Raw genomic sequence first — 63,168 nt, forward strand, 5'->3', positions numbered from 1 at the left:
TCATACCTGATGTTGAAATATTAACAGATTATAGGAAATCTCTTATTACTTACACACACATTTCATGCACTGCTTTGATGTTGTTATATTCTATTGTTTTTGTACACGTGGTAACAGACATCTGATCTTCCTGTTGTCCTCTGCGCTGTCACCAAGGCGGCTCGTCTTTGTTCCCCCAGCGCTGAAGATGACCTGTGTCACCACTGGGTGGCAGGAGAAAGCAACTTAACGGTTTCTTGCTGCCAGAGGACTGAAAATGATGACATCACACTCTGGTGATACCGAAACCTTCTCCTGCACTAAATTATCCAAGAGATAACTCACATGCAGCTGGAATAATCAGAGGGAGTGTAAGAAGCAGGGAGGGTGTTATTACAGTTTTATTTTGAAAGTGCACAGTAATAGAAACCACAGACAACAAAGGTGTGGGAAAGGACAGATTGTGTTTTATATCCAGCAGTGTGATTCAGCTGTTGCTTTTCTTTTTGACAATATAATTAAAACAAATATTAGTCAGATATTATGATGTGTTTCCGAAGGAGAGGCGCTATGATGAAGTTCTTTGGAAGAAAAAAAAAAAAAAGCATGGGAATTCATAATGGGAAACATTTCTTCCTCTGGATGCAAAATGAAATGAACAGTGAGCAGGGGATTTCTGTCACTGATGGAAACGCAACAGAACAGAGTGACCCAGGAGTCACCACAGCACCTGATAACAATGAGCAAATATCCTTGACTTTTATTTCATGTCAGCAAAACAAGGAAAATGACCAGAATGTGCAAACACTTCAGATGTACTTGTATTTGGCCTTGTTGTTGTCACATTGATAATTCATGACAACAAACTGTAAGTGTACAGGCTGTAACTATATAAGATCCTTAACATTCATCATAACTATTGTTATTTTTAATCTCAGGTTCGGCTGCGATTTCACCACGTTTCATCATATTTTCTGCAAAAATGTCTTTGAAATAGGACAACACCAAATAATATAACTAAATGATAAGTCATTTTCATTTTCTCCAACATGTTCCATTTGCAATGATTGCAATGAGTCAGCTGAAGTTCAAGGGCGCATTAACATTAGCTCTTACTAAACAGCTGTTTATCCATCAGTCTTGGAAAGAGCCTCAGCCGTTGCATTAACAGTACAAGAGGTTATAATATGTCCTTTGATATGTATGTATGTATGTATGTAAATAATGTCTCTGCACCAGTGACTCGGTATCGGAAAGTGAGGAGATGGACAGACCCGGCCGGAGCTAGCTGGTTAGCATGCTAACCTCAGCAGATGAAAAGTAGTGATATAAATAAAAGCAAAACAAGAGGGTTGCTTTACACCTCTGGAGACAGCTCTTGAGTAAAAGAATGAAGTTTGATGCGGAAGTTTCTCCTAGCCTAAATAGCTGTTAATGCTAACGTTAGCTGTGTAGAAATAGCAAAACTTACACCAAAACTTAAACCTCTGCACCTCCAGAACTTTTGACCGTACCACATGGCCTTCCTCAGTGAGCTCTCATCATGTGACCTACAATAAGTACAGACCTTCAGTCATAACTAGTTATAACTGGTGGTCACATACGGGGGGAGATTGTAACTCCTCACACCTGAGTGAGTCACATTTGCTGAAGAAGCCTGTTGGATATGGTCAAAAGCCTCAGAAAAAGCTAGTATGTGAACCCTTGAGTTTATGTTTGTCCTCGGGGTCAAGACTGAAAAAGAAGAATTAAGGTCTATATCCATGTAGCAGCATGTCACACGCTTTAATTTCAGTTTCTTATAATATTTTTGTTGTATTAATATAGAACAATATAACATATTTCTTATTCATTGTATCTATAAGGAAACACGTCACATGACTTAGAGCTTCCATCATCTACTGTATGTTCTCATGTACAGTATGTACCTGCAGGTGACTGGTGGTTGCAGACAGGTGAGGCAGACACCCACATCACACACACCCTCACCACCTCACACTCAAACTGTGTCAGTGTCGCTGGTTGTGTAGTTTCCATCTGTGTACAGTGTCTGACATGCTGGCAGTGATGCTGCTATCAAAACCTCCATCTACTCTCACAGGCGTTTGGCCCACATCGTTCGGGAAACTCACATCAGGACTCGTCTCTCGCTCTCTCTCTCTTGCACAACTGTGAGTCACTGTTCAATGCTCTTCTCTTACCTCAGACTCCACTGACCGTTGCCAAGGCTAGCTTCCTGTCTCCGATGAATATTTTGTCCCCAAAAGGAAACAGAAGGAAAAAAGGATGGTTTCTGTCTGATGTGTCTGTGTCTGATGACTCATGTTGGTCTCACGTAGAAAGTGTGTTGAAACTGACTGACAGTTAGTCAGGAAGACACCAAACCATGTCCTCCTCACGCTGCATTCACACAATGTCGACGCGGAACGGAAAGAAGAAGAAAACCTAGCTACCTTCTAGAAACAACGTCTAAACAGCTGAAATTAGCTGCGTTATGTATTTTGAGGGATTTATTAAGAAGAAAAAGCAGCTACAGCTCATCGGAAATTCACTGAATTGACTGTAACAAGTCACCTGTCGCTACACTAACCAATCAGAGGCTAGAAGGACTTAGCTTGAGGTAAACAGGAGGAAAACAACACAGATGCATTTAGCGGCTTATTACAACTGTTTTTGAAGGTGCAAGGTGTAAATAGTTAAACTTGTAAATAATAATTGTGTAAACATAAACATAAATATATAAATAATTAACTTTGGAAATATAAATGTGTAAATATGTATAAACATTACACATATATTTTTAGTAAACTAACTAAAATATGTAGTATGAATTAACATCTAAACTTCTTAGAGCGAACCTGTTTTTAAACCTAGTTCGCCACTATTTGCATATGTAAATGTAATAAGCTCATAACAGAAGAACTGCAAGGCCAAAATGCATTTATGAGACCTCGTTTGAAAGGTAACATATTCTAGTTTCTGAAAATGTGCTTTCTGAAGTTGTTTTGCATGTGACTACAACCCAACCTAATCTACATCAGCTCATACATGGTTTTTTTTTTTTGTATTTTTCAGTCCTCGCCTGTAAAAAATTACATAACTACCAGTAGGAAATACTTTAAGGTATCTTTCACTATAAAACTTACTTGCATAATTCTCAGATAATACTATATAATACTGTGCCTTTTTTACACCACAAGATGTACTTAGCTAATGATATGCTAACTCTTAGCCCTGAAAGTAATGCTGGATGCAGTTGCTACTGAAGATAGTACGCTAGTTAGCTGGACATGCTATGCAGCTAACATCAGAGCAGATACACTTATTTATGTTCTCCAGTCTGCCCTGAGTGCGGGGACCAGTTTCTGTGTTATTGTGTCACATATGTTCGACCTCATTTGAGAGGAATTTCAGATGATTCTACAATCATGGCTCCGCTATTTGTTTGTCATCTCACATTCCTCTGTCGCCCTCTGCAGCAGCCGGAAGTGGGATATAGATAAGGGCACATTTTTTAACACTGCAACTGCCTTGTCTGGAGAAAACAGCAGGGGAAAGGGACAGGGGGGTATATGGTATTATATGACAGGGGGCGGGGCGGGGGGTGGGGGGTGTGGGGTGGGGGGGGGGTACCTTAGATTGAGCCCCATTCCTCCAGTCTGCCCCATGAACAAATATTTGCTCTAGATGAGTTTTTTTTTTCCTTCACTGTAACAAATTGTTGGTGGGATGCCAGTCTTTCCTCATTGTCACATCGTTTTGGCATTTCCCCTGCCCCTTAACCCCTGTAAACTGTGACTACACACAAACACACACAAACATGCGTGTTTCAGCAGTGTTTTTTCCTGTTTCTGTTGATGTCTCCTTTTATCTTCTATTTGGCCGCTGCAGCTCTGATGTAAGATTCCTCGACATTTGTAAGATTTTCCGCACCTAAACCATTGTATTCCTTCCTGTTTTCAGCTGTGGCTTCTTGGTGTGGCCTCCACTTGAGTTGGACTTGAAACCATTTATGGTAAAGAGAATGCTGAACTAATACATTGTGAATACATGAAAAATGACCCATTGAAATTTCACTGAAACTTTGTCTTTGACTCCCACAGGCAATGCATTAGTTACCTGAATTTTCCTGCATGAAATTAATTTTTATTTTTTAATTTTTTAAAGTACCCTGTAAACAATTACTTTCACAATTTTAAAATATTGAAATTCTAGTAATGTTTAATAAATAAATAAATTAATAAAAATTCAAATTTCAGGCTTGCTATCACTGGGAATATGACTTGAATTGTGCATGTATTATTATTTTATTTATTCATTTTGCAACAGTTGCATAAAAAGATTACGTAAGAAAGTGATGTTGCAGATGAGTAATATCAAAGGTTTAAATATAAAGGTTACTAAAATTCAGTGTTAGGTACCTATAACAATAACTAATACTAACACTGAGAATGATAACAGTAAAAATATATTAATGTATTAAGTTGAAAATGTTGAAATGAGAAAGAGAAAGAAATCCATACATTGTGTGTCATTTGGCATATGAAATGCAAATAGAAAATTTTTGTAAACAGGTCTCTTTTCGTCTCCTGACTGGCTCCCCTGATAAGAAGCCTTTAACGTCAGTGTAGTAGGAGCTTGTCAGCTCATGCTGAATTGTGTGAATATTTAAATAACATGTGGATGTGAGATTTGCGCTTTACTTTGACCACGTCTTTGTCCGGGTTTCATAAGTCTCATTCCGACTGCATCCTAATCCATACATTCTTCACTGTGGTATCCTGTTATCAGGTGCACACTCTGTATTGGGTTCTTATGCTGCCTGTGTATTTGCATTATATAATGCATTCTATAATTATAGAGGAGGGTGTTTGCATGACATACTGTAACTGTTAGGACCCTGTGGGCTGTGGTCAAATCCATGTTGTCTGTTTTCGTCACTGGAAAGAGATAGAGTGTGTGTGTGTGTGTGTGTGTGTGTGTGTGTGTGCAGCTGTATATCTCTTGCGGAAGGTCAAAGCATGTTACACACTGAGATTGCCGTGACCTCACCTTTTTGAAGGGGGTGGGGGTGGGGGGGGGTTGCTGACAGCCCTCCTTGACTTCATCATCCACATATCAAATGGGTGGCACATGCAAACACTCTGTCCGTCTCTATGACGTCTTCTTCTGCCGCCTCCGACCTCATGTCCAACGCCTCTGGAAAAAGGAAAGAAAAAGGAAAGATGCCGTGGCCTCACAAAACCTGCGGTCGCTTCTGAGCGGTTGATATCTTGTTGTTTTAAGTCATATTGCACTTAAACTCCTCAACGTGTCTCCATGAGTTCTGAACATTTGTTAACAGTTTTAAACCTGCCTGATATTTTGACTCGTCATAGCAGGAGCAGTTCAAGCGAATCAAAACATTTAGTTAGCGATGGCCGGGTTCCATCGTTTGTCCCGGTGAGGCGGCACAGTGAGACAGCATGTCGGATACCTGGATACTGGAACCGTAGCTCACCTGAATGGAATGCAGGTGTTTTTAATGCCGTGAATCACACCTGCGATTTTTCTGTTGTGACAAAACAGAAATGTCTGCAGCGAAAAAACGTGAATATCACAGGTACATGCACGTGAACCGATAAATTCACACACCGTAAAGATTTGGTCATGTGTGTTTCTTCATATCTCAGTATATTTGATTGCATTTGATTGCAGCTTCATTATACATCAGTTAGTTCAAAGGAAAAGTTATAATTGTTCATGAAAGTAAAACCACATCACAGTCTGTTATTAACCTTTATTAAATGTTGCCTATAAATGCGAAATAGAGGGATTAAAGTAAAGTGTTACCACCTTCTGTTGCCAGGCAGACTGTCTAATAAATTCAGACTTTGTTATTATTAGATCTTCTTCTTCTTCTTCTTTTTTTAATCGGAGAAATCATTAGCGTGAGGTGAAACTTCACCAAGCAGTTTTTTCCAATTACCTCATTTGTTTTGTCTTTTTTTTTTTTTATTTTTTTACCTTGCCATAATTTGCTTCGCATTCCTTTGCTTTTCTCACCTCACCCTCAGACATGTCCACACAGACTGGCAGACTACACACACGCCCAGTGTGATACACCAACGGTTGCAAGCCAACTAAATTCCCTTTTTTGGTAACCGTCTAGATTTTTTTTTGTTTTGTTTACTTCTTCTTGTCTCTTTACGTCCAAAAAAATCACAAATTTTCCGACCATGAACGTGCACTACACTTGACCTCAAGTCTGACACGCCAGCGTGTTGAGCTTGTGTTTTAATGCCCCACATATGCTGCTTAGATACTTTTGTATTCTGTCAATAAAAGAATATGGAGTGGGAAAACTGTTTAATGGCATAAAAATAAAAATCCACTTTAAAGACACTGACAAACCAGCATGCAACACAATGCTCCGGCTCTTCAGTTACATTACACCCCCCTCACATGTTCCTCCCTGTCCCTCTTGACCAGTTGGAGGCGCTGGCGGCACCGTGACTTCAGGTCAGTGCTGGAATGCGAGGAGGGCAGGTGGAGTAGTTGTGTAACAGCGTCTGTTCTGCATAGACAGATGAGTACACAGAGGTGGGAGGGGCCATGGCGGTATCACCCACAGGAGGGGGGGGTATAAGTAGAAGTCCTGGCAGGGACATGAACACAAAGCACCTGCTGCTGCTGCTCTCCAGCCCCCGACACGCACGAGACCTTTTAACACCCGTCTGCACCTCTTGGAGAGTGTTAACTGACTGCTGCTGCCTCTTCACACATCTGAACTTCAGACAGCGAGGATGATGATGGATTCCTTCATGTGCAAGGCTCTGACTTTAGTCGTCATCTGCATGTATCTGCAAGAGGGTGAGCAACTTTTCTTTTATGTCTTTCTTTATTTCTAGGATTTTAGACTGTTTGTAACTACAATTGTGTATTTTTTCTTTTTTTTTTGAGTGAAATCCAATTAAAAATGATTAACTTACCTTTATAATATGTTCCTTGTGGATATTTACCTACTACCTACCACCTACTACCTTAATTACAGGTTTTTAGGGTATTAAAATAAGCAATCTTACAAAATTAAGATCCTTGTGTCCTGCAAACTACATGATTTATAGCTGCAGCCTTTGGTCATTAGCCGGTCACCACAGATACAATACAATAGGTGGGTTCAGCCATGCAGTTAGATAAGGAACTCACCTTTTATTAAAGAGTAACCGCATTATTTCCACAGAATTATTGATATAACCACCTCTGGCAAGCTGCTTGCAGGACTGTTTGACTTGGATTAAATTCCTTGACTTTATAATATGATGAATAGGTTCCACTATAATCACTACTACATTTGTTTAACCGCACTGATGGGTGTGAGCCTGTGGAGTGGATTTGTTTGCATTTACACCTGATAACCACAAAGTGAACCAACTTACGAAGTGACACTGCAAAGGATTAGTAGGCGCTTTTTAATCTCGGGTTGCTTTTGTGTTTTGTTTTTTTTCCAGGTTGTGGACACCCCTTATCAGACCGGGCAGAGCTGCCAGCTCATGCTCCACATTCACAACATGTCAGGACCAAACGCTGCTCCTGTAACAGCTGGGATGATAAAGAATGCATCTACTTCTGCCACTTGGATATTATCTGGGTCAACACGCCGAGGTGAGGCTGCTGAGCACTTCAGACCTCAACACCGAGCCCCACAACCCAAACATTTCTACACTCTTTGACCGGTGTTTTCCTAATAAAGTTTCATTTTCTTTTCTAGTAAACTCCTTCCATACGGTCTGGGAAGTCCCCTGTCTCGCCGCCGCCGTTCAACCGACCGTTGCAGATGCCTCAACCCAGCCGATATAACTTGTTCCAGCTTCTGTCATAAAAGGTGAGCGCCCTGCCCTCCCCAATTTCTTCATTCCTCCATCAGCCAAGACTCACAGAAAAGAAACTCCTTCCCATCACGTACCATCCTCCTCGGGATTCCAGATCGTATCAAAGTAGCTTTTTTTGTCTCGTTCCAGTGTCGGTCGAGTGTGACAGGCCCCGAGCAGTAAAAATGATTCAGTCTGTGATAGTGGTATAACAGTATGAGGGCAGAACGATAGGGTGGCCCCGCATTTTTTTCTCCGTAGGCCTTGAAAGAAATCACAAAGTGTTATTAGCAGTGCGGCTATTTTTGGAAATCGTAGATTTCTGCTTTTGCTCAAGGGAATGTTTTGTTTCGCCTTAGAGTTATTGCAGTCTTGAGACTGCCAGAATGGATTAGTCACCATCTCTAGATCTTATCCAAGGTGGTGTTTTATAAGGCACACCCTTGCGTTTCTGCCCATAAGGCATCTAAAAACATATTGGCTTGGAATTCCAAGATAATTGCGTGGACGACCCTGAACTAATTTTGCTTCAAGTAATGAGATAATGCAAGACTTCAGTTTGTAGAGGTTCAAGCCCCTTTATTATGTCATTGTTTTAATGTTTTTGTTGTGTCTGTCCACAGCTCTCAGAACCCAGGGACGGATGTCGTGGGCCCATTGGGAAAATCTGAAAACATCAACAGCGACAAATTGCTTGCATCTTACAGGTAAATGAAGACGAATTTACGGCTCAACCTTTAAATCCATACTGTGCTGTGGTTTGATGGTCAGTTCTAACACATGTTAAACACTTCTGACCTGTATTATCTTGTTTCCCCCTGCAGATCTGTGGTTAAGTCCAACGCGGCCATCGCAAAAGAGGTTCTCTCAACAAACAAGAAAGCGGTTCGAGTCAACAGGCTCAAGAGCCGAACGAGGAGGTAGAAGACTTAAAACAGAGGTGGTTCAATCACCGTGGGTTCAACCCATGGTCAGGAGACTCCTCCGGCGGCCTCTTACCAACTCTGGGAATGCAGAGATGGAAAGGTGGTTGGCACGGGAATCACGCAACTGATCAACAAAACAGCGCTTTGGAAGACTGGCAGGTTCCCAAGATAGAAGCCCTGAGGCAGGAGCGATGTAGGGTGGAGACGTTAAGAGTTATTTTTTGAACTCTCCTTGAACTTTTCTGAACTTAATAACAGTCTACATGCCAAGGACGGAAGTTTCTAAGAAAGGAAACGGGGAACCGACTTCGAGACTAGTGGATGACCACATCAAGAAATGTTACAATGATCAATCAGTGACCAGTTGTTTGGTTTCCATGGACAAAGCTCTGGTTTCGACTCGTCTTTAAGGACAGTTTCATACCTGAAACTCGCCCCCAATATGAGGATTATAGGATCATTACATATTCCAGAGTCATATAAACTCTGTAGTTAGTTGGGAATTGTTTGTCCATGTTTACTCAAAAACTACTCTGTCACTGCTGACCTTTGGTTTGGTTTAATACTCCTCTGTATCAGAGCTGGAATCTGCCGTCCCGCCTAATGTTTAAGGCAAATTCGCTAATAGCTGTTTAATAATGAAGCTTACTTGAAAACGGCAGCTTGAACACCGTTAGCAGCGTGTGCTAACGGTGAAATGAAGGTCATCACTTTGGGATTTATCAAACAAACAGTTAGCTTTATGCAAGGTCTATTGTCGGCTCCTCTACACACACACACACACACACACACACACACACACACACACACAAACACACACAGTATACTTTCTTCTAGCATAACAACTACAGTGGGTCTATTGTGTTGCCTAGAGTGTTTATTGCATAGCTCCTGTTTAATGTTTTGATTGAAGATAAGCCAGAAGGTTTCAATGATGTGCAGCTTGCCAAAAACATGCAACAATTGTTTTTCCTCCCCTGACAAATGTCCACTTAACTTCTCTGTATTAGCTACTGGGAAATGTTGACTCTCGACTTGTGTTATGCACTTCAAAACCTATACATCTGTGGCCCGCACCTTTTCTGTGCCATCTATCCATTTGCCCGTCCGCCCCCGGTTTGACTGCAGTCACCGGGAACTGATATATGGACACATGGAAACATAAAACATCCTCAATGCTGTATATGACGGATCGTTTACCAGCTTACAAGTTTACTATTGAATGCTGAATGATTGAATTTATTTATTCTCTAACTTATTCAGAGATGTATTTATATTTTTTTGAATGATGCACTGGATTGTGTTTGGGAAAATAAAAGTCTTATGGTATTTAATAGCTGTGTCACTTACTGGATCTTCAGTCACAAATCACGTTCCAGCAAACACCTGAAATTATTTCAGTTATTCTTTGAACTAAAACACTCACTTCTGCTTTCATGCACAACATGATATATCAACTTAGTGGCTGATGAACATGAGCCATGATTGGTAAAAACCTGATGCTTGCCGGATGTAAACAAGGAAATAAAATAGCAGTTTAGTCTTTGGGTAAAATGTAAGTCATTGAGGAAATGGATTAGACTTAGAAGGAGCAGGGAGAGGGATGGGGGGGTGGGGGGGTGGGTGGTTTGCTTTCATGACCTGAAGGAGAGGATTAAATGATATGATGAATGAATGATATCATTTATGAGATTAGATTAAAGAGCTATTCAAAGGCAGACGCCACAGAAACTGTAAAGTTAGTTAGTTGTAAATTTAGCTTGTAATTATGCAACAACTTCACCTTCCCTTTTTAAGCTAGATCTGAAAGTGTGGTATCAATTGACTCATAATTCTCAGCAAGAAAATGAATCAGTGTATTTCCAAAAATGTCAAACTATTGTAAATATATATATATAATATATGAAAACTGATGTTTTCTGCTTAGCTCAGCTGAGCACAAACACACAAAGACACAAAAGCGTCATTGCTAGCTAGCTTACAGCTAACACACAGTTGGTGCATTGTCTCTTTGGGCTGAATAAGGTCCTTCAGCTGAACGAAGATGAAAATTCACTTTGCCTTCTCAGCTAAAATGCAGCATGACTTCCCATAAGTCGCCACAGTTTTGATTTTGATTTCACCACACAAGTCCCGAGGATGCAGGATGACAGTTGTCAAAACTGTCCAATCAGTAAACTGACGTTTTCGTAACTTCATGTTTAACTGTCTTCATACTACTACTACTACTGTGTTCATCTCTAAAGAGCCAGTGTGAACGCGAACCGTCACCGCTCACCTACACAACTTACCCGCTGTGTAAACGGGACCGGAGTATTCAGCCATGTTTTCTATTCCTCCTTTAAATCATTCACATAGTGACAAGTGGCTCAAATATCCAAAAGATCTGCCACGCCAGTCTGATCTAGTTGACTCATCACTTCCTTTGTCAGCGGTTAAACAGCTGATGAAGTTTCAGCAATGACCTTTATTATTGGTCATTGCTGAATCCATGCTGCTGCTGAAAGAAAAATCTGTTTTTTCAGAGTGTAACTTCAGTATGTACCACACTGAGTTCCAGGTACAAGCCTGTGTGTTACTATGTGCAAGGATTTAAACGGCAGCATGTTGCTGCCCATAAAAGCCTTTTAAGCCGTCACTTTCAGCCTGACTGTGCAGAAAAGAAGCAGGTGTGTCTTGCTTTGAAGTTGTGCTTAACGTTTAACTACAGAACGGGCGCACAGTGAACCTACAGAGGCGCAAAATAAAAAAAGAAGCGCGTGGTTACTGTGCATAGGATTTCTTTGTCTGCAAGTGTAACGTGCGCTGCTTATCTCTTCATGGTGGGTAGTCTGTCCCTTCTGCCGCTCCATAAGCCGATGTTTACTTTAGATAGGCTGCTCTGTGAGGGGGACGTGAGCTCAGAAAATGTTTATTAAAGAGGATGTTGGCTATTGGCTTCTTTATTATCTACAGGATGTCCTCGCTTACAGGTCTAGTGTTTAAGGAATGAGATAATAACATTAAGTGAGATACCAGCACTATTCAGTCAATCACGTCTTAATATGATGGTTTGTTGCTTGTATTTTCATGACGTGTAGTAAAACCGTTTGTGTTGGACAGAGAATTGAGGGATTGTGGGATGAAAAACAAACTGGGCCAAGCAATGATAATATGCACCTGTGTCTCCATTAGTTCTTCCTAGTTATTTACCCTGACGTCAGTGTGAACTCTCAGACCCCCCAGCGTGCACCGCAGTGTGAGTGTGAATAGCTGACTAAGAGTGTGGAATGAAAACAGGATGCTTTTTCTGCATTCCTCCTGAATTCCTTGAGCACAGGAGAGAACCGGGAAAGGAAAAGAAACAAAGGAAAAACAGGAGCATGTCTGCTGTTTGCACAGGGAACTGATACAGGCTGGATGGAGGATTGAGATTGCAACCCTAATCACGCCGTTGTCATAACACTAGTTGCATTGTTTTACTTTGTTTAAGTCCTTATACGATGTTGTTGCCCTGATTGTTTTTCTCCGCAAGATGCTGGTTGATGGTAAATTGTGATCATGCTGTTGTAAATGTTTGTGAAAGTCTTCCTGGGCTCCTGCCTGTTGTTTCTGCAGACACACACTTATTGTTGTGCAATCAACAATGAAAATTATTTGTGTGGGGAAAGGGGGATTAAATCTTATATTACAGTTTATAAAATTGCAAAATGTTCCCTAATCATTAATATCTTATTTGATTAGCAACAGAGGTAAAAATTAAAGAGGTCCAGTTGGACAAAATTCCCTCAAGCAAAAGTCTGGTGTTGGTTAAATAATCTCTCTCTCTTTATATATATATATATATATATGTTTTATATTATATGACGGTGTCTCTTGTCCCGTCTCTCCCCTGTGTGTCTTGGCTGAGTAGCATCACATGTGCACTGCCACGTACGCTCCTTAAAAACTGAATCATTCATGAGAATTCAGAGGTTATAGATCTGGGTCCAGGTAAGACAGTGTCTGGCTCTGGATCCGGACCGCGGTCCAGCTGTTAGTGACATCTGGACTAGAATCTACAGCCACAGTTGCAGCTGCGTGCGGCTGTACTTTGAGCTAAATGCTAACATCAGCATGCTAACGTGATGATAATGCTAACATGCTGATGCTAAACAGGTATAGTGTTACCCAAGTACACAACCTTAGTACAGTGTGTTAGCATGCGAACATTTGCTAACTAGCACTAAAGACAAAGTACAGCTGAGGCTGATGGGAAGTCACTAGTTTTTACTGATATCGACGGGATCACTGGAGTCAGTCAGATTGATCCTCTGGATAATTTTATTATTATTGAAGGCAGCTCAAAATGTCAGTGGAGATATTTCAGTCTGGACTAAAGTGGTTGACGGATCGACACAAGCAATATTAGAAAGTCAAAGCATAAAGAATTTCAGATGTCCTAATCTAATGTAACCTTAATATTCACACATGCACAAATGAATTATTGCAACTTTATCTTATACTTTTTATTTATTTCATGTTTTGTAATGGTGCATCTCATACTCATACTGCATCTGCACATGTCAAAGTAAACGTTTAAGATTTAAAAAAAATTAAGGCAAAAGTTTCAAGCGTTTTATGACTAAAGATTCTTGCAACATAAACTGTTTTCTTGCTGTTGTACAGTTCCAGTCCGAACTGGCTGCAATTACAGTAAGAGCTGGTGTCGGTACATTCCTCCTCTTCCTGGTTTTGTTTGCGGGGACCGTAGCGGCTCAGGGACAGACTGGGGACAGACTGACCTATCAGCACCGCCGGTCCAAACACGCCTGCTGATACCAAAAACATGAAGTCTAGCCATAACCACGCGTCCAGCACCGGCAGGAAGGAAGCGGGCTCGGGCAGGGACAGAAGGTGAAGTTGTTTAGCTGCATGAATCGGTAACTTTCCAGTCATTGCAGACCAAGTGTCACGACTTCAAAGAACCCGCTCGGAGTGAATAAACACTTTGATAGATGTTTTGAATAGCAGACATTCCTGGACGCTTCCTCACCGAGTTCAAAGGTGAGCCTCATTAAGCAGCAGCAGTGTAATCATTCAAAGTGTTTAACAGCACACCGTATATATATTCAACAGTGTGTGTGGTCAGTGTTTCCTATGGGAAACCTGTAATTTTTCATCCAGTAATGGCCTCAGACCAACACACATTCCTTCCCCCGGCTGTAAACACACATCTTTACTTTCACATACAGCCTTGCTGGCGTGCCGGTACTGGATGGCATTCTTCACATTATGATCTAGATCAGCATCACATCTTCTGTGTGCGGGCACACGTACGCCAGATGCGGCGATAGACACTCGCGGGAGCATCTGTGTCTCACATTGCTACAGTATAAACAATCAGTGAAATTCTGTAAACAGCTGCTGTCCTCTGTCCCGCACGGCTGATGGGAATCTTAATTGGCCATTCAGTCACCTGACGATGTCCCTCTGCAATCTGAGCAGGTAGATACAGAGCAGGTGGATACGTGATGAACTGTGGCAGATCTGTGTCAACGGGGGTAATGGGACAGTGTTACAGTGCACGTCCACTATAGGATGAATGTACTCGGTAGATGACTGTAATGTATTGTGATTGTAGTATGTGCAAATGCTACATGCAATCACACTGTACTTTAACACGTGTACATGGCATGTCAGGCACAAAAACAAGTACACAATACAGAACCCTATTCATTCCGAGGTGCAGGGGAAACAGATAAATAACAGGTGTGCCAGCTCAGGTAGGCTGATGATGTCATAGATTTGCACTTGATTGACTTGATTTTGAGATTTAACAGCAAGAAAAACAAAAACAAAGATTAAGAAACAAGGCTCACACAATTATCAACTGTGAGTTTGTCTGCAGAGCTCTGCAGAAAGTTCCTGGGACTTCATGGTTTGGTTTTTTGTCCTGACATGAAGGAATTAACGTTAAATACACAAATGAGTCCAATCAATCAACTTTGCCACAGTTTCTAAAACATATAATAAAGAAGCAATAAAGCAGGAAGTGAAGGGGTCTGAAAACTTTCTAGAGACACTGTATGCAGTAGTACACGTTTGCTACGAAATCTCTCTCTTTAATACCGTTAACCATTATAGCCTCATACATTCATAGTGGATAAATGAAAAAAAAAAGAAAAGAATGATCTGCTAGCGTGTAAACTACAATTGCACCACTTTCTGAGTGTGGCGTTAATGGGACACCGTTGGAGGTAAAGCATAGTCACAGCTGAAAAGAAGGTTTTAAAGACGACTTTTATTGGATAGTAGAACGTGATGGAAACCCGCAGAGCGTGTAAAAAGTTACAGATGAACTTTGCTTTGGATGCATCCGACACTTCTCTCTATTTCAATGCAGGTTTTCAATTCAGTCCTGATTTCGTTTTCTCTGTGTCAGCGCACTGACTTGACTGAGTGTATTTTACTATCAATAGCCTGGGCCAGATTCTTCCTCTTTGGAAAGCTGTGACAGCTCAATCTGATTTGCAGCTTCCCAAACCTTTGTGATTGAGTCATTGAGCAAAAAAAAAAAAAACTTCTGCTTTCTTTGGAAAGCCTCAGAGATCACCAACATTCATTCCAACAACAATCTGCATAGTCACACAAGGTCAGCAACCTCTGATTACTAGCTTTTTTTACACTTGCATTTAGCCGCCGCAAAAGTGAGTTAAGTTTGACATCGGACACTGAGACCTGCAGTGACTCCTCTCTGAGACAGAAAGTCTACCGGCCTGAATTCGTGTGCAGAAAGTTGGTTAATGTTTAACACTCCTCACCAGTGATATCATGTGTTTGTGTGTCCTGGGTTCAAAACAATTTTACAAAGCTTGATTCCCGCCATTGTTCATGTCATCTACATAGAAAGTCTCCACAAAAGGAAATGAGTGTTTTGCATTTCCACCTGCACATGCAGGTCATGCGATAAGAATTCCTACCTCCATTCCACTCCACGTGGGGGAATCCACTGGGTTGTTTATTAAGTGCTTCCTCACCTACTCTAACCATTATGTGGACCATAAATCTTCACACTCCCACCACCTCCAGCTACAAGGGGACAGAGAGAGAGAGAGAGAGAGAGAGAGAGAGAGAGAGAGAGAAGGGATGCAGTGTATCTGTTCATTAATCAGACTGAAACAGGCACCTGTTTGATTTTCTGAGGAAACTCATACTCATACTCTGCAGACCTCTGCTTCCTCACCTCAATCCTCATCTCACAAAACAGTGCTTTGTTTGTCCAGTGGAGGGGATTAACTGTGGTGCCCTTTGTCATGAGGAAATAAGATCATCTGCTGCTCAAGTACAGCATCAAACGTCACTTTCTCAGGAGGTTGAATAGAAGCGAATGCCTGAAATAGACGTGACGTTTACGGATGGTTTAACAGGAATTCAGTTTTTAAGTTCAGATTAAGTGTTTGGAATATTGATCCATATCATCACTGCAGAGTCACTGAAGGTGTGACCCAGCGATGGGGTTTTCCATCTTATCGCTACCATCTTCGAGGAATGCTGTTTGAAAGGTGACGACAGGGTTGTGTTATTTTTGGCAGACACACGACCTTTGGCAGAGAAATTTATTAATATGGTAATAATAACACAGCGGATTGCCGATTAACTACTGGCTTAGACTGTGGAGGCAGAAGCTGTGTATCAATGCAGGGGTTGCATTCTTTCAAAGCTGCATTCAAAGAGCGACTGCATCACAGCAGTGCGACCATGCCGTCCCATTTCGAAGGCTCTGAATGGGGCCGAGAAATGGGACAGCCTGGTCGTGTTTCCTGGGAAACGAGAAATCCAACCGGTGGATCCTTTGTGGCCCAGCTGAGCCCAAGATTAATTTCAAAGAGAACGTGCTTTCGAGGATGAATAGGAAATCCTCCATATACCAGGCCGTGCCTTCGTAGACTGCGTCCTCTGAAGGATTCAGCACCTTAATTGGGACACAGCCCAAAGTGTGACGATGTAGTTTCTGTGAATGTAGTGAGATGAAAGTCCACTGTTTTACAGTAATAATTAATGTTACACTATATTCTTCTTATTGCTAAAGAAGAAAAACAATAATCCATTACTCCATCTCTCAGTACATTCTGACTCTGTGGCACTCAGCTCCAAGAACACCTGACTGATGTGTTTTTAATAGTCCACGTACAACAATGGAGCTGTGCAGCACAGAGGGTATCAGGCTTTGATACACACAATAGGAACAATTCATTCAATTCATCATTGTGTTTGGCATTTTTAAAAATGAAAAAAAAAATCGAATTAGTGAATCATTTTAATGCATTTAATGTTTAATTTCACTAATTTAATTAATAATGACCGATATAAATGTATATTTGAATAGTCATGAGGAAAACATGGACGTTTTTTGACTTGTCATAGCAGAGAGGGAGACGATTAAAGGAGGCTCTGTTCCATTAAGTGTCTCAGCAAACCCACACGGTGATCCAGCTTCCACCACAGGAATGGAATGTAGTCATCGTCGATGTTGTAACTTGCACCTGTGCTTTTCCTGCTATGACAAGTCAAATTTCTGCAGAGAAATAAGCCGATTACAATCACTTACAGAAAATTATACAGCCTGATATTTATTGATATTGATTTTCTTAAAGAATTTAAACATCAAATTCTGTTATAATAATTTTTCACTGTTGAGGAAGAAAGACAACTCATCTCATTTTTTTAATTTAATCTTAATTTAATCAGACAGTCTCATGGAGATTAAAATCTCTTTTTCAAGAGAGAGACATGAGAACAAGAGGCAATCACAAGAGACAACACAACTGCACAATGCAAGACACAGAGAATTAACAAAAACATTTTAACAATAGTCCTAAAATAGCCTACATCAAATAATAATGTTTAAAATCTCCAAAGGAAATGTAAGTTTTCAAGGAAATTTTCAAGGAACTTCCAGTAATTTTCATAAACTTTATCTGGGAAGGTGACAAGCTGAAACAAAACAGGAAAACATAATTTGAGTTTTCAGTTTTACTTTTATTTCAGTTTTTTGTAGCTGGTTTTTTTTAAAAACCTAAAAACAGAAAGAAAAAGAACAATAAAGTGAAAGTAAAGATAAAAATATAGAAATATATATATTTAAAAAGTTTTAAGTATGTCTTTAATTCATCCAGTTTATCTTTACTGGATTCTTCTCTTCTAGACAAATCTTTTCCTCTTGGACCTCTTTCTCCTTAAAGCAGTGGTCAACAGGAGGCACCGTGTTACTCTGCCTGACCCACACCTCAACTCATCTAATCAGAACCATTAGCCCTACCTGTGCCTCAGGCCCTCTCCTCACCTTGAAGCTAACATGCCACGGCCCATGAAAGATCAGAGGATGGGATGATTAGCATGGCAACGACCCCCTTCATTCGTGCCGCCTACTCAAACTGCAGTAAACACAATTAAGCAGCTAATCTTCAGACATTAACACTGCCTTCAGGTATATAACTGTGATTCTCAGCATTAGCGCAACTAATGTCTCACACATTACTATCTAATCTTGTTTTAATGTGACCATGTTTTGTTTTGTTTTTTTTGCTTGTTTTTTTCTCAGCCTCTCTTCTAGTTGGATTTTTCTTGTTTTAACATGTGGGAGATAAAACCATTACAATGACCTTGTTCACAAAGGAATGTAAATTCCAATGGGTAAATTCCATCTGAGCCCAAGACACTAACATCATGTCATTATTGTACATGTGGGAGAAAACTAAGCTAATGCCCTGCTGAGAATGTTTATCCCCTTATAAACATTACAGACACTAGCCTGCACCTCGATCTTATCAATCTTCACTCGCACAAATTCCATAACTTCAGACACCTTTGTTTTATTTTCTAGCCTAAATATATCTGACACTCTGCAGATCTCTGGGTAACTAATTATAGTCTCTGGAATCTCCCCTTAAAACAAAAACCCTTGCCTCTAACAACCTTCTTTTTTTTTTTTAATCAAGTTTCCATGATGCTAGATTCCTCCAGACCTGCTCCTATCCTCAGCTTTATCAAGCAGGAACGCCCAGGAAGATTATTCCTGATGACAGGAGAGGGGTTGACAGGAGGACGGGTGGATCCTGATGTGTTTGACAGGCCTGGTCATGGCAGAAAGTGGTACAGCTAAATTAATCTGCACATTTTTGCAAAGTATTGAGTCAAAGGGCTAGATGCTGAACTACTGTAGCTGGTGAGCTAACAGCTAACTTGTTAGCTGAACAGGCTAGCACTAGTTTGTCAAAATAGATTCTCTCTACTGACTCTGGCATTTCTTTTCACTACTGTACACAGTTTAGTTCAATAACAAGTTACTGAACAGGGAAAATAAAGCTCTCCAGGCTAACTAGCTTGCTAACAGTCAGTTAGTATACTTGTTAGCTTGTTTGCTAAATTCGGTTGCTAACAAGACATTAAGTTCATATTTCAAAAGATGTGTTTGTACCACTGGCTCCTTCATCTGTCTGTGTGCACAACATTAATCCTTTGTGGAACAGTTTGTACTCGGACACTCTTCATTAACAAGTTACTGAACAGGGAAAATAAAGCTCTCCAGGCTAACTAGCTTGCTAACGGTCAGTTAGTAAACTTGCTAGCTTGTTTGTTAAGCCTAGTCACAACTTTGCTCTTTTGTGGAACAGTTTCTCTAATAAAGGAGGAAAGAAATTGTGAATGTGCAGCACAGCTAATATATCCTCCCTCATTTTGGACTCTCCAAAGGTCATTAATGTCAAGACTGCTTGCGGTTCATTAATGATGCAAATTTGAGGATTAAAATTCACCAAAGTTGAACCTGATGCAAAAACTTCTTGGCCCTCGCCAGTTTATCCACTTATCACCTTATGACTGATACTGTGGGGAGTCAAATTTTGTCTTTAAATCAAGTATCAGCCAATGTCATCAGGTCTTTAGTCTAAAAGATTTAACCACAGTTGGCGTCAGATTCCAGCTCAGGAGTAGAAGTGAAGTAAAGTCTGTTTCCCCTTCAATCCAGTTACCTTAACCTGAACCTAACCCAATCATGTCTTATGATGCTTAACCTGACCCCGACCTCGCCCCTAACCAGTTGCCTACACCCTTGGAATTTAATGTTTACCTTTCTCCAACCAATAAGCCGAATTCTGATAATCTCGGGCGAATTTTTTGACCTCAAAATCTCAAGCCTATTAGCTGAGTGGATTTTATTTGCAGACGATGTCTTAAAAGGTTCATTATCACAATGAGGTAATCCATCTTGCCTCGCCAGGGTTGTCGGCAAAAGGAAGCCACTGTATTACAGAGGATGATATAGGCTGCAGAGTCAACAAGCCTTAATAATATGACCTATGTAGCTAATGACAAAATAATGTTTTTCTTGGACTAGTTGATCAGTCAGCTATCTACAGAGCTAAAGGCTGATGCTTACTCTTTACGTATGGCACAGAACCAACATCTTATCTCGAACAGCGGCTCCACAGAGTCACATTTTACATTTCCAATCTGGCACCATGAGATTATGTGACACACGCAACTGGCGCTTGAAAGCGTAAACCATCTTTTTTCAAGCACCATAATCAATATTCTTATATTAACAATTGCGAACATGACTATTTTTATGTGACAGGAGCTGCTTGTAGTGATAAACCCCAACTCTCCAGTTCCCCTCAGATTCACTGGGCTTTCTAACATCTTTTAAATCAGAGTTTTCCTGCCCATGACTTCACTGTTTTGATTCAGGTGCTGCTCTCATCATTGTCATTTTTCTACCTACCCAGCACCAAATAATAGATAGACTAAGTTTGCAACTAATTCTGAAAATAGTGCAACATTTAGCAGCTAAAGAGAGAGATAATTTTCTCCTGAGTTGGTGGAGACCAAAACAAGTGTAAAAGCCGTCTGAATATTGTGGACACACGTCTTCGATAAGTGGGAGACGACGAGACGAGACGAGACGACTTCAAATGAATGCTAATGTTGCTCTGCTGGATGTGTAAGTATGCAACCGTTCACAGCTTGTTTCAGCTTCCTCCAAAGCGAAAAATGTTATTGTAGGTATATTTTATTTTTTATTGTTGTCACTTAATAACTGTATTTTGATGGTGCACTGTATGTTTGAACTTTGGACAAAGCCAGGCTACCCCCCTGCTTCATATCTACATATATCTGAGATAAGCTAACTGCCTCCTGGCTCCAGCTTCATACTTTAATGAGTGGCATTGATTGGAAAGAGCAACAATTGCGAACATGATGACAAAATGTCTTCTTGAAAAGTATTATTTGAATAGACACACAATATAATAACAGAGACCAAATCTTACAAAATAAAATAATGATATCATAGTTTGGTCATCTTGGCTGGAATCACTGTCGGCCATACCACCATACCGCACCAGCACCATGGAGAATGGTAAGCAAATTTGACCGTTTGTGTTACTACACTGCACTTTTTCTTTTTTTTCATTTTTCATGCTGGTATAAGGAAAATGTTTTCTTGATTAGCTGAGAGCTGAATGGGTCACTGTCTACAGCTTAAAGATGTTATCTTACGAGAAGGGAGAAGCAGACATGACAGTAAATGAAACTTCCCCACCTTTTTAAGACTGCATAAATCTGTTTTGACACTAATAGTATTCACAGTGACGTCTCCCTGACCTCCACAGACAGGGACAAGGATAGGAAAGGTAATCAGTCGGTGAATCAATAAATATTCTGGTCACTGGGTATGGTATCACATGAAAGTCCCTTTGTCCTCTCAGATAGGCAAATAAAATAAAAAAATATGCAAACACGACTGCTTCAGTGTTATGACTAGACATTGTGACACTGAAATGCTGCCAGTCACTGATGCTGTAATGCATAAATCTTCTATCCACCTGTCTGGCCATCATAAAACTGCTTGTCCTCTGCAGTCACATTGCTGCGTCTAATGTCTGTGAGACCATGACCAGACGATGTGTCACCCCCGGCAGACGGATTTAGTTGAGTCTTGGCAGAAAACCTAATCTGCTAATTTGTGACCTTTGTGTTAAATTCAGTCAGATAAGGCTTTTGTACTTTTCCTAAATCCTTTTACAACTTATGGAAATCTTTCTAAAACGTACTATTCACCTCGAACTGATTCACTCACTGTTTGAGCTGTTCTGAAATAAAATAGGCTGAAAGTTTCAAGCTTTTATAATGGCTGTAATCGGACTGCTTTTAACATACATGGTGCATATTCAACTAATCGCAAGTGACTTTTCCAGGAATTAACTTGATGTTGATGCTCTGTGGTCCTATCTGAGAGCGCCATCAGACATCGATTCTGCCTCCACGTTATCCTGTCGCTCATCAGATTATCAGTCGATGTAAAACAACAATAAAACACATCTGCGCCCTATTTTTTTTTTTTTACAGCAAAAATCAAGATGAAAGATAAAACTGAGAAGAAAACTGTGCAGGGAGTCACAGTTTGGGTGAGATTGCATCATGTGTGACTTGTATCATCCCTTTGATCCCTTTGAAAGATTTGTAATATCAGCTTTCAACTCATACACTTTTTAATCTTCCTGTCATTTCAAATTTCAGTTTCACCCTATCTCTGAGCCACATCTTTATTGAGCTCATTTCCCACTTTCTTCGGGTGGTTTGGCCTTGTCAGTTGACTCAGCTGACTGAGACAGAATAGTGACTAGCGTGTCTGATGCTTATTTATTTTTGAGTGACTTGGGAGAGATGGTTTCAGTATCCCTATCCAACAATAGTATCGATATAATTTCCAGTGGTGTGACAGAGCGTTTTTATCCTTCAGACATCAGGCGCTCAAACTCAAGACACCACACCCCTGTACTTTATTCTCTGATAAAGTCATATTAATGTGCTTATACCACCAACAACGGAACGCAAACTGTGACGTGGTGAAACCAGACATAATACCTTGTTTGTGTTCTGTCAACTGAGAGGCTCAGATCCTCTCTTCTGATTGGCTCACCAACCTGTTGTTACTAGAGCTCCAGAGAGAAGCCTGAGAGAGGAGATGTAAAACTACACTGAGATGGTTTTTGGTTCTTAAAACTACAAATATATCTTCTTATGGATCAACACTTCAAATAAAACAAACAAGTGTAAAATATGGGACCTTGAAAGTCAGACAGGTTCTGATGACGCACACTGAATTGTAGCTGAGTAGAAATATAAAGTGGTTTTAAGAAAAGTACGAGTGCATCCATTTTGTACTTAAAGGTCTCATATTTTGCACTTTTCTGGTGTTTTATTTCAAGTTTTAGTAGTTTCACATCTCCTCTCTCTTGCCTCTCTATGGAGCACTACTAACAACAGGTCAGTGAGCCTCTCTTCTGATTGGCTGACTGTTTTCTGAGTCATCACATAAATTTTTTTTTAGCAGATTTCAGGTCAGAGAAACCAAATCCTGCAAGGTTGGGTGGTGGGGCATGGCTGAGAGCGATGACTGCTTTGTTGTGACATCACAAAGTTGCAGAAGTCCTGACGGCCCATTTTAAGGCTCAGTTTCTGAATACAGGCTGTGTGCATCTTGTTCATAGATTGTACACTTTGATACTTTCACAGTTTTAATATAGAACATATACCTTTATTATCAAAAAAGACATTCCACAGTATGGGACCTTTAAGTACTTGATCAAATGTATTTTCCACCAGTGTGTCCATGTGTACATAATGTTTTGATGCATAATTTTCCTGTTTTTCTTCTTTAACAACCCAATTATCCTGCAGGGAGAGTTAAAATCTTTCTAATCTTATTAGTTTCCACTTGACTTGTCACAACACTTGCTGATGTTTATAATAAGTTAATTTCAGATGGTAATTAAGTGTTGCACGGTCCAGCTCGTAATGAGCCTGATTGATGGGGAAACGGTGTTTAGTGTCATAGCAGTCTGTCATGATGTTGTCATGCAGGTTTATAAAAGTCGGTAATGAGCATTGACATCATGAGTCACCCATAATCTGTTTTTCAGGATAGCCTGCCTGGCATTGGCTTATCTACTGTTTGAGTGAAGCTGTGATAGGGCAATTTATAATCAGCCTCTGTGTCCACAGCGATGACCTTATTGTTTTCCTGTCTGTTTCCTGCAGGGTGAGACAAGGGAAACGTAGGCGGCTCTATTATCAGGTCAGTGGTTTCACCCTTGCAACCAAATATAACCTACATTCGTGTTTTTGCTGTTTCACTTTTTCCATCTTTATATTATGGTTACAAGTGGAAAGTAATTCCCCTGGAAAGCATGTCCAATCTAGATCTGCTATATATGCAAGAATGTAAACTGCACATCAGACATATTATTATTTTTGTTTTCTGTAATGTGCCAGCAACAAAAACAACTTTGGCAGTAATTAAGGCTGTGGTGATATCATTTTCACCACGCAATTATCGTGACCAAAAGAATTCATGGTAATAATATTATCGCATGTTGTTTATTATGTATTTTGTCTCTGTTTTGACAAATGAATTAGACTCAAATACAAGTGCAGGGAGGTGGAGAGAGAGTCTGTAACCATAACTGTGGAATATTGTACAAAAAGAACAATTGATGCGTAGTGAAAAGGCAACCAGATGAAGTGATAAACAAAGTTTTCTACAGGTAGCCAGTGCTTCAGTAGCTTGTTTCAGTCAATAGGTTCTGTGAATGCACTGTGGAATACAACAATGCATTCACATAAAAAAATGAACTTTTGAATACTTTAGTATTTTTTAAAAGTAAGTACTCCAGCACTTTGACTCATGTAATGGGATTGTGTATTTGGTCCACGTCTGGAGACATCTGATATCTATTAATCTGTAATGCTATGAAATCTGACAGGAGGTTGAGTGAGTTGAGCAGATATGAATCACAGCCGTCTCCATCTTATTCATCCACAGAATTTATGGCCAGATCGTCCAAATTAGTAACAGGAAATGAACATCCAACAAAGAGATACAACAAAAGCTGAAACATGATCCTGCTGAGTAATTATAATTTTGAAGACGTGGGCGAGGCTAATCAAACAGCACATGTATTGTCCGGATTCTATTCACCATGAAATGGTTGGACTATCTGGCATATTTATAGTTAGCCTTTCCAGGGTTCAGAGACGCAGGTTTCCTCTGTTTGTTCACTGTTTCTAAGTTTAATATGAGGGTGTTCTATGAAAGATCACAATGCTGATTGTCAAAATATTCTTTTAAGTGGAAATGTACCCATAATGCGACGTTATATGTGAGGAAACTGAATCCGCCTTGTGGAAAATCACCAGAAGGAGGAAAACTTGTACAGTATGTTCAAAAACATGTTTCTGTTAATACCATAACTACTAGGCATTTACTGTAAGGTCGTGTATTGTTTTACTTAAACTGTTAACATGAGGGTATACAACAGGGGTCTCCAACAGGTGGCTACCAGTAACTCTCCCCCTGTTTCAGAGCAGCTCGCCCAAAGGTTCAGAGATTATAGTCTGTGCAGACAGTGGGTGTGTAGTTCAAACACAACTTCACTCAGTAAATCTGCAACTAAATCAAATGCACAGTCAGTTCTCAGTTGTCAGTTGTCAGTCACACGAGTTACTGCAGGTTTGTTTACACCAGATCTGCCGTAGGCCACATTTAGTGATAGCAACTCCTCTGATAACGCAGATATAAACTCCACATTTCCAACAAACAGGAAACCTGTTGGCATGGATGAAATGTGTTCAGCTGTGGGCTTCAACTTGAGCCTGTGTTTGTTTACATTTTGGAAAATGAAGTGTAGTGAATGAGCTATTTTAAGTTCCTGTTCGTTATGTACCATTGAATTTACTGACAACTGTCACTGATCACTGACTGAGGAGCTTCTTCTTTTCTCTGGTTTCTAAGCAGATTTATGGACGTTTATTTGCATTAATTTTGATTTTGGACACAAAAATTGACTCTGATGTGACGTCTCGTGAGTTTCACATGGTACAAAATGTGATTTTGGATTTTGATATTTGATTAATTATCGTATTCATCTGATTTATTTTGGAGATCAGTTTGAGTGTTTTGATATGATATGTGAATAAATGTAACATAAATGTAATGTAAGGAGCTCACAACCCCTTTTATTTTATCAAAGTAGCTCTCAGAGTAAAAAAGCTTGGAGACCCCTGGTATACAGATCTAACAAAGGAGAAATACTGAATAATACATGTTGCATGTCTATCATTATGTCGCTGTCATCAGTTAGAACTGTATCGCCATTTCTTTCCTCCATAGGCCTTAAACAGTGACCCAGCAAATAACAATTAGGAGTCAAATCATAAAAGGACTATAATTAAATACAGTAAGAGGGTGGGGGCCCTGTCTGGGGCAGTATGACTAGACTAAAGGTCAGGAGCAGGCCTGCTTTTGTCCGACTTTTCCGTCATATAGCCAACAGCTCCTCACATGGAGAGCTGTGCTAGCAGAGTATTCAGCAGAAGAAAAAGAAAAACACCGCCCCAGACTGGGCATGGCTGCGTCTGCTATTCTCACAGCAGGCAGCGCTGTATGGTGTGTTTACTTAATAATACCAGGCAAACAAAGGGCACATACATTTTTATCAGAGTTACATGAGTTGAACTGCACCACTATCAGCTCTGGCATCGATGCCCTGTTCTTGGATTACTGCAAACATTATTGATGTGTTTAAAAAAAGGGTCTGAGAAGTTTGTTTTTGTCTGTCTCTCTTTCCTGAGTTTTAGTTGTCCAGCCACTTTACATATACGCTCAGTGACAGAGTCTTTAAAAGGCCAGTAGGTGGCAGACCAATTTATGTCACTCATTTATGGTGTACAAGTCCACAAAAAAACATGTACTGCACTCATGGCGTGTAGTTCAGCAAATGACCAGAAGAGATCACAGTCTTCAAACTTTTAAAGTATGTACCTGCAGCAGACAAACGATGCGTGACTTGCTCAGGTTTCAAAGAGAGCAGATGGGTGCAACTTAAAATGTGCATAAGCAGTGTACCTGCAATAACAATAATAATTAATAATAATAAGTCAGTCCATTTATTTTTTTTAAAATGTGAATTTGCATATAAAAAAAATCTGCAAAAAAGAGAAATCTTTGTCCATGTCAGCATTTATTTTTTATTTATCTGCAGTCTTTCGCCTTTCAAAAATATTAAACCTTAAACCTACCTAGTTCACGTTTCACTGCAATGTAAAATGTAAAAAAAGAACATCTCTTACTATGACTAATACAATATTTCTCCCTTTTCAATCAACATCCCCACAGAAGAAGGGTTAGTGTACATTCATGTTATACACCCAAGTATCTTCCTTAATAATGTCAACATCCTGTCAGGATTTGCTGCAGTCAAATGCAATTAAATTGGACCTCCAGAGCTGGGATAACTGACAGATCAAACGCACAGCAGTAGAGAAATATATGTTAATGTATGACCATCTATCTGTATTCAAAAGCTGTTCAACAAATATACCCTTTTCAAGACATAGTTTCTACAAGGGATGTTTCCGTATTGAATATTCATGTGCAAGGGTTTTATTTGTCACATATACAGTACAAGCATTATGTCTAATGAAAGTGTGTCATGCTCATTAAGGCTGTGCTCGTGTATAGATAGGAAATATGATGGTTGATATTATATTATTGATATTATAATCATAAATATATTTTATTTATGATTATTAATGATGCTGTTGCACTACAAAGACTCTTCTCTGCCTGAAGGAAGACACCCGGATTACATTATCCATCGCATCTGTTACATTTTAGATTCATCTGTTGATAATTTATCTAGGACTGTCTGTATATACTGTTGCATGTGTATTTACATTGTGCTTATTGTTACAATACATACAATGCACAGTTAATTCTGTGTAACATCCATGTGCAATCGTGCACCTTACTGTACAGCTTTTTGATGCACTAACGTACAGTGAATTAGAGTTTATGTATCATTGTGCAGTTTATATTCAGCATATAGTATATTGTAGTTATGGTTGTTTATTTAAATTAATTTAATTAATTAATTATCATCAATTTATTTTTTAAATCTATCTATCTATCTATCTATCTATCTATCTATCTATCTATCTATCTATCTATCTATCTATCTATCTATCTATCTATCTATCAACAAACTTAAAAAATCTATTTATCATAAATATATATATTTTTAAATGACATTTTGTATAATTTTGCATTGGAAAACGTCAACCAATCATTTCAAACAGTGATACCATGGCACTGCCCGACTGTAAATCATGTAACCACCCTTTCCTTACCTCTAACCACCGTCAACAAACTCTGCCCAACCGTAACCATGAAATGCTTCAGCTTCATGCATGTCATTATGAGAGCTCACGTGGTCACGTGGTACCTGCGGTTTGTGTGTGTTCAGATTTTTGCTGTTGGGGGAGCAACCTCGCTGGAAAGTGCGCATGCGTGAGAGTATTTAATCTTCCCAAGCGAGTTAATGTGCAAACACCTTTTTGAAACTAAAGTGTCAAGAAAGAAGTTTCAAATAGAAGATTTTAACTTCTCTCTTGGCGTTTGGTGTAAAATTGAGGCGATGCTCGTGCGCTTTGTTTCTTCCGCCTACGTCAGAAAGTTACTTTTATGACTCTATTTGGGTCAAAAGGTAGTTAGTGAAGCTAGTTCCGCCTTGCTTTCTCCCAGTGATGGACAGCAGCGACAAGTGTCAAAAGTAATCAGGGGTCAACGAGATACGGGGGAAACACGTCTCCTTCCTTTTGGATACACTATCTCACAAGTTGAGCGGTTACAAGTAAAGGTGAGTCGCATTTTTGCACTTTTAATACATTCGTCTGTTTGAGCTAGAGCGACAAGTGCGAGCTAATTTACGTTTGCTAACAAAGCTAATGCTACAGTACAGGGACAGTAGCCACCTGTTGCCGACTCTGCTTTTAGCTAGCATCAGCCAAGGATTAGCATTATGCCAGCACTGTTTGTAATGCGTTTCTATCTTTAGCTTACAAATTAGTTGGTCAAATTAGAAAGGCGGAATGAACAGGAAGACCGAAAAGAACAGAGTAACAGACGGTGCTCAGACTGTGTTACAGTATGTCTAACTTTATACAGTTAGCCTCGGTTGTCCTCTGTTATGTACCTGTCTGATGTTGGCTTGTTACAGCCCGTGTATTGCTAGCAAAAGGGCGATCCTGAAGAATAGAGCCTTATTTATGACTTATTATGACTGTTTTGGCTATCTCAGTGTTATTCTTAACCACTGTGAGAATGTTAAAACCTATGACTTTTATATTTATATATATATATATATATATATATGTGTGTTGTATATTTGAAATTCTTCAATTCAGTATATTTGCCTATGAGGTGTTACTGAGCCCTGGGACTTTTGCATGGCAGCTGTAGCATTATATTACAGTGACTGAAGGGAGGCTTCAGGTGTAAATTATTTGAAGCAACTTAACTCTCTGTGAAACGTTCCTCTGCATTCCATTCACAGGCCCGTCTACTTGTTCCAACAGGCACCCAGTGCTTTTAGTGCTGCCTCAAAGCAGTATTACGCCCTATAGGACAACACAGACTGTTAGAGGAGAGAAAACAAAAGGAGCTGCAGCTTATTGTATTTGTTCCAGATAGGCGGCATTGTAATCGGGTCATTCATTTTATTGTGCTTTGTGTACAGATAGTCGTGGATTGTTGCATCTCACAAGGATTTCGCCTCACGTATCAAGCAGAAGAGATGGTGGCAAATTTCAGCTCAATCTGAATACATAAAGGTGGGTTGCAATGTGGAATGAAGTTGAGGGGTTGATGGTGGTGGGGCATGTTGCAGGGGACTGGAATTGATTTTTCAGAGCATTCAAATGGTGGGAAATGAACACCGACCGTGGCATGTAACTGTAATCTTGTTTACAGAAGTGCCTTCTTTGGCAGATAACCAATTGTTTGTCTGGAGGTAATTTTGTACCCAGAGAGGGAATGTTTGCAGTTCAGTTTGACTGATGGTAATGAGTATGTTTCAAAACATTTAACATTTAGCATTTGGTTGGAAGTTAGGCACATATTATCTCAATCTAGATGCAGATTAAATATTTCTAAAACTACATTTTGCAGAGTCTGTAGACGCTTGAGTCAGTTTTGATTTTGGAAACAAACTGTACAAGTGGCAGAATCTGATAAAAACAAGCTGCTTTCGTTGTTAGAATAGAAATAAATAGAGAACAGAGATGTATTCAGCCGAAGTTGTTTGAGCATTTGAATCTTGGGGGTCTGTGTGTGTCTTACATAATCAGATGTGTGTGTGCCATTATCAGCAAGCTGTTGACAGTGGCTCATTGAGATCCATGCAGCTCGCTCCCAAACAAACTCCATCTTGGCTCTTTATTTAGTGATTGCTAAGTCTGCAGAATGAAACTTGGCACAATGGCTGATTGTACTCCTCTCAGCTTTGCAGAACTCTGGCCCTTTATCCGATGAACTGGGAGTTCTTAATGAGCTAATTGGGAGCTTACACTGAACAAACAGGATTGTGTAAAATTTATGCACTACCTCGCAGTGCATACAGGGCCCAGCTGATTTTTAAACATTGACTTTTCAATGGAGTGAGAGTATGTAGAGTAAGTAGCTCTGACAGTGTCATTCATCATGCAGCATTCTCAGGAGTTGTTTTTTTCTTTGCTAAGGCAACATAATAAGTTATCATAAAACTACACATTCATTCCATTAGAACTGAGTAAAATGTACATTAACAAGGTTTGTTCACAATATGGATCGCTAACATTGCTACAAAGGTCTTGGATATATTTGTTATTTGTGTGAAGAAACACTGAATTTGTAGTCTGTGGTTGCAGTTGGTTGCAGTCTTATATGAGATGCAGTTTCTTGTGTTTTATTTTAATGACAAGCAGCATGCCTGGCAGTAAGCTTATCCAATTAGCAGTTGACAGTGGTGAAATCTTTTCTGTGGCTTTCCAAAATGAGCTTCGATTTATGAGAGTGAATTATACTCTGGTTACCACGGCTCTGTTACTAGTTATCTGATTTTTAAGGCATTAGTTGGTTCAATATGCACTCATCTTTGAAAATCTAGATCAATCATTATTGTGGAAAGTAAGAAGAATGGTTTTTAATGGTTTTTCTTTCAATATCATTTCTAATGTTTTACGTTTTATACATAAAATAGGAGTTCAGTTTAATATTTTCAAGAGAAAACATGGAAATCAGACACATAAATAATAATGATATACATAATAATATAACGCCATCTTCTCTGATTGTGATTGGCTCAGTTGTTGCATGATTAATGAATATGTACATTTATGCAATGTAATTATTCAGTAGTCTCTTTGTATTTGTTCTGCCACGAACATGAACATCTAACATATCACAATGAATTGACATTTTTCAGAATGTATTCACACTGAAATGTCAGTCATAAGATGTCCTAAATAGTTCACACATTATTCAAGGTATTGCAACCTTATTGTGTAAACAGGTCTGAAGCCTCACCTCCATAAGAAATATAAAGGTGTACACTCACCACCGTGTGAAAGTGATGAAATACCGCTGCTGGATCCTGTTACTAAACCGGAAAATCGAGCTGCCATTTTGCTTACTGTTCTCTAAGTCATTCTCTTTCTAATGCTAAGAATGAGTGAAAACCGGACATAAGTTAACTCAGAGACCAGGCTGTTAACCTCTCTGACCTCTGGCTACTCTGTAAGATAATGACAGGACTGGGCGGGAACCTGTGTGTTTGTACATGTTCCTGTGGTCTCCCGAAGGTGTCAAGCATTTCAATATGGGGATTTTGTATGCTCACAAAGCGGTGCACATTAACTCAACTCTGTGTTTGCTTTGCTGCCAGCCTGCACCTGCTAATTGTTGCCCTTCTGAGCTGAAGCTCACGTTGGGCCCGGTGCACCCGGGAGGATATTTGATAACAGAATAGAGTTGCAGTGGTGCTGAACTTGATCTAGTGAATTATTTGTGAGTTCAAGTGTGTATCGACTTCTCTCTCTTATGGGCAGGTTGGAAACGGTGAATAATAAATGGATTAAGCCTTCTCTTAAATGACAAGACCATAAACCAAATCAAATGGGGCTATGATTGTTAATAGCTCAGATTTAATAGTTGTTTTGTGTGTTTAGTTATGAGTCTTTTATGACATTGATATCAAGGGAGAAATACATTGTCAACAATGAGTGTGCTGGGCATGCAGTAACTGTGATACACTCTGTTACTGTTTACTATAAGTGGTGATATTTATTGGACATAAATGCAAAGTCAGTAATTTACACAGTCATCCTATTTACCTATTTATTTCCAGGTGAAACCAGTAATAATACGATTGCAGGCCGATTGGAGCGTTCATACTTTGTTTTTGTTTTTTTGCTTTTTGCTACATACAGTGTAAGCTAAATTTTTTATTGTTCCAGAAGCTCAGTCTCCTGATTTAACTGCGTTGTATCAATCTTTAATTTTTCTAAGCCTTGTGTGCACTTCTCTGAACCGTCTGCGCTGTACATGATGACTGTTTATAAATGTTACTTTGATAACCCGAGGCAGATATGCGGCAGTAGCTTGCACACTAGTGAGGTGGACATTAGTGTTTTCAGTGGATCATTTGAAGTGTGGTACAGTCCAGACATGTAATCCTCCATGCAGCTGTTTCACATGTGCTGTGTGTACATCATATGCCAACACTTGTCAAACCAGTTGGGACTGAACCAAAGCTGACCAGGCAGAGGGTTGGCCACTGTTCAAAAAAAACAAAAGGAAAAAAGCTATTACTGCCTGATTTTAAAAGATCAAGGCAGAGTTGGTTTTGTAGTTTGAGATTTAATGGACTAGTTTAAGTCTTATAACAACTTCTTGGTATTTTTGTCAGTGGTGATGACTGTGTCCTGGCAAACGCAGCGCCATAATCACTTTGCTGCTAAGTTGTCCTGCTGGAACAAGAAGTCACAGCTAAACCGCGAGGACAGCACTGGGGAGATCCTTCAGTAGAAGTAAGTTAAGCTAAAAATAAATGAGCCCATTTGAAAGCTGAATTCATAGAGAACCTGTTGTGCTTCAGCAAATCACCATAAGAATCTGGTCTAGTCCATCATGTTTTTGCCTGTCAGGCTACACTCTCCTATTTATTCTGCTGTGTACACATTGTGCAGACTGTTTATTCACAAAGGTCGGGCTTTACCAGATTGTTGTTGAGGGACTTTTGACATTCCAAAGTGCAGCCTGATACTGATGTGGGGAACCTCCCATGCCAAGCGTCAGGATGTAGCCGCACCTAGCGACTTCGACCAATTACAGGCAGGGTTATCATTTGAATAGTTGGTGTGAAGGTCTGTAGGAGAAATGACACAGATTGTCTCGTTGAAGTGAGCTCTGTCCTGAAACAACTTTCTCTGTCTTCTCGTTCTTTTGCTCTTCCAGGTGTCACGACGTGTCTTCACTTGCTGTATCCGCCCTTTACAGACAGGCAGCCGCTACAAAACGTATATAGTGGAAACCCTGCAGTTATGACTTATTGACTACTGCTGAACAGTGCTGTCACTATTGCAGAAGAAACCTGACTGGTTTACTTTTTTAAATTAAAAAACAAATAAATATATAGATAGATAGATAGATAGATACAGTGTGACTTTTAGCTGGGCTTCATCAACAGATTTTAGAGCAAGTGGTATCTCCATTGTTGGTGCTTTGTGGAGCTCCGTACCAGCGGCGTGTTTCATAAAGGTAGCTCAGACAGGCAGAGCTTACTGCGCAAAGCCTGTCTTGAATTAAACTAACAAAGTAAACCAGGATTGAACTGTTTCAAAGAGCTAATGAGGTCAAACAAAGTCAAGTCTGCTTTAAGAAGCGCTCGTTAATGACTTCGAAACACGGCCCTGAGACATCAAGCATGCGGTCTTGTTGCCACGGTAACTTAGATCAGACTTATGTAGGCCTCCGTTATGAAAACTGAAAATAAGTCGGGTTCATCTGGTAACGCCTCTGAGATGAGTGTTTTACATTAATTGTCAATTAGCACGGGTCCTTGTTAACTACTCATATCTAACTTAGTCACAAAATTTGCAGATAAGTCTCTGCTTACACTTGTATATTATATGTTATACACTAATGTGTGAGGGCTGACACACTTTTTACCATTTAGATAGCAAACACCTCTCGGTATAAGTGCAGTACAGTTCAGCTGCGAAGTTTACCCAATAAACTGCTAAATGAGAGTGATTCGAAAGAGCCAAACAAGATCTCAGAGGAAAAGTACTCCATTACTTGATGTCTCATTGTATCACACAGTTGCAGTTATTACTAACTACCATGTTTCCATACTGTTATTTGTTTGTATACATTTTCACTCTCTCAGGTATAGCTCAACCACAGTTAACCTTTTTTGTCCCATCTTTGAGCTTTACACGTCACGTCATGTAAGATGGTTTATAAAACCAAACTGCACACAGCACACTCATATTTACCAGCCCATCAAGTGTGTGTTTTGTTCAAACCAAAGGACTTTAATTGTTGAAGAGTCTATTATTTAAGAGTGTGTATTTCATTCTTTAGTCCCGTGGGAAATGATGTACTCCTGTTCTCCTGGACACTGCTACTGGCTGATAACTTAAAAAAGGAAAACTGAATGAGACTGTTTTGCCTTTTAAGTCGAGCAGGAGTGGATTTCTAGTGTGTGTGTGCGTGTGTGCGTGCGTGCGTGCGAGTGAAAGCTAATTAATGCACTGTTTAGTCTTAGTTAACACAACAGAGCTTTTGTTCAGCTTCAGTCTGTCCCCCATTAGCTGCAGAGAACATCCAATCTATTGAAGTGCCCTGAGAGTCATTCATTGATTTACTGAGAAATAATGGGAAACTGGAGCCTGAAGTGACTGGAATAACTTCGGCTAGTTCCTCTAAAGTTTAATTTTAATATCGGCTGCTTTGGGATTCTGCAGTTTCCCAACCCCTCCATGAGATTATGTTTTGTTTCACTCATTATTTTCAAAGTAAATTATTTGTTTATCCTTTCTCTTGTAATTAGACACATTTGCATCTTATAATGAATGAATGAATCTGTTGTGTTGTGCTGTACTATTGAAATTCTTCTAAATTCATACATTTCATAATGATTCAATGCATTCATCTGTTTTCAGGAGCTGCTGACTGCTGAGTTTTGGACATTGTGATGGAAAATCCTGGTAAGAGAAACTCTATTTTTATTATTCCTCCAATTGTAAAGGTTTTATTTTATTGTATATGCTGACTGTAGTGAGACTGACGTTATCTGAACTGTAGTATCGTGATGACAGAAAGCGGTGAGTCAACAAGCATAGTGCCATGTTATGAAGTTGTCCATTAAGGGGGTGGCCCTGTGATGCATTGTGCTGTTGACACTGCTGGTATCTGATTGGCCCTCGCCCAGAGGACACACCTGTACGTGAGCAGAGCTGCCGGTTTCTCTCACTGCCACGCATGGCCTTGTGTCTGTTTCACCACTGACCTTGTTCGTTTGACAACCTCGGCGTATCAAGTACACGCTCGGAGGATCTTTGTTCCTGGGCTGAGCCGTTGTTCGTGCATTTGTGACATCTGTGTGAAATACCTGGGATGGCTGTGCAGGCTGAATGTATTTGTGAGTAAACCTGCTTTCTGTCTGTTGGCGAATGTTCACATTTTTGAAGATTTACATTAGATTTGAATTTACATTTGACCTTTATTCTTTAAAGTGTAGTCCGCTCTCTTGGCTTGCAGTATGTCCCTTTTGTTGAAATGTGAGACGGTATTGAAAGTAAATCGATCAGTTATTGCTTTAGTCAATGTAAAGATAGAACAGGACGTGGCCTTATGAGAACTTCATAGACATCTGTGCCATGGCAGGAACAGATTAAGGAAGCTTGATGTACTCATCCCTGCCTGGCCCCGTGTCCAAGCAGTAAAAATAAACTGGACTTCCTCCTCGGCTCTATTCTGAAAATGATTTGCTTCTGTTGAGCAGCTGCAACGCTTCACATGTCCTTTATATTTTGAAAGCCATCCAGCATGTTGGCTAATGTCACATTATATTGTATGTTTTGGAGTTGTCATTATGAGATAGTATAGTAGTATTTTTCTGAGTCATCAACTTGTTTGTTGTTTTTGTTCAGCCGGGGCTTCGTGTTTCTCAGGTTTGGTTTAAAAGCCTGAAAACATTTCTTTGTCTCCATCTGCTGCTTCTCTACGGAAAGAGTGACAAAAGGTTTCAGTGGCACGATGACTCACAAGTCAGAGGATGTCATCGCTTGTCATCGCTTTTTTATTTACCAGTAATTTCAAGGATTGTTGTGATTCTAATTATGATCCTTGTACCAAGAGGTGTGCTTGTGGTCTTGCGTTCCGTACATTCCTGTGTCAGTTGTTCCTCTATGCTGTAGCTTTAATTAGACTGTAGAGGGAGCAACAGTTATGTGCATAGTTTGGTCTCTCTCTCTCTCTCTCTGCTTCCCAAACTTCTTCTTATTTTGACCTTTTTTTTTATTTTAAAACTTCCTCTATTTTTTAAACTAAAGTTGAAGTTGTAATTCAGCATAACTTAATATATTATATATTAGCAATAGCATGCTATTTTTGACTACATTTTATGGAAAGCTATTCATTTTTATCTCATCTGTGGAGAAAATCCATCATGAACATGTCATTACACTGTCTCGTCCTTTTTAACTTTCTATAAACCAAATTCTGTGTGACTAACTGTGGAAACATCCTTTCTCCTACTTTCCAATTTTATCTCTAACATGGATGTAGGAGCTTATCTAGCTCCCACACACTGATTACATATAATCAAATCACACGGTGCTCTGATAGAAATGTCCAGAGACAGACTGCCTGGCTGCCTTGTTTCTGTCCAGCATGGACATGGATGTTTCTGAGATTAAGGGTTTGACCCAGTGACTGCTCACGTGTGTGTTGTGCGTTTGACACTGTGTGTTACAACAGGATTTAGGAAGATGAAGTAAAACTAAACAAAACAGCAAATGAAGTTGTAATAAAAGCATTTACACAGGTTAATACTTTAAGGGTATTAGGGCTGAACAATGAATCGAAACATTATTGAAATCAAAATATGGCCAAGTGCAATATCACAATAGACCATAAATGAAGCAATGTGGTGCTGCAGAGACGACCTGGCCTGCAAATCAAATTCTCCAGATGTAAAGGAACATGCTTGTTTGGCACATCATCATCATTTTTTATATATATATATATATATATATATATATATTCATATTTTCCCCTACAATCATCATTTCATATTGCAATATCTGTCCAAACAATCGCAATATGATGGTACTATGACTGTTATCTATACTTCTTATCGATCTGATACTTAAATGGTACTCTTATCATTTACTTTTTTACTATTTTTCTTTCAAGATAAAGAAAGAAAGAAATTGAGAACAGCATTGACATTGCTTGATTTTCTTATATGTGCAGTTCATAAATTAATATTCTTGAGCTGCGAACTGTCAAATCACTAATTGTAACTTTTAATCTATTTCACTCGATGTTTTGACAGATTGCTCGTGTTTCCGCCCTCACATGCCAAAGGCATGACACATACATGTGGCAACTCGTGTAACCACACTTTTGAATGTTTACTTCTCTCCACCATTGTCGCTAATAGCATTGTCTGTGTGTGTGTGTGTGTGTGTGTGTGTGCGCTGCAGTGTGTGAGACGGAGCTGCCCCCACCCTTTACACACACAGCGAATTTCTAACAGTCAGAAATGCATCAGAGACAAATGTCTTAATCAGAAACTGAGCTGGTGCGATAAAATGTGAGATAACTTTTATGTAGCAATAATAATTAGGAAGTTTATTTTCTCAATTTCTCCAGTACTGAGAGCAGAACTGATAAAGTACGAGCTTATTTATCTTACACTTGGATTTAATAATTTAGTACCGGAGTCTGTTTAGTACCGTGTTTCGGCACTCGTCCCTAATTTTGCCCCCACACCTGAGGGAGGTGTGGTCCAGGAATTGTGTCAATCATAGCTGTAAAACAAAGTGGCTTACATCCACATCTTGCACGTGCATTTTGTAGTTTAAATGGACAGTCGTCGTCGTCGTCCCCCCCTGGTGAGTCACCAGACACCCCTTCTGTGTCACTTCCTCTTCTCTGGCACTGAGCTCCACCTTTGCCCAGCTCACCTTCCACTTCTCAAGTTACTTCACGCAGCAGAGCCCGCCCCTCGCGCTTCAGGGAGTAGTGTTTTGTCAGTCTGAGAAATGGTGCTAGCGGGGGGCCCCCACTGCATTGCAAATCCCTCAAGGCTTGATGGCTGGACCGGCCAAACCTCAAAGCTCGCCTACTGTGAACTTTGCCCCTGAAAAATCTGCTCTCAGGAATGAAAGGCATCTAAGACTGCAGGATTACCTTATTGGCGTACCTTATTTATGAAGTCAGAGCTCCAAGAAGGGAGGGACCTAAGGAGTGAGTGAGTGTGCTGGTGTTTTAAAACGAACGAAGGAGGGAGGAAGGGAGGGGGAGACCAAGTAACACAGGCTGAAGGGAGGGGGAGGGAAAAACTATAGACACGAGAGAGAGACTAAACGACGCAAGTGAGCAGTCAAGACAGTCTTGAGTTACAGGAGCTCCATGTCTGGGTGGAGAAGAGCGAGGTGGCTTTAGGTTTTCCTCTCCTGCCGCGGGCCTCGGGAGAGGCAGGGCCCGGCAGGCCAGTGGGGACAGGAGCCGTAGCATGGGACACAGTGCTAGCAGTGAGACAGTGGCCCAGCAACCAGCCCAACACAACACGGGTGAGTCCAGGGGGGCCAGAGGCTCGGCACTAAATGCTTCCCGTGAACATAACTTTGACTGATTTCTTTAGATGTGGAAAACGACATTGGCGAGCATGTTTGGCTTTGTGTAGGGGGCGGGGGGGCAGGTGTTTTTTTTTTTTTTTTTTTTTTTTTTTAAAGCAGAGAGAGAAAACTGTAAGGCGGCAGGCACAGGCAGGTGTAGAAGAATGCGTGCAGATGGAATGTGGTGATTGTGAAATACACAAACCACACAAACTCCTCTCTGTCTGCACGCTGCGCTCCATCTCCCCCGAGGAAGCCTTCCTGGAGGGGGGAAAAAAAACAAAAGATTTGAGGGTACAAGGCACCAACTGACACCACCAGCTCTCCACATGTGGATCTCAGTTTTAACTTAAATGACTTCACTTCTCATGTCGCGGGTGTGTACACTGACCCATGAGCTAATAACAGTTCAAACACTGAAAACCAGTTTTTGCTGGATCCTCTCTCAAGTTGTATTTGCGCACCTACAGCTCCTCTTAATAATACAGCTGTCAGCTATTGGAATCCAGCATCTGTGCAATGCAGGCCACCGACTCTAATTTGGTCACGACCTTCTGTTTGTTCAACAGAAACGACGGCCTGCTCACTCACAATTGGTTGAATCAATATTTGTTTTGTTTTTTAACTGCAGGGTTTCTGTTCAGACACGTCACAACACTCCTACTCGAAACAAGCAACATAGGAACATCTTCTTTGTTGTGTGTTTTTCTCTCTATGCAACATGTATTTTTGGCCCCCGGTGAGCTATTTTGTGTAGTTGGTGTCAACATGTCATGTGATTGGCGTGAGTCATATGGACAGCTTTAAACCAGAGGGGTTCAGGGTGTTGCATCAGTTGCCAGCTGGTTAGTGCAGCTTTCATGCTTTTATTAGCACTTTGAGTTCTACATTTACAGAAGTCTGTGTTGTTGTTGTTACTAGAGTCTTTCACCTCATCTGTAAAGCAGCCATCTCGGATTGTCGTGCTTTACTGTAACACAAAGTCACCACATCACACACAGCCAAGCCACATCAGTGTTATCCCAGTTCACTGCCGCCCCAGCCCTCCCAGTTTAACGCTGCACTGGTGTCTGGATTATGTGTCAGGAATAGAAATATAATGTGAGGGCCAGTGCACTGCACAGAGTTCACTGACCTGTGTACGCCCACATTTCAGCATGGGAGTTCACACATACATACATCCAACAGCCTGCTTCACTTCACACAGTGGACAGACAGGATCATGTGAACATATGATGGAGAGACTTTTTAATGAACAGAGTTTGACGGTCATCTTAGGTCGAATGCCAATTAACCAGCTCTTAAATATGTGTGTTTTGTCAAATTATCAATGTTTGAGCTGCAACTAACAATTGTTTTCAGTATTGATTAATATGCCAGTTATTTTCTAGATAAATTAATGGTAAAGTGACATTTTCAAATGTCTTTTTTTTGTTTAACCAACAGTGCAAATTATCACATTTGAGAAAATAGAAACAGAAAATCTTTCATGCTTTTTCTTACCAAAACAACTAAAACATAAATTCAAGATCATCAAAATAGTTGCGGATAAAAACTTCCAAAGTTATACTTGCGTAGCAAACAAACAATCAAACAAACGGAGAAACGGTAATAGCACATTAAGTATGATCAACATGAATACATACAGAGTAAAGACAAACTATTGCTCATCGACACAGAAGCCTTTCATCCTGACCTGCCTTTGTAAAGAGTTTTTGTCTGCTCCCTGTAGTGATAAATGAAACCAAGTGTGAAGACAAAGAGAAACTTTTAAAGGTCAAGGCTGAAGAGAACGCATCTTTCTGTCCTGTCATGTGATACATAACACACTGTGTCGCATCACAATAGTTTTTGAAAGTTGTAATTAATCCACCGGTTGATTCATGTGTTGTGCGCTGTAGCGACACAGAGACGAGCTGAGCATGTTCACAGTGACCGTGAGAATACAGCGGTTTGGGATAGTCATGGTCAGATGTGACTCACTCTGACATATGGAATATTTTCTATATGAATCAGGAAGTTTCTCACTCTCAAAATCTCAGTTTAGGGCTGCAACAACAAGTTGATTACGATTAGTTGATCAATTGATTGATTCAGTCACTTTTCAAGCAAAGAAGCCAAATATTCTCTGGTTTAAGCTTCTTAAATGTGAAGATTTGTTGTTTTTCATATGATAGTAATAAAATAAAATATTTTCAGGTTTTGCATTGATCGTCTGATAAAGGACGAATTTGAAGATTTTTCTGAGAAAAAATGATCAGCGGAATAATCAGTGATGAAAACAGTCAGTTGCAGAATGATGTTTTGGTTTTGAAAATCAATACCAGGGCTGCAACTAACAATTATGTCCATTAGCAGTTAATCTGGTGGAGAGACTGACACAACTGCTCTCTCTCTCTCTCTCTCTCTCTCTCTCTCTCTCTCTCCCTCCCTCTCCCTCTCCCTCTCTTTCACACAAACACATTGACAACACACCCATCTGCGAGTAGCCCCTCCCCTCTGTGCACACTCCGGATCAAAACATGATCGTGCACAGGAGGAAGGATCGTTGAAGGCTCTTCCCCTCAGAGAGGAGGGTTAGCATAGCCGCTAGTTGGCATCAACTGCTCGTGCAAAGGGGATCATGTTGATATTAATTCTTTAACCCCGCTGAATGTTTGCTCCTTCAATCCAATCCTGATCCTGAGGAGGCACAAAGACAGGCCGGACCAGAGGTGTTAGGAAAGTTCAACCAGTTTGATTAGCTCTCCGATTAATTTGGCGTACTGTAGCCAGACACTGGCCTTTAGCTGAGGACTTAAATTAGAAGGGACTAAACATGAGGAGCACTTAAAAAGAGCTGAACCCAAACATGGGTCGATGAAAAGGGCTGTAGCCTAAAAATGATTACAAGTGGCAGCTCATTTTTAATTTTAGCATAAACCAAAACGGACTGCCCTGTTCTTTTGACACCAGACTGAAGTCTTACTATTTTTATTATGGAGAAGATAAGCATATCGTGTTGTTGAGGCGTGACTTGGAACTGAATTGTCATTTATATGCATATGGAAAAACTACTCGTATTGTGTCTGCGACACTGTGGTGTGATTGTTGTTGTCCGCTGCACACGCCGCACATTTGTCTCGGCTGTATGGAAATTGGATGGCAGCCGCATGGACACATCCAATGTGTGGAGATCTGCACTGTCAGCTCTTATATTCATGATTGATCACATTCAAGTACGTGATTAATAGGTCATGCATTAAATCATTAACACCTCCAATATTCAACTTTTTTTTTTTTTCCTAATGCAGCCTGATGTCCTGAGCTTTCGTTTCTGACTCTTCATGTTGGTTACATTTATCTGTGACCTTGAAAAGGTGTTAGTGGTTTCCCTCCACTGTTTATGTTGGTTTTCCTCATTCTTTCATTTCATGTCACCCTGTTTTACAACCCGTCGACCACAACTTACACCGTGTCTGACTGTGAGCAACGTAGTAATGTAACATGGGTTTGACGCTGTAATTATGCGGTTCGAATGTGGTTTTAAATTTGATTATATAATTTGTATTTTAAAGGAAGTAATCTAGTTATACCTCAGTAATAACAGGCCGTGTTTCCACTATAAAAGCATCACTAGTCAGTAATGAAGGTACAGGACCAGTCACTCCTGATCGTCATATCTATCAAGAATAAAAATGTATAGCTGCCACTTATGCAGTATGTGTGGGCGTGAGTGCGTTTGCCCCCAATTTTTGAAGATGAACAGGGTTGTGTTACACAATCTTGGGTAAGCGCATATGGACGTCAGTGTCTGCAAATGAAATAATTCAGTTAGATTCAAATCTACGTGAGATAATTACAGGTTCAATTTAATTATGTAGCATCAAATCATAACATACATTATCCTTAGGCAATTTCCCCAATATTTACATAATATAAATTAATATTATAAAGAGAAAACTAACAGTTCCCACCATGAGAAAACGCTTCACGCCAGTGGAGAGGAGAAATCTCAGACAGAGCCAGACTCCTGGGTGGGTGGCCGTCTGTCTCAACCAGTCGCGTTCAGAGGAGAGAAATGAGAGAGAGAGGAGTAAGTGGCTCACCTGAGCCAGATTTAATGATAAGCTTTATTAAAGAGGAAAGTTTTAAGCTTAATCTTAAATGTAGAGGAGGTGTCTGCCTCCTGGATCCAAACTGGCAGCTGGTTTTCACAGGAGAGGAGTCTGACAGCTGAAGTCTCTGCCCCCACTTCTACTCTCATTAGGCCTGCACTTAGAGACTGGAGTGTTTTTATTGGGGTAATATGAGTTTAGTTGTTAAGGGATTGTAGGTAAGAAGAGTTTGAATATTATTCTGCACTTTACAGAGAAGCTACACAGGAGAGATATGATCTCTTTTTGTAGTTCCTGTCAGTACTTGCGCTGCAGCATTTTGAATCAGCTCGAGGCTTTTCATTGAGGTATTGAGACATCCTGATAATAAGGAATTACAGTAGTTCAGTCCGGAGGTAACAGATGCATGGACTAGTTTTCGCCATCCTTGTGGGACAGGATGATTTCTTATTTTCACAATATTGTGCAGGTGGAAGAAGGCCGACCTACAGACTTGTTTTATTTGTGAGGTAAAGGTCATAATTGAATGTCAGTCTTCCCTGTCATATAATGCTCAGAATAACTGCACCAATGAGAGAATGAGCTCACCTGTCTTCCTCTACATTTGTGAAACTAGTGGTTCAGTCCACCTCCCTTCTCCCTGCACTTAAATCACAGGCCGGCTGCCATGTTGCACAATGTTGAGTAACTGCTGCCATGCGACTCATCGCCCAAGAATTACGATGGTGGTTTCACACCTAGTTATTGCCGTCTTTGACTCATGGTTTCTGTTAGAGTTGTTGCTTATTTGTGCTTTTTTATTTTTTTATTTGTCAGTTTAATCTTTTTCTTACAATTTTTTAACGTTACTCTGGTTTAAAAGAAGAATATGAAAACTTTAGATATAGATGGTGAATGCGACAAATACAGAAAGATGTTGCATGATCCTATAACTGTCACAACCATGGCAAAGATCACATTTAATTCACACCACCTTGTAAATAATACCAGAAGGGACTGTGCCCATATTTTATTGTCTGGCTCTCATGTGACAGTTGAGACAGCTGAGCAGACAGTAACAGAGGAATTTGGACCAGCCTTGTTTAGAGGTTTGGTCCTTTTTTATTATCACACATTAATGAAGCAGCAGCCTGGAGTTGAAGCCCTGCCCTATGTGTGGACATAACTCACCGGATCAGTAATCGGACCCATTTGAAAAGATGGGATTATTTTGTGTTTACACCTTGTCACTATTCCTGCACTGAAACAGCAGATTCCTCAGCTGTAGTGTTGGATTTAGTCACAGGCCAGTAGCAGTTGTCATCTGGATGTAAGACTGTAGAACACATTGCATTGTGCCCAGTTTGTAACTTATCAGTCACATTCACGTGAACACAACGAACTGTACTGCACCGAGAAACAAGATCGTGTGTCCGATACGTGACTGTTCGGAAAATGTTTGTCAAATTGTTGGAGATTTAAAATTTTGCTTGGCAAAATAAGGCTTAAAATAATTTCAGTTTTCTGTAGAGTAATATTTTGCAGAGATTGAAATCCAACATGAAAGTCATTGTTTTTATTACTGTTAAAACAAGTTTTTTGATTATCTGCAATATCACTGCAATGAGTGACCTCTTGTTTGCCTCTCTCGTGTTCATGCAGATGATGAGGTCGACAGCACAACAGGCGGTGGTGAAGACGGAAACTCTGGTGGGGGAACACCTCCAACCAAACGCAAAGGCAAGTTCTCCAAGATGGGAAGGATCTTCAAGCCCTGGAAATGGAGAAAGAAGAAGCCAAGTGAGAAGTTCACTGAAACATCTATAGGTATGCTGAGTACAAGGGCTCAATATCTTCATCTATTGTGTTCATTACTCTTTGCTTCAGTTATTTATGTGTTTTTCCTTGTTTTTTTTTTTTCAGCTTTGGAAAGAAAGATTTCTGTTAGAAAAAGTCGGCAAGAGCTGATTGCGAGAGGGGTTCTAAAGGACATCCAGGAGAATGGTGAGCTTGGACTTCGTTAAAGAATATTCTGTGGATGAATCGGCTTCATTTTTAACTATTATTCCACTGCTTGTGTCTTCATGTACAGAGAGCAATGATGTGAACCACTCTAAAGCTCCTCCAGTGAAAAATGGGCACCCCATGCCAATGGACGTGGACAGGGTGTCGGAAGCCGGGGTGCGGGTTTCTCGGGGGGAGTCTGACATGAAGGCGAATCCCCTCAGGCTGCCCCAGGGGGATGAACGTCGGAACAGAGCGCCGTCTGACGCCTCCCGAAGTAACCGGGCACCTCTGGACGTGGACTCTCACGCGCGGCTTACTGTGGACGTAGACAGACGAAGCCGCCTCCCGTCAGATGTTGATAAGAGAGGAGGATCTTTACCCCGAGGGCCTCCTCAAGATGATAGATACCGCAGAGAGGAGAGGAGAGAAGGAAAAGATGACAGGGAAGACAGAGGAAGGAAAGACAGGGAAGACATGGAAAGAAGGGACTGGCGAGAGGAAAGGGAACGGGATGGGGGAGTTGACCGGAGGGAAGACAGAGACATCAGAGAAAGGCGAGAATGGAGAGATGACCGAGAGAGGAGAGATGAAAGGACAGACAGGAGAGATCGCGACGAGAGAGAACGGCGGGATCGCGACGAGAGGGAACGGCGGGATCGCGACGAGAGAGAACGGCGGGATCGCGACGAGAGAGAACGGCGGGATCGCGATGAGAGAGAACGCCGGGATCGCGACGAGAGGGAACGAAGAGATCGCGATGAGAAAGAAAGGAGGGATCGGGACGAGAGGGAAAGGAGGGACCACCGAGACAAGAGAGATGACAGGGATCGGCGGCTTGAGAGGGAAAGGAGAGACAACCGAGATGACAGAGAAGAACGAGATGACAGAGATAGAAAAGACGACAGAGACAGACGGGACGACAGAGAGAGGAGAGAGGACAGGGACTGGGCCAAGAGAAATGAAAGGGAGCGACGAGATGAGCGGGAAAAGAGGGAGGAGAAGGAGAGGAGAGAAAAGCCAGACGAGTCGCGGCCTATAGTCAGACCTGTCTCTGAGATAAACCTGAGGCCTCCTCTGCAGAAGAGCTCCTCAGAGGACGCCAAGAAGACTCGCCCTGCCTCGGAGTCTGACCGGAGGAGTACGCTGCCCAGATACAGCCCGGTCACAGAGTTCAGAGAACGCTCAGGTAAGAGCTTGTCTTTAAGTTTCATTATTACACCAACTCACAGGGATGCCACAGTGGAACTTTTCCCACCGGGTAATAAACTCGCGACAACACCGGTGTTACAGAGACCACTGGAAATATGACAAGAAAAGACTTGTGGGCTCAGTATCTGTAGATTAGAAGCGTTACCTCCCAGATACCGCCACCTACGTCAGACAAAGTTTGCAGATCTTATTCATTGATTCTATCTGGTTCCTTTTTGGCATTGGGTTTAAATTTGATGCTTTTGCTTTTCACTTTGACGCCAAATTCTCTACCCTAACTCTGCTCTCGCCGCATGATAAGACGTCGGCCCTGCCGCTGATGTGTAAAGAATGAACCCAATGAATCAGCAAACCTCACTAATCTAGGCTGCGTTTTTTCCACTTGTTAAAACTGCCAGTTTGGGACATTCAACGGTGCGGTGATAATTGAGAAACTACTAGTAGGTAAAAGTTGATGGTTTTCTCAGAATCTGACTCAAAGGAAATCAGGAAAAATTTGTTGTCACATTATCTTGTCACACTTTTTTGACTCTGATGTTTCACAACATGATGAAAACTGGATGAGCCACACAGATCAGCTGCTATTTAATTTCCAGCTCTCATCATGCAGAGAGAAGTACAGAGGCATAGATTTCCTCTGGCTCCAGTGTTTCTGTTTGTCCTGAAGTTTATGAACTGTTTAAAGTCTTTTCATGAGAGATCTGAAGTTATTTTCCCCCAATAAAATTTGACCATAAAGGCCTGCTCAGTTGTTAAAAGTTGAGCCGTTATGAGGAGTGCAAACCTATAAACTGAACAGGTCGTTACAACTCGAATTTTCCTCAAACTTTTCCTCCCCCTGACGTCCAAACGACTGTTTGAATTTTGAATAAAAAGTGACAGCCCTAACACGTCCACAAAAATGTGCATACAGGGATATGGAGGTTAAATAGAAATCATATCTTCTCTCATATCCGATTGCTGGTGGAGATTGTTGATTGCAACGAAAACTTTCTTCACCTCTCTCTGATTGTGACGCATTAGATAGCGAAGCCATTTTCAGAACAAATCCTGCTTTCTATCATAGTCGGTAAAATAATACAAACCAAATTAATTCAGGTAAAATTGTTCTTTTTCCCTGCGCACCCATTGTTTCCCCTCCAGGAGCCTGATGAAGTCGTACTTTAATGTCACAATCCTTCATTCACTTTGTTGAATGTTTACTTGGCTTCACTGCTGAGATCGCAGTTACTGGGGTTTAGATAAATAAACATGGTGGTATTCTCATGTTTGACTCAACCCTTTAGTGATATGGTGACGATGCTGCGTCAATCTCACAGTGAATCAGATCTGGATTCCTGTGCTACACGCTTAGCCTGTCTGACTGTGGCTGCAACTTTGATGTTTACAGCGATAACTAAGTGCAGTGCGTTAATGTTTAGATGATGAGCAGCGATTTGATCGAGTTTGAGTCGGTAAAATGTATCGTACAGAGGAAATGAGACGTTTATACTTGACTAATAGATATGAAACTCTGACATTTGTTTTTGTCGCAGTTTCCGTCTTGTGCCACTTTTCCGTTTAAATAAAAACACTACTGCTGTCCTTCTCTGCGAGGTTCAGATTTGATGTCTTTTATTGTACGCTGCATTAATCACCAGTGGATGAAACACTTGTCCTGTTTGTTCTCACGTTAGCACATTGGCAAGTTCAGGCTCTTCAGCTCTGCAAACCATTTTCAGAGTGAATAGTTAGTCACTGAGTGTTTTGTGATCTTGAAACGCCGACACGTGTGGAAACCAAAGTCCCCTGATGGTGCTGTGAAGGCATGTCGGGTGAATGATTGAACTGTAACTCTCTAAACGTGGGGCGATGAAGCTGAAACAGTAAACATCAGGCTCTTGATACGTGGGATTTAATATGAAAAGCAAATCGCTGCGATTCTTTGATCTGCCTCCATGTCTGGTGTGTGTGTCTTAAAGATGGTTTGATTCATGTTACCCATCATCCTCTGCTGACTATAGAGCCTCGATCAGAGTCGCCCTCGAGCTCTGAAAGATCTGCTTATTTTCCAAGGTTTTCAAGCACCTCTTGAGTTTTAAGTAGAACCCTTGTTGTGACCTCCCCTTTAATGTTAGTGTGTGTGTGTGTGTGTGTGTGTGTGTGTGTGTGTGTGTGTGTGTTTACCCCTCTGTAGAGTCTGCTGTTGTCCGCTCCACCCCTGACCCTCATCCAACACAAGACTCGCAGCAGGATCCTCCCCCGCTCAAACAAGCTCTGCTTCCCCCAAAATTCCTCACTGCTTCCTCCACCGAGTCTGCCAGGAGTCCAACCCCCTCCTCCTCTTCATCCTCATCCTCCTCGTCCTCCTCCTCGTCCTCTGCTCCTGTGGCCGCGGCCAAGCCGCCAAGGACTGTCTCCCTAATAGCTGACGACTCCTCTCGACCCTCCCTCACTGCTTCTTCCTCAGCAGACCCTGTCACGCCGCCCCCTGTCCCTCCCCACGCCAAGCAGCCTCCCGTCCCTCCACCCAAACCCAGCAACCGCCACAGCAACCCTGCACTGCTCGGTGAGTTTGTCCATGTCTGTTTTATTGCACACATAAAATTAGTCCCTCTCTCTATAAACAGCTGCTTTGGTCTTTGTGTATCTGTCTTTGTGCTGTTAGTCAAACAAACTGTAGAACTCGAATAAGGGCCGAAGAAACTCACCTGAACCTTTTTGAGAAACGATGGTCTCAAATTGCAAGTTCAACACTGGGCTTCAACGAATTCTGGCGTAAAGCAAAACTGCTGTTACACTTTGTCCCCTCAGCTGTAAAAATGTACGCCATCCCTGAAACAGGCTGAAGTCATTCCTTATTGACTGTTGACTCATGATGGACACAGGCTACTTTATACTGATGATGACACTGACATGCACGCTCAGTATCTGCACAGCTCATATCCCTTTAAGACCAGAATCTGTAACATCTCTCTTATTATTTATGACCATGTATATTTATTTATTTATTTATAGATTATTGTTGAATTGTCAAAGAAGTGATGGACAAATATACAATTTATCATACAGTATGTTATATAGCTCACACTTAATTTATTCAAATATAATACCAAGATCACAAACAAACAAATACACATAAGGAAAAACATTTATTTGCCTTCTTATATATTTTACATTATTTACATTATATATTACTTTTAGACCCATAGATAATGTGTTTACTTTGCCATTGAGCACAAGATCAAACTTAGGTTGAGCTGGTGTTGTGTGTGTGTGTGTGTGTGTTGTGTGTGTGTGTGTGTGTGTGTGTGTGTGTGTTGTGGTGTGTGTGTGTGTGTGGTGTGTGTGTGTGTGTATATATATATATATATATATATATATATAAGGCGTCGCTTCTGATTAGAGATTTAATTTTATCCATCCTGAAATATTCTTGTAGAGAAAAGGCTCTTTTTATTCGAACGAAACTGCTGTTGTGAGGCGTCAGTTCAGGTTGGGATTAACATGGTATGTTGGGTGGTGCCCACACCTGTTTCAAAGATACAGATGAAGCTTTTTGTTTGTTGTGGCGTAGCTGTAGTGATTTTTTTGGAAAGACTTATTCATCTATTATGTGTGTGTGTGTGTGTGTGTGTGTGTGTGTGTGTGTGTGTGTGTGTGTTATGCCGATGCAGAGAAAAGTTGCCTCCCTCCATCTTTGAGTGAAAGAAAGTTATTGATGGGTAGATTTCATTTTTTTATGTTTGGTATTGATGTTTTTCAGATTCTCCCAGATGTGTTGAGATTGCTTTTTAGATGTTTATATTACACAACTTGTTTCAGAGTAGGAGTTTGAAAACTGATAATGAAGAATGAAACGGTTACTGATTAAAGTTGTCACTGTGCTGCTGGTAGTTGTATTTGTATTTCTGAAATAAAATCCACATGGTGCATTTTCAAGGTTTTTAGGAATTGTCTGTATTTACCTTGAGTCCTTCCCCTGATCTGAAGTGTGAGGTGTTTCTCTGTGGCTCGTTGCTGTGTAGGTGTTTTTCCAACATGATGCTGGTGTGTTCTCTCGGTGTTGTACAGCCACCGGTCTCTGGGGAGGGGACATGCACCGGCTTGTCTTTGCACCATTTATGCAACACCAGCACTTCTCTGGAGGGCAGATAGAAACTGATTGGCTTTTAGTATTTCATATCCTTTGTCCCAGCATGCCACAGCTGCTCTTGTTTACAGCCCATCCCCTTACTGTCTGCGGCAGTGACACATTCCACTACCATTTGTTAGGTGAAGTTTCACACTGTCACACTGTTAGGATCCACAGTCTCCAGGTGTTTTTTCTTAGCTCACTTTGTTTGTTCCAGTGTATTATAGACTGTTAAGACTTTTTTCCCCCCCTTTGTTTCCAATGTGCTCGATACTAAGTTTATTTATCATATTGTCAGTTATGCTTTCTCACAGGACGACGTTGGACACATCAGAAATTATAGTCTGACTGATACAGGATTTTTTGAGGCTGTTACTGCCATTGATATTTTGGAAATTAAGAAATCAGATGATATATATTGACAGATAGTAATGTCTATTAACATAAGTACACACATGATCTTGATATGTAGTATTAAATTCGTTTAAAAAAAGGCCAAGACACTTACTGTATAGGACATTTTATAGTGTAAAATCGACTTGTCGGTGCTCTCTGGTGGAGAAACTGTGTAAAAGTGACACTTTTTTTCAGTCGAACCTAGTTTGACATTCTGTACTACAGTCTCTTGTTACTCATCAGCAGGCTTATACACCAGTACTAATATATCTGCAATAGTCTGATAATACGCTGAATAAGCTGGAACAAGTTAAAGTGGGGTTTCCCTGTGATGAATCCCCTGACAAAGACTAGTTTTATCATCTCGAACGAGCAGAAATGCAAGAACCATCATAATGAAACTGTGGTACTTTGTGTAATCAGGAGTTTGTTTTTTATCTTGTGCTCAGTCATTTCTCCACAGAAGTTGTTAATCATCTCAGGATGGATGTATACTCTGCTCCTGGACAGTGTAAAGCCAAGACAAACATTATCCGAAACCCCCCCTCCCTCCCTCCCTCCCTCCCTCCCTTCCTTCTTGTATTCTCCCCCAGCTTGGAATGTAAACCCAGCCCCATCCCTGACATCTCCACTCATTTTTGCCAGCTTGCTCATTGAACAGGGGCTCTAAGGCCAGGCAGCCTTGTTACTGGACCAGCTGGAGACGCCAGAGCGAGCTCGGCCTCTACCTCTCTCTGCCCGTGTACCTGCAGCACAGGGCTGGAGGGACCTGCTCAGGTACCCAGCGGGGCGCCGGACATCAGTCCATCTTAGTAAAAGCCTGCAGACGGGTGGTATAGATCCACCAGCTTCAAAGCATCTGGAGTACCTCACCTCCATTTTTTAACACCAGTACCTCATCGCATGTGTATCGCAGCCGTTGGAGATGTTTTCAGCTCGACTAACTTACTCTTAACACTGCCAGGAAAACATTGCATGGAAACTGGATGGATATCTAGTGTGCTGGAGTGCATTGAATGCGTTTGTTGAGACCAGGGAATGTTCATTAAAGACTGTTGATGTATGTGTTTGTGTGTGTGTGTGTCACCCTCACTGACTCGGCAAAGAGCTCAGCTGTAACAGGACCATCTGTTTTCCTCCCCGACTAAAACTATTGTTGCTTTTGTGCTTATTTTTGTTGATGAAACTAACGTCACCCGTCTTCAGAGTGAATGTGCGTCTTCACATTCTCGCTGCAGGTTATGTTTGCGAGCTTCTCTCCATATAACCAGTACTGATTATTGTTGTTGGCTGGTTTATTCACAGCGGAGCTTTCGCAATCCGGCAGCGGCGTCATCGTAGTCCCGGCGCCCACTAAGCGTTCTCCACCGACCCCACCGAAGAGGATGACCCCCGTCACCAAGCGCTTCTCCATGGATCCTTCCCCTCCCAGTCAGATCCCAGACTCCGCTCCCACTGATCCAGCTGCTGCCGCTGCACCGGCGCACCCTGCTGTCATTAAAGGAGATAACAGCGAGGACAGAACGAACGCAGCAGCCCCTCAGACCTCCACCGACCCTCTGCCGTCACCGCCGTCCCACATACCTCCGTCTCCTCCCAGGGTTCAGTCGCTCCAGCCGCCCAGCAACACCTCCTCCGGTCCTGCGTCCGCCGTGCAAGCGGATCCCCCGAGCCCGACCACCGAGCCTCCCAGCCAGCCTCCAGCCATCCCCCTGCACATCCTCATCCAGAGAGCCCTCGCCAGCCCCGGCCCGGCTCAGCCCAACCCGGACGGCTCCCAGAGAGCCCACTCACTACTGTTTGAGTCGCCTCCAGATTTCCTCACCGAGGTCGGGGCCAACTCACGGCATTCTCTCCCGATCACCATCGAACCTCTCAGGCTGTAAGTGTTCCATATACTGTACACTACATGCTTATTTAACAAAACATCATTGCTTTGAAAGTTGAGAATAAAAGGGAGCAGTAATTTAAATATGGTTAACTTCCTGTAGCCTTACTGAGAGTTAACACTGGGCTCATCACTTGTAATCACCTAGTAACATGACATATCTTTGGGTTAGAGTTTTTGCAGGAAGTGAGATGGAACATAAGTCTAGAGATTAACCAGCAGCCGTTTTTGATTAGTTTCACCGGTTGCATCCTCTTAAATGTGAACGTTTGCTGATAGAAAACTGAAGATTATTTTTTTGTTGATCTGAAGAAAACAAGACATTTGAAGATGTTCCCCTCGTGTTCTGAAAAATAGGACATTTTTCAGCATTTCCTGAGCTTTTATCGGCCATAAAAGAATCAGTTAATCAAGAAATTCAATTACAGATTCATCCATAATAAAAAATATTGTTTCATTGTTGCCTGACAGCCAAGCACTTTGGGCTTGTCTAAGTTATCCACTGTGGTTCATATTAGTTCAGTGAGCTGTTTCTCTTATTTAGCCTACACTCACTGATAAACAGGGGTGGACAAAATAATAGAAACACCTGCAATACAGTTCGATATCACCACAAACTTTATCCTCCCCCAAAAAAAAACAACCATTAGTTGAGAGTTACTGTTGAGTTTTGTTGATCTTTTTTCAAACTGGTTTCTGTGTTGATGACCAGTGTCTCAGTTTTATCAGAATTTAAAAGCAGGAAATGATGCGACATCCAGCTTTTCACAGCAGATGAGCGGACGACTGATTTAATGATTCGAGAAGGTTCGTCCCTTTTTTACATGTAGCTGAGTGTCATCAGTGATAATTCGGCCAAGAGGTGAAATATGAAGAGAGCAGAGCCCTCGGGTACTTCATATTTCACATCAGAAAATATTAAATGTAGTGATATTAGAGGAAACACATTGTGTTCTTTCAGATAAGTAAGACTTTAACCACATGAGAGCCAGGCGAGAGACGCAGCACAATCCTTCCAGCAGTATACGACTCACCGAGGTCGAGTACTAGAAGCACAAACCTGGAATCTGAATCCATAGTAAGCAGAAGATCATTCACCCATTCAAGTTGGTGCAGTTTCAGTGGAGTGACTGGCCCTGAAAGCAGATTGAAAAGGTTCAAGGGGATTACTGTTCAATATGTGGGCCTAAAGCTGCTGAGACACGGCTCTCTCTGGTACCGTTCAGAGAAATGGAAGGTCAGAGACTGCTCCATAATTTATAAGAGGCCCTGGATCAAGGTGTGATTTCTTAAGTAAGTAAGTCTTTCACCACAGCAGTTTCAAAGCTGGAGGGGACGGTGCCAGTTGTAAGTGATAAATGAACAATATATAGCAGCATAGGTCCCAGAGATTGATGGAAAAATTGATCTGGTGAAGCGTAGAGGAGGAAGGTCATAGGTTTAGAAGCCAGCGCCAGCTTAGAGATATGGGATTTAACATAATGCTCAGCTGATTCTGCAGAAGAAGCTGCAGATGAGGAACACATTTTCCGTCTATTCTATCTATTTTACTGCAGAACCAGAAGAAATCATGAGCCATACAGAGCCAAAAAGAAAACTAGGATTGTGTTTATTGTTAACTGGTGACGCTTCAACCTCCTGCAGGCCTCCTTCAGAGCCACCAGGAGACTAGACTAGCTGGTAAAGTTTTCGGTGTCCTCAGGGTTGGTCCAGCTTTTTTTTTTACAAACTACCAGGCACTAAAAGTCAGGAAACTCTGGTCTCTGCTGCCTCAACTTTTATCCGTCTTCCACTAGTTTTCAACTTTATCGAATCTCAATACTGACTGGCTGGAGTACCAACTTGCTCCAAGGCTACAAGCAGCAGAGCAGCACAATGCAGTCCAGTCAGACTCTGTAGAACTGTATGTTGTTAATCTCTTCAGCAAACACTTCAGCTTTATTTCCTCAGAAGCCAAAGGGGATGAAAAATTGCCTAAAGGTTCTTGGCTGAGCACCAGGTTAGAGCATCAGGGTAGAGATTGTTTTACAAGAAACGTTTTACAGTTTGTTGAAACAACAGAATCTCACCGCTGCTGTGTTTGTGTTCAGGCCAGAAGACGATGACTTTGACATGGAGGAGGAGATGAGGAAGCTCCAGCCTCAGAGGCTTCCTCGTCAGCCTGAGCTGGAGCCCCGCAGCCGCAGGGGTTTGGTCGGAGACCCCAGAGTCAGCGTCATCCCCGAGGGCGGAGGCCCCGGGGACAGCGAGGAGGAGTCCGACTCTGACGGCCCCATCCTGTACAGAGACGACGACGATGATGAGGACGATGAGGAAGGCCCTCCGAGTAGGTTTTGGCTTTCTTGTACTGCAACGTTATCGCTTCTTCAAGATACTCGAAAATGCATCATATATAATATATATTTCAAGACCTTTTTCATAGTTAGATAATGAATAAAGTCTTTTAATATAGTATATCTCTTACTCTGGTTATACTCCACACGTTATGTAAGAAAAATGTCTTCAGAGTGCAAAAAGTTGGAAGGCAACTATTTTTAATAATTGGCTTTTTTGCTTGACAGTAATTAACCGAAAACATCCTCGTTCCAGAGGAATCTCTACTTTTCTTTGTCACCATGAAAGTAAATGAAGTAACTTTGGGGTTGTGGACTAATGAGATTGAGGTTTGGGCTCTGGGAATTTGTGATGCATATTTTTTTTTTTTCATATTATAATTGTTAGTTGCAGCCCCATTTCTGAAAAGCATCTTAAGGCTAAGATGATCATAAAATCCACTTTACAAACCTTATGAAACCTAAAAGGTGTTAAAGGTTTGTAACTGAAGACACTGACACGAAGGATGATAGGTTAGATTAGATTAGATATTATCTCCAGCCCTCTGCTAGGAGGTTAAGAGCATGTCAAGAAGTTCCACTATTCCTTTTATCATGGACACTGATGTTCTTTGTGCAGTGCCATTTGATTTCAAATGACGGATGTGAATGTTTGAATTACAGAAAAAGAAAATAAAACTAGTGCTCACACTTTGAACATGAGAATTTTAAAAACCTATAATGAGCCTGTAACGTATTGAGCAATATTATACAATAAATTAAACCACCCCTATACAGAATGTTTAAAATGAGCTTTACCACGTCAGCTACAGTATTTAATCGCTGTTTACATGTACTGTACATGCATTAATATTAATGAGAATCTAATAGTGTATAAATATGTATATATATTCTGCTGATAATGATGCCGTACTTTTACTTAAGTGAGGTTTTGAATGCAGTAACTGTGGTACGACTTGTTTTTACTTCAGTAAAAAGATCTGAATTCATCACCACTGGTGTGAGTCTAATAGAGAAATGATGACTGGTATTCACAGCAGATATGTGTGAAACCCGTAAGAGCGGTCACTGCTGGATTTTAGGTTTATTATGAGCTGCAGAGCAACATCTGCCTCGAGCGGCAGCTACATCAATAAAAGTTTACTTCCTTAAACTGAGGGCAGCCTGCTGAAATCTGAGCACTGGTTACTGAACATTAAAACGCTTTGTTTTCAGAAGACGTGGTAAACAACTCACAGGAGTATGTGTTTGTAATATCTTACCGATTATTAAATATGCCCAGTTACTTCAAACCGTATTGAGCATCGTCTTCAGCACCACGGACAGCTAAAGCTAACAGCTGCTTTGGGAACAGCGTTCACAGAAGCACTAACAGAAAACTTCTCGGCTTGAAGTTTGTCGTAACACTTCAAAGATCACACAGGATCTGCTTTAACATCATATAAATAGTGAAATGATATACATGAATACTCTAATAGCAACGCACTGGCGCCCTGTATGTATAAGTATATGTGTCGTGTGTGTGTGTAACAGGTGGGCTGGCGAGCCGCGTGAAGAGGAAGGACACGTTGGCGCTGAAGCTGGAGAGACAGGAGCGGGAGGAGCGGGACGCTCAGGAGAACCAGGACAGCATGAGTTGGCACAACAGGGAGCAGTGGGTGGCGCTGAGGAACAAGATCGGCACCACGCTGACACGGTAAAGACCTCTCAACACATCAGCTGACTGATGCACACGATCATGATTTATAGCGCCCCGTTGTAAAATTGGATGCGGCGAGTCGGTGTCATCCGTCTGTTTGACCGATCACGTCCGTGATTTATAGTGTGCGCAACACTCATACCTTCAGTTTGTCAGCCGAACCTTCTCCTGATGTGATCCATGATCTATACCAGCCGTTAAAATGGTTAATGAGCAGTGTTGTCCATCTTCAGGCGGCTGAGTCAGAGACCGACGGCGGAGGAGCTGGAGCAGAGGAACATTCTTCAAGGTGAGTGAGACTCTCCCTCCATTCTTCACTCAGGTGTTTATTCGCTTTCCATTCCTCAGCAGCACAAACTCAAACTTATTATCTTTCTCATCTTTGCTGAGTCTGCAGCCGTCACTCGTCCACTGGCTAATGTTTGTTTTTCGTGTGTGTGTGTGTGTTTTTTTGACCTGACAGTTTAAATTATGGTCAACAAATACACATTGTAATCTTATTTTAATGACTCTCGTGTGCCAACATTTATTATTCTTTTTATTTTATCATGCCTTTGATGTGTCCCCGCGTTTCATCACTGCGTCGTGTCGATCTTTTCATTTTCTCCTTTTGTTATGAGGCGCATGAATCACATACAAAGAGGAAAGATGCATCGGATCAGATTTAGCTGCAGCTCATTTCCATCCCTGCGCAGTTAGACCCAAACGCTAATGCAACTAATGCGGTTAGTCTCCTTTGATATTAGTGCTATAAACTAAACTATTGATTACTCCCTGACACTGATGACGATAATTGAGATAAAGTCATGAGTCACTGGCGCAACGTGTGCTGTACGAACCGCAGCAGGACGGCAGGACAGGAAGGACGCGGCCCAATCAGACTCGGTGAACTTGCAAATTATTTGGTAACCGTGGTAACGGGCCGCCACGCGAGCGCATGGATCGTTCCTTGATCAGACAGTCAAAAGCTGTTAAAGCTGCAGCGTGGTATGAAGTCCGTTACAGAGTGTGTGACAGAGAGATCCCACAGTGATGATACGTCCCGTGATGTTGCTGTGTGAGACTCTTTTTCTACGCGTCTCCAGTTGTTTGTCGTTATTTATAACACGAGGTTTAATAATACCAACAGCGCTGCTTGGTTAAGTTTGTTTAATGTTATTTAGTTTTGATAGAAAACTTAAAAAAGCATTAGTGCTGCTGCTGTTTAACTTGTTTACTCCTCCTGGTTCATTTGTACTGGATCACAGATTTCAAAGGATTTCTGTGACACATACACTCAGATTCCAGTTTATTAGGTACATCTAGATAAAAGCAATGCAGTAATGCAACAGGCAATAAATGATGAGGATTATCATGGTGTATTATACAGCATTAGTTTCATGTAGGTGTGCCTAACAAATTGGCATGTGAGTGAAGATTAATTTCTGTTGCGTTAGTTGAAGCCATTTTCTCATTCATACATGGCCGTTAAAGGAAACAGATTAACATTATATGACGCCAGGTGGAACGTTACGTTGCCATAACAACAGTACAGCAGGTGCATAAATCACTCGTTCCACCTGTATTTCCTAATAGGGATAGGGGGATTAGGGATATAAAGTAAACAAAGTGTTATAGTTAGAAACCAGTGTGAAAAATCGATTCGACAATATTGTAACTAAAAGACAATAATATCCACACAACACGTCGAGCCGGCTACCAGCAGACTCAGTGTAGTAAAACTCAACTTGGATCCCAGAACCAGGTCTGAACATAATACCTCTGGGAGTCTGTCAACACGTTTTGATCCAGGATTCATACCTCCACACTGTGTCTCGCCTGTCCTCAAATGACTGGGCCGAGACGGCGCTTCGCACCCGCGCTACAACAATGCAGCGCCTTGTACAGAGCGAGGCAGTGATTATAGATTCCTGTTGCTGCAGTGCGCCGACAGCAGCTCAGATGAAATCTAACTGACTGGCTTCAGTGTTTTCCCCCTCGCTCATGGAATGTGTTTTCCTCCCGCAGCCAAGAACGAAGCGGATCGGCGATTAGAGAGATGCGAGATCAAACGGAGGCTCACCAGAAAGGTCAGGATGCAACGCAGTAACTGTATCGTACATTTGACAGTATATCTGGATTGTCATCGTCACTGTTATGAACACCTGGATTGAATACCCCTGTTCGCTCTGCCGTCAGCTGTCCCAGAGACCCACGGTGGCCGAGCTCCAGGCGAGGAAGATCCTGCGTTTCCACGAGTACGTCGAGTGCACCCACGCCCACGACTACGACCGGCGAGCAGATAAACCGTGGACCAAACTCACTCCTGCTGACAAGGTGAGACTCAACACATCCTCACCTACACACACACACACACACACACACACACCTCTCTTTATACTAACAGTGCTCTTGCAACTTAGAGCACTGTTGCGTTCTTTTTACTTGGGTCAACTCTGAGAGGATTTGCATTCCAAGCAGATTCATTATCGAGGAACAATCCCAGGAATTCAACAGAGATGCTGCTTAATGACCGAGTTGAGTTTTACCAAGTGAATCAACCCGGTCCAGTGAAAATATGTCGGAACAGGACTGATATGTATGTTAAAGATGGAAGTGACATGACTTCAAGTTCATGTGGAATCTGTTCTGCCTCTCTGAGTTTGTGTAGTATACCAACAGGGGAAAAAAAAATAATCTAAATATAGAGAGCTTTGATCACACGCTTCCTTTCTTCCTTTTGTGAACTTTGCCATAACGGATAAGAGCCGCCCCCTCCCCCCACTGAAGAGCTGTGTCTTTCATGTCTCCTCTCTCAGGCTGCCATCCGCAAGGAGCTCAACGAATTCAAGAGTTCAGAGATGGAGGTTCACGAAGAAAGCAGGATCTATACCCGGTCAGACTCGTACACAGCACCGCATCAATAATTCACCTCAACTGTTTCCTAAGTGTAGTCAGCAGACTCGTCAATATTTCATTAGTTGTCTTTTCTCTTTCGAAGATTTGCTGTTTTTCCTTGTTGTTGTTGTTGTTGTTCCCTCTTGACCTTCCCCCCCCCCCTCTCTCTCTCCTCCAGGTTCCATCGGCCTTAGTTGTCAGTGCTGACCAGTGAAGCGCTCGCACCGGGAGTATCCCCTCTATGAACTGACCGTGTGGCCCACTTGGTTCATTTTTCTTTTCTTTTTTTTTTTCTTGTTGTGTCGCTGACTGCCTGCTAACACGCGTCAGCTGAAGACACCTCACTGTCGCTGATAAACTGGAACCAAAGCGAAAGAAGCCGCAAATCAGTTCAACCACGGCTGGTTCTCACACATGCTCCGGTTCTTACACTGTGGAATTCAGGACAAGAGTTTGGGGGCGGGGGGGGGGTGTTTGGCACGGGCGCCATCACTAAAGAGCGAGGAATCCCTCCTCCCTCCCACTGCTGGAGACTCAGACTGAGTTTGATTGAACAGAAAAGGGTAACTCTTGAAGGGGTTATCTCGCAGAGGAAACCACTCTCACCATGCCTTCACCTGCCTTCGCTTCCTTGCAGAACAGGAAGTCTGTGCACATAGAGAGATAATTGTAGCACTGATGACGTTACCACTGAGTGAATCTGGAGTCTGTTTAAACACTGTTTTATATGTGCATGTTTGGTACTACACACGTGGCACCAGCCTTACTCCTCACGTGATCTAACACACGTAATTTTAAAATGTAGACAAAATGTGAACGATGTTGGTGCGTTTATTTAAACCTCAGTCGTAGTTTCTTCTGAATCAACAGTCGAGCTCTGTGTGTAGACACTCAGAGCGCAGATCCCAGTCTAATACCCTAATATCTGTGCATTTTTACTGTATTTTCTCGATCATTTAAATGATTATGAGCACATATCACTAAATTATCTTCTAATAAGGCACCTTATGTTCCTTAATTGGGTGTATAGACAATTTAAAGGTTTTCGAGCCTCAAATTCTTTGTTTATAATTGAATTATTGAAGCCGGAAAATGTACATATTTTTATTTTCCTGGCTGTTTTACGGTACTTTATATACGCAAGTCAGTAGATGGCTGCAATTGTATAGATCAATATGTAGATTTGATTAACTTTATATTGTATATCTACAAGTAATGCTGACATGTTTTAATTGTAAAGTATTTCTCAAATGTTATTTCCAAGTAGAAATGGTACAAAATATCTATCTTTTTTTTTTTTTTTTTTGATACAGAGATCTTTGAACTTTTTTTTTTTTTGCAACCACACTGTATAAATGAACAATCCACTCAGAAATTACAATAATCTGTGATATTCATTTCAACATGGTGTGATTATTCCAGTGTCTGACTCTTCATCATTTTAACACATCTGTCTCCCGGGGAACGAGATTGTCACGGTGATTATGAGTGAGTGACACATGAAGTATATATATATATATGGCCTCTTAAAACGACCACACGAGGGCAGTGTTGTACAAATTCACAAAACCACTCGCCATCATCTCAATGCTTCTAATCCAATAATGTGGTTTCAGACAAAGAAACTCCTGATTTAAAAAAATCATTTCTTCCCTCACAGAGTCCTGGACCTGTGTGGTTTACTGTCCTTAATTGAAGAGTCATTGGCTTCAGATAAGTGCCACTGACATTTCTTTGAACAAACACAGTGTTTGTCCCTTCATCCTCCCCCCGTGACGCTAATTAGCAGCATATCGACATGGAGTCAGTCAACAGGGACGCAGCTGTCCTCCACTTATCCTTCAGATAGTAACTGAATGTCAAATGATTATTAAAGCCGCGGTGATGAGAGGGATTTTCATTTGGACAATAGTTTCAGTATCATCGCATCCTGCTGAAACAACGGCAAGTTCTGAGGTGCAGAAAGTGTGTTAATTAATCAGTTTATAATGACCCGCTAAGCAGCGAATGCGCTTTTAGTTCAGAGAAATATCAAAAGCCTGTAACACACACCAGCACTGAAAACAACACATCCTCTAATTTCATGATATTTTAACCCTTAAATTCGTGGGTTAGATTTGATCATTCATCATGCAGCACCATCAGAGAGACGTTGGTTCGGCCCCGAATGAAACTAAATTGTGCAGCAGGACGATGAACCAGGAGTCCTGTAGCAGATGGTCCGGCCTCCACAGAGTCCTGATCTCAACATCATGGAGTCAGTGTGGGACCACATGAGGAAACAGGAGACACTGAGACGCACAAGATGCTGATTTGAATAGTTTTTTTTTTCTCTCTTCGTTCCCCCCTTTGTATAAATTGATGAATATACACTGAGATAGACACGTACTGTATATATCAGTTGTCACTTGTCATATCTATTATCGTATTTACCACGAAACACGTAGCTACAGGGAACCCCGGTGAACCCCATCGTGTCTCTGCGACGGTAGACTAAAAAGACTGCATTTGAAAGACACCTACTTGATTTGATTAATTTAGGTGACAGACGCTTCATTTTAACTTCCATGGGAGGGATTTTAGAAACGGAACCTTTCAGCAGGAATAGTACAAGCAAAAACAAAAACTTTTTAATGTTTAAAATTTGTAACTAGGTGTCTCCACGTGCCCTGATTTAGAGCGAGCCGGACCAGGTCAACCTGTCGGGCCCTTCGTAGGCTGCTTTAAATTAATCCTATAATTACACAAACTCTGAGCGTGAGGGTCCTCATCAACAGATTGTCAGAAGACTTCTCATCTCTAAATTGGTTAGCTAGTTATCATGCTGTCAAGCCGTTTGTGCGGTGGAACATATGTGGAACTAATTAGAGCTGCTGACATCCTGGCCAGTGGCCTAAATGTAGCCACAGAGGGGCTTGGATACTTGTTTAACTTGATTTTAACCATGCGAGCAGCATGGGATGGCAACATGCGTGGGTTGCTCCACCACTCTAATCCAGACTGAGACGTCATTAAAAACCACTTGATGAATTACTATTAAAACTTGGTAAATGTTCATGGTCCCCAGAGGATGAACTTTGGTGATCTTATAGGAAGTGTTGTAAATGAGTAGCATTGCTTTTGACAGGAAAATGACTTATATCCTTATTTTTACATCATGAAGATAAGTCAAGCTTAAAATGTGGGACATTATATTCACGAAATATCAAGCTAATGTGTCACAAAATGAAAGCAGAATCATTTTTACTTCTATCTGCACCAGTAAAGCGCGGAAAAACAAAATCAGCTTTCTGTTCTCGAGCACCGACTCTGCATGAATGTCCGATTAGCAATAAATCCTGAATGTTGAAAGGAACTATGTTTACTAGTGAGATATTATATTCTTCTTCTTCCAGGAAAAAGAGAAAAAAAATGAGCTGAACTCGACTTCATCTTGGATATGAGCATTTAATATTTATGACTGCATTGGAGCAATGAAAATTTTATGTTCAATTTGTCTTCCTGGAGACTAATCAATGCATTGAGTTTTTGTGGCGAGCAGCCAGAATTGGATAACAAACCTCTATTAGGGACAATTCATAATCTAATAACACTTCACCATCATCTTGTCATGATTATATCGCTACGCAAGATTTGGGATTTTAAACATGGGAGAATTATCTTTCGTGTGATATTCTTGTCCCAGTTTAAGGATTATAATAATAATCAAATCCCAGGTTATTGCAGCAAAACCACCACAACGCTCCACCCTGACCACCTTCTGCTGCTGCTGCTGCTGCTGCTGCTGCTGCTGATGAAGCACAAATGAAGACTTTGCTTTAAAGACAGTAGCCTGGAGGAAAGCTGGTTTTGAAGCAGCATGAGATGGATTGTAGGAGAGGGTGGTGGGGGGTGAAACCACCACAACGCTCCACCCTGACCACCTTCTGCTGCTGCTGCTGCTGCTGCTGCTGCTGCTGATGAAGCACAAATGAAGACTTTGCTTTAAAGACAGTAGCCTGGAGGAAAGCTGGTTTTGAAGCAGCATGAGATGGATTGTAGGAGAGGGTGGTGGGGGGTG

At 41.2% G+C, this 63,168-nt stretch overlaps 2 protein-coding genes across 4 annotated transcripts; both read left to right on the forward strand.

The window, feature by feature from the left end:
* Positions 1-6,664: 6,664 nt before the first annotated feature.
* On the forward strand, positions 6,665-10,058 carry LOC111228169 (endothelin-2-like). The gene is made up of 5 exons (XM_022753971.1): positions 6,665-6,831; positions 7,470-7,623; positions 7,730-7,843; positions 8,453-8,536; positions 8,654-10,058. The coding sequence occupies exons 1-5, from the start codon at positions 6,765-6,767 to the stop codon at positions 8,751-8,753; spliced, it is 519 nt and encodes a 172-aa protein (XP_022609692.1). The 5' UTR covers positions 6,665-6,764; the 3' UTR covers positions 8,754-10,058.
* Positions 10,059-28,281: 18,223 nt separating this feature from the next.
* Positions 28,282-59,547, forward strand: LOC111228163 (phosphatase and actin regulator 4A-like). 3 transcript variants are annotated; one of them, XM_022753964.1, is made up of 15 exons: positions 28,282-28,476; positions 29,356-29,449; positions 34,823-34,867; positions 44,248-44,412; positions 44,509-44,589; positions 44,678-45,778; positions 47,978-48,349; positions 51,617-52,193; positions 54,290-54,525; positions 56,066-56,228; positions 56,465-56,520; positions 58,239-58,300; positions 58,410-58,547; positions 59,030-59,106; positions 59,287-59,547. In XM_022753964.1, the coding sequence occupies exons 3-15, from the start codon at positions 34,855-34,857 to the stop codon at positions 59,300-59,302; spliced, it is 3,057 nt and encodes a 1,018-aa protein (XP_022609685.1). In that variant the 5' UTR covers positions 28,282-28,476; positions 29,356-29,449; positions 34,823-34,854; the 3' UTR covers positions 59,303-59,547. The 3 variants fall into 3 exon arrangements, with proteins under 3 accessions (XP_022609685.1, XP_022609686.1, XP_022609684.1); XM_022753965.1 differs by lacking the exon at positions 29,356-29,449; XM_022753963.1 differs by lacking the exons at positions 28,282-28,476; positions 29,356-29,449; positions 34,823-34,867 and adding an exon at positions 35,184-35,301.
* Positions 59,548-63,168: the final 3,621 nt, after the last annotated feature.

Source organism: Seriola dumerili, unplaced genomic scaffold, assembly GCF_002260705.1.
Source record: "Seriola dumerili isolate Sdu_G_001 unplaced genomic scaffold, Sdu_1.0 BDQW01000202.1, whole genome shotgun sequence".
In the NCBI taxonomy this organism is placed as follows: Eukaryota; Metazoa; Chordata; class Actinopteri; order Carangiformes; family Carangidae; genus Seriola; species Seriola dumerili.

Excerpts from the sequence above, each read along its gene's own strand:
- LOC111228169 (XM_022753971.1), top strand. The coding sequence starts at position 6,765 with ATGATGATGGATTCCTTCATGTGCAAGGCTCTGACTTTAGTCGTCATC. Across the intron at positions 6,832-7,469 it reads CTGCATGTATCTGCAAGAGG|GTTGTGGACACCCCTTATCA; the intron begins GTGAGCAACTTT and ends TTTTTTTTCCAG. Across the intron at positions 7,624-7,729 it reads ATCTGGGTCAACACGCCGAG|TAAACTCCTTCCATACGGTC; the intron begins GTGAGGCTGCTG and ends TTTCTTTTCTAG.
- LOC111228163 (XM_022753963.1), top strand. The coding sequence starts at position 35,277 with ATGGCTGTGCAGGCTGAATGTATTT. Across the intron at positions 44,413-44,508 it reads GTTCACTGAAACATCTATAG|CTTTGGAAAGAAAGATTTCT; the intron begins GTATGCTGAGTA and ends TTTTTTTTTCAG. Across the intron at positions 54,526-56,065 it reads CGATGAGGAAGGCCCTCCGA|GTGGGCTGGCGAGCCGCGTG; the intron begins GTAGGTTTTGGC and ends TGTGTGTAACAG.